This window comes from Coregonus clupeaformis, unplaced genomic scaffold (assembly GCF_020615455.1).
Source record: "Coregonus clupeaformis isolate EN_2021a unplaced genomic scaffold, ASM2061545v1 scaf1182, whole genome shotgun sequence".
NCBI lineage: Eukaryota > Metazoa > Chordata > Actinopteri > Salmoniformes > Salmonidae > Coregonus > Coregonus clupeaformis.
Window position 1 is genome coordinate 59910 of NW_025534636.1, and position 72089 is coordinate 131998.

General features: G+C 43.5%; 1 protein-coding gene across 1 annotated transcript; it reads right to left on the reverse strand.

Moving 5' to 3' along the window:
* Positions 1-952: 952 nt before the first annotated feature.
* On the reverse strand, positions 953-55832 carry LOC121552590 (visinin-like protein 1). Its single transcript, XM_041865548.2, has 4 exons — positions 55614-55832; positions 31464-31630; positions 4167-4382; positions 953-3721 (listed from the first exon to the last, which is right to left on the reverse strand). The coding sequence occupies exons 2-4, from the start codon at positions 31623-31625 to the stop codon at positions 3524-3526; spliced, it is 576 nt and encodes a 191-aa protein (XP_041721482.1). The 5' UTR covers positions 31626-31630; positions 55614-55832; the 3' UTR covers positions 953-3523.
* Between the last annotated feature and the right edge of the window lie 16257 nt (positions 55833-72089).

Below are 72089 nucleotides of genomic sequence, written 5' to 3' on the forward strand. Positions count from 1 at the left end.
CGTGGTCAAGCCACTGTTGACCAAGAAACAGCGCGAAAAGCGTCTCACCTGGGCTAAGGAAAAAAGAGCTGGACTGCTGCTGAGTGGTCTAAAGTCATGTTTTCTGACGAAAGCAAATTTTGCATTTCCTTTGGAAATCGAGGTCCCAGAGTCTGGAGGAAGACAGGAGAGGCACAGGATCCACGTTGCCTGAAGTCTAGTGTAAAGTTTCCACCATCAGTGATGGTTTGGGGTGCCATGTCATCTGCTGGTGTCGGTCCACTCTGTTTCCTGAGATCCAGGGTCAACGCAGCCGTCTACCAGCAAGTTTTAGAGCACTTCATGCTTCCTGCTGCTGACCTGCTCTATGGAGATGGAGATTTCAGGTTCCAACAGGACTTGGCGCCTGACACAGCGCAAAATCTACCCGTGCCTGGTTTACGGACCATGGTATTTCTGTTCCTAAATTGGCCAGCCAACTCCCTGACCTTAGCCCCATAGAAAATCTGTGGGGTATTGGAAAAGGAAGAGAATGTTGATCCAATAACGCAGAGGAGTCGAAGGCCACTATAACAGCCTGTCTGGTTACCCTTAAATCGTAGAAAAGTGATCGAAACACACCAATTTCCCGTTATGAAGTGATTGATGCAGCAAATGCGGCAAAAAGGAGTGAAATATGTATATTCATCTGTTTCTGTTCAATTTTATTTGATGGCCAACATGTCGTAAAAATCATTATTAGAATTATCAAGTAGTCATAGTATTTTATTTAAATGACTTACTGATTTGTTTGTTATAAATAATAATAAACTGATAAAAATGTAAGTAGTTAAATAAATTTTTAATATAATCTTTTGTATATACCCAAGACATCAGCAAGAGGACAATCTCTACCATTGGTTTGCCTGCGTATTCTAATATCACTAACACAAGCGACATCTGGTGGCTAGATGCAGTACACTTTAAGAAAACAGCCCATGGAGTTATTTTATTAGTTTAAATCACAACACGAGTAGTGCAGCCATGTTATCAGGGACACAATACATGCTACATGTACAAAATAATCCTAATCCTTTAGTTTACACTGTTGCCATTGCTTACATTTGGTATCTGATTAATAATAGTGTGAAGTACAAACATTTCTGGTCGAAGATGTTCATGTAAAGTTTCAGGTTACAAACGGTCAGCCTAATTTCTCGAGGAATAATGATGGATTTGGTCTTGACATCGCAGTCAATTTGAATATGAATGACTCAAATAACTCCTCCCAAATGTGCAGATGGAATGTGAAACAAAATGGGTAGTTAGTACCAAATTGCAAATAGTGATTTATACAAGCAATGTCTGCAATCTTTCAATAAGGCAACCGTAAACCTGTCGTCCCCCACGAATGATGCAGCGCCCCCCTTGGGCCAATTGATATTGTGTATGACGAACAAATGTCAGTTAATTATTGTAACTCCCGCCTTGGGCAAATCAGTGTAATTTAGTAAACGCTGGATCTCTATGGCAAGACGCATTATTCACCCAAGTTTCGTCAAAATCGGGCCAGTGCTGTCTGAGATATTGCGTGTGACCATCGTACGAACAGACGGACGGGGACAGGTCCACCGTCCCCTCCCCGATTTCATCGTGGGAACAACAAAGCTGTACAGGTGAATTACTTAATATTATCCAGTCAAGCTGGGGTCTCATAGCCTGGTGCCAGATATGTTTGTGCTGTCTTACCAACTCCTATGTCGCACCGTGACAGTGACCCGTAAGACAACACAACCAGATCTGGGACCAAGCCAGGGGTCTCAGGCTATTTCTAAGCTGTTGTCTTTATTGGAGGATAGGATACACCACACCTGAAAAGGAAGGAGCTACTATACAATTTGTATGCTTCAGTGAGGGGAATAAAAAAGTACAAAAAGTTGATCAATAAAGGGAAGTGTGTCGTTGGGTACAATTTGGGCAAACTGTATAGCCTACCAAAACATGGCTTTAGGGTTTTTGTCCTACCAAAACATGGCTTTAGGGTTTTTGTCCTACCAAAACATGGCTTTAGGGTTTTTGTCCTCTGCTTGGTTCATAAATGATGTCATGCACTTGTTTTTTCAACACATTGGTCCTTTTTTACACATTTTCAAACTGAAAGAGACAAACAGTATGAGATTTCAATCAATGTCTAACACAATGTCTCACTGGCCTTAGATCATTTCCTCTTTGTATCTATGAGTGGTATTAATGAACTCATGACAGGAACTTCATTGAATTCACCACATTGATATGCAACCTGTATCTTCATTGAAGAAATGGTGTGATGACATAGAACTTAAACTAAGTGGAGCAATAATATGTAGGATAAAATACATGTAAAACCTCTAAGTTGTTATTGGGCTGAGCTAATTTTCAGATAGATTTTACATTGCCTCATTAGTTATGCCTCACAGGGAATACTTCCCCCGACAATACTGATGAGGTGGGTTTATGTCAATGCATTTAATTTATTTCAGTCCCAATTCAGCGAAAATCTTTTTCTTGTATTCATACAGACTGTTGGTTTTGTCGTTGTTAAATATTCCACATTCAATATTTCCTCATTCAAAATGGGCTCATGAGATGGTTGATTTTAAATAGGGGTGGGGTGTGTTTACTATTATTATTATTATTATTATTATTATTATTATTATTATTATTATTATTATCTACAAGGAACATGCTCCCACAGGTACAGCAGTCAAAAATAATACCTTGACAAATCACAAACAATACATCCCATACATCAATACTTGTAGATTGACCTATACTGTAATATGCTTTCATATTCAATTATTATAATATTTTATGTTTAACTGTTTAACGACATTTCATTGATAAGGCTTTGTCTTCGTTATTCTTATTGGATGCAAAATGAGGAGACTCTTTTTAAGGCAAAACCTAAAGGCATGCAAATTAACTACATTTATATTCACCAACAGTACAAGCACATTTGGAAGGAAAAGTTTGTGATGAATAGGCTACTAATCCATCTCTTTATCTATCCAAATCTAGTCTTTTATAAGAATGGATACATGGTTTATCAGAAACAGTTGCGTTACCATAGGAATTTGATTTGGTTGACATTACTCAATATATGAAACGCGTAGCTAGCGTCAGTAAACTTGGAACAATAAGTAGTAGCGTAATTTAACATAGCACATCACTGATGCTCAAGCTCCAGTGGAATGAGTGTATGGAAAATACTTTGCACACTTCACATTTTGGCAGTTGATTTTAAATAATTGAAATATAATATTTATATATCTATATATTTGTGCGTAGTGTGAATATGTAGTGAGTGTGTCATCGTGGGGTGTGTGTAGGTCATTATGTGTGTGTAGATGTATGTGTAAATAGTTTCTAGCAAATAACATTCTCATGCACACAAGTGTTTCAAACACAAGAAGCGGATCCATTGAAAGGTAGTCCAAGCATATTTTTTTCAGTGGAAATAGCTGCAAACTGAATGGAACATGAATCTTCTGTGTAGTCTGTGGCGGTTCTCAAGCTCCCCTCTCCTCTATTTCTGCAGGTCACACTGCAGGAGTAATACAATGGAAGGGTCGCTCTTTGCTGCCTCTTTGAACTCGTCCAGTGATATCTGGTCGTCGTTGTTCTTGTCCATCTTGCTGAAGATCTTGTCCACTCGCTGCTGGGGCGTCAGGCCGTCCTCGTTCATCTTCATCATGATCACAGTCCCCACCATCTTGTAGATGGCCTTCACAGAGGGGGAGAAATTATAGTTCAATCATTGTTTACTGAAGTAGAGACATTTATAGGTCAAACACACTCTCCGAAAAACCCAACCTGATTTGTATTCAAGGCACATACTGTACGAGGGCATTTGGGGCAAGAGGAGGAAATGTCCAAATTCTGAAGGTAAAGAGTAAAATCTAAAATGGAGAACAAAAGGCATTTCTTGAGAGAGACCCCGTAACCATGACTAATATCTCAACACCTTAAACTCATGAGACATGAATGGCTGAACCATAGAGATTTGTTGTGTCCTAAATGGTACTCTATTCCCTATATAGTGAACTACTTTTGACCAGAACCCTATGGGCCCTGATTAAAAGTAGTGTACTACATAGTGAATAGGATGCCATTTGGGACTCAATATATGATTCAAGCTTAATCTGTATGGGCTGAACTCTGAACTCTACCTCAATGATCTCCAGCATCTCCACTCGTGTGATCTTGCCATCTCCATCCAGGTCGTACATGTTGAAGGCCCAGTTGAGTTTCTGTTCGAAGCTGCCTCGAGATGTGATAGACAGGGCACAGATGAACTCTCTGAAATCGATGGTGCCGTCCCCGTTCTTATCAAAGGTCCTGAATGCATGCTGGGCAAACTTTGAAGCATCTCCATAGGGGAAAAACTGAAAGAGAGAAAGAGAACAGAAGAGATTCCATTTGTATTAGTTAGAAGGGGAACCCCAGCCTCACAAGCAGGTTCATCAATCATTCAAGACGATACCACAGGTAGCTGTCTATACCTTTGATATTAGTTCATGGCACATACAGTACTGTACAGTACTTGATATGCCTGATCGCCATCCTACTAAGCAGTGTGTGTGTGTGTGCATATGCATGCATGGGACTCTGAGTAAGTGTATGTCTGACACTCAGTGTGTATGACACCAGCCCCATGCCATATTGTTGAGATCCAGCAGTGGGATGCAATGTGGACCTAAGCTTTATAGTCAGTCTGGGAGAGGGAGAGGGAGAGGGTGAGATAATTTATTTTAAAGGAGGAAAGGAGTTAGAGAAGAGGAGAGTGAATGAGGGAGAGGAGAGGAGAGGAGAGAGCAGGAAGCTCCCTCTATTCATCAGAGGGAAACATTGTGGTCCTTCAACATGATTAAGCTCTCAGAGTGCAGACTTCTCCAGCCATTGACTTTAACAGTGCCTGCCTGCCTACTTTAGAAGCTATGTTGTCTGCAGCTCAAATGGCTCCCCACTAGGTCTGGTCAAAAGTAGTGCACTAAATGGGGAATAGGGTGCAATTTAGGGTGCAGCCTTGATGGGGAACAGGGTGAAATTTAGGGTGCACACCTTGAGTGTTCCTCAACCCAAACTCACAGCTGCAACAAATGCACCCAGTGATAAACAAGACACCAAAAGGTTTAATAATATAATTTAGAATTCTGCCTAAATCTTCCACTGCTACTTAGCCTATATTCCAATTATATTTATAATCACATCACAATGACATCATCAACAAATCATAAATATTGTAAATTTTTTTAAGGAGGATGATGTCCTTAAAAACTCTGTACCAATGAATCGTTCTACACAGCTCCTTTTCACTGAAGCTGTTCTTGTTGAGTGCTGAATAAACACAGATTAGGATTACAAAATTCCAGTAACCTTCCCAAAATTCAATTTTTTCCCCCAGAAATCCTTGTTGAAGGATTCCTGATTTCCTGCTTATCCCCTACTGATTCTGGGAATATTCAAACTGGGATTTCTGGAAAACATGAACATTTTTGGGAGAATGTTGACACATCCATTTTCCTATTCCTGGACCTAGTGTGGTTCAGACAGTGCCTCCATGGAAAATACACAGACGGACAGGATAGAGGCTAATGGGCTGTAAAGAAACACCATGTAAAATATGATGAGAGTCTGTTGCTGTAATCTAGTTGGGAGGCTGTGGTTCAGTTGGGTTCTCCAGGGAAAAAAGCTAATTCATTAGAGCAGACCTTTCACATTTGCTCTCTCTGATAGCAAGAGTAGAGGTGTTGGGGAATATGAGCCATGCTCAGCTCTCAAAACACATGCAGTACAATGGGATGTGTCACTGAAAACAATTAGATCTTAAGGGATTTATTTGGCAAAGTGTTGCTTTGGTTTGTCCTGTAGCCGTTTCTCACACTAAAAACAACAACAAAAACACTCACTCCTTTGAATATAATGCTCATGAATACATTATGTATGGGTTATGAATGTGTTATGAAGTTCTTATGAAGGTTTACCTAACACTCACTGCCTGTCTTTGCATAACGACACTTCCAGAACCAACTCCATGTTTGAAATCTGGACAGCACAGAGCCCAGAGCACAGGGCAAGGCTATGAATTCTAATGGCAGCTAGCAGAAGGCAATAGTCCGGGGGAGTGAAGTCTGCAAACTGTCCATCTGCAGAAAAGTCCTCCCATAAAAATCTGCTGCAGTGGCAAACTGATCAGACTGCAGGTAAAAGTTAAAGGAAAGAGAGAGGGAGGGGGAAGTTGAAGGGAGAGACAGAGGAAGATAGAAAGAGGGAGGGATAGGGTTAGAGAGAGGGAGACAGCGAGAAGGGGGAGGAAGAGAAAGAGAGAGACAGATAGAGAGGTTGAGGGATAGAGAGAAAGAGAGAAAGGGACACAGAGAGAGAGAGAGAGTACAGTTACATGCACTCAATAATACTATTATTGTAAATATATTAATATAATTGTTCGAGTTAACGTTTACATGCTTTACAAGAATAACTATTTTCCTAATAATCCTGTTTAAACGGATACATCTGAAATCAGGCTACCTGATGGGACTTTAGTAAATGTAGAAAATCGTCATTCAAAAATAAACGTTCTACCACAGCAACCATGTTGTTTTTGGGAAGCCTATTTGATTCTGGGTTCGGACATACAGTATAAAGTTTGTATGTGAGATACATACTTTCAGTTTTTCCAAACTCACTTCACTCGCCCATAGGAGGGAGGCTTGCGCTGCTGGTGCTGGCACATGCACAGACCAAATACTTTGCTGGAACTCCGATTAAACTGTACATAATTCCAAATAATTTGAAAGATTGCTCAGAAAACCTGGTGTTTTAATCAGCATATGTGTACTTCAATTATGACCTTATGCTGATGAAGATTACCAGAGTAAAGTGTTAAGATGACTAATGCCATACTTGGCCTACTGCCATAATCAGTTTGATATCGAATTATTAGTGTGCATGCAGTCGTACTCAGTGAGAAAAAGAGAGATAGCGAGAGAATGAAAGTGAGAGAAGCGGAAGAGACAGAGATAGCGTGAGAGATCCGTGAGCAGTTGTGGGGTCCGTTTTTCTGTTCTGGGTGTTCTCTGGGAGTTATGGGTGTACCAGAGCCTTGGGCCCGGCCTGTGTGACCCTGCCAGGATGTAAGACACACTGTGATACAGCATGCACAAATGCAAATTGACTCCCTCACAGGGCTGGCCCTGCTGCTCCATATGGCCTGGCACTGTCTGTCTGTTCCTGCTCAGTCAGGAGGGACAGGAGAGAGGGGAAGAAAGAAACGGACCAAAGGAAAAGTCCTGCAGAAATGGAGAGGGGTGGGGAGAGAGAGGGGGGGGAGAAAGAGAGAGAGACTGCTGTTCTTCTTCCTCAGCTTGTTCCTCCGTGAGAATCTGTCAGGTTATGAAACACTTAGTTATGTAGAAGCACCAGAGAGAAGTGGGGCCAGGACGATAGGACTGACTGTGAAACTCTTTGAGCTTGATTTATCAGATCCTTGATAAATCAGAGCGATATTATATTTGTGCGCTCATGAACGAGTGCTACAACCACATTTGAAAACGCCCTCCATTCACCTTTTATGTTAACAAAAACGCCCTCATTTGGTGTATGATTTGGAAATGTTGGAACTGGGCCATGTCCATTTCTAAAAGGACACGTAACGGCAAATTTGATAACATTTCTGTAGAGGTGTGGGCAGAATGTTTTGATATTTTGTAGTGACTTTTTCAAACACAAAATGCATGCCACCTTAGGGCTGACCCCAATTAGTCGACTGGTCGATTGTTTGGTCGTTAGGCTGTTGGTCGACCAAGATTGTTTTAGTCGAGCAGTAACAAATATAAATATACATTACCAGTCAAAAGTTTGGACACACCTACTCATTCAAGGGTTTTTCTTTATTTGTACAATTTCTTACATTGTAGAATAATAGTAAAGACATCAAAACTATAAAATAACACATATGGAATCATGTAGTAATTTAAAAAGTGTTAAACAAATCAAAATATATTTTATATTTGAGATTCTACAAATAGCCACCCTTTGCCTTGATGACAGCTTTGCACACTCTTGGCATTCTCTCAACCAGCTTCATGAGGTAGTCACCTGGAATGCATTTCAATTAACAGGTGTGCCTTCTTAAAAGTTCATTTGTGGAATTTATTTCCTTCTTAATACGTTTGAGCCAATCAGTTGTGTTGTGACAAGGTAGGGGGGGTATACAGAAGATAGCCCTATTTGGTAAAATACCAAGTCCATATTATGGCAAGAACAGTTCAAATAAGCAAAGAGAAACGACAGTCCATAATTACTTTAAGACATGAAGGTCAGCATCAAGCGCTATGATGAAACTGGCTCACATGAGGACCGCCAAAGGAATGGAAGACCCGGAGTTACCTCTGCTGCAGAGGATAAGTTCATTAAAGTTATACCAGCCTCAGAAATTTCATCCCAAATAAATGCCTCACAGAGTTAAAGTAACAGACACATCTCAACATCAACTGTTCAGAGGAGACTGCGTGAATCAGGCCTTCATGGTCGAATTGCTGCATAGAAACCACTACTAAAGGACACCAATAAGAAGAAGAGACTTGCTTGGGTCAAGAAACACGAGCAATGGACATTAGACTGGTGGAAATCTGCCCTTTGGTCTGATGAGTCCCAATTTGAGATTTCTGGTTCAAACCGCCATGTCTTTGTGAGACACAGAGTAGGTGAACAGATGATCTCTGCATGTGTGGTTCCCATCGTGAAGCAATGAGGAGGAGGTGTGATAGTGTGGGGGTGCTTTGTTGGTGACACTGTCTGTGATTTATTTAGAATTCAAGGCACACTTAACCAGCATGGCTACTACAGCATTCTGCAGTGATACACCATCCCATCTGGTTTGGGCTTAGTGGGACTATCATTTGTTTTTCAACAGGACAATGACCCAACACACCTCCAGGCTGTGTAAGGGCTATTTGACCAAGAAGGAGAGTGATGGAGTGCTGCATCAGATGACCTGGCCTCCACAATCATCTGACCTCAACCCAATTGAGATGGTTTGGGATGAGTTGGACCGCAGAGTGAAGGAAAAGCAGCCAACAAGTGCTCAGCATTTGTGGGAACTCCTTCAAGACTGTTGGAAAAGCATTCCAGGTGAAGCTGGTTGAGAGAATGCCAAGATTGTGTCTATTTATGGAATGAATGTATGCTTGGCTGTTGAATGAGCAATGGACATGAGGTTAGCATTTTACTTGGGGGGGGGGGGGGGATATGATATTTGTGCGTCTGTAACTTTCTCACTCATCATTATTCACGATTCATTCAGGATTTTCCGTAATCATGGTAGCATCCAACTTAACTTTATTTACAATAAAAGTGACTCCAAAATGACACAATACATTATTTACCATTCATTTCTGGATGAAAATACCCTCATATTATTGCTGACAGTTTGCACTTCCACCTCATAGTCATTGTATCATTTCAAATCCAAAGTACTGGAGTACAGAGCCAAAACAATAAAAAAGGTTTTAGTGTCCCAATACTTTTGGAGCTCACTGTCAGTTTCTGAGCTCCAGAAGCTGCCCCACCAGGCAGCAGCCGCGTCCTAGCAGGGAGGCTGTAATATGTGCATGTGTGTGCGTCTGAGTGTGTGTGCGTGCTTGAGTGTGTGCATGTGTGTGTGCATTCGTGTGCGTGCATGTGTGTGTGTGTATGGGCCCAGGCAGCCACAGCTGGCCTAATAAACGTTGATGTCTGTCAGGTAGAGAGAGGAACAGAGCAGCAATGACCGAAGCTCCAAGCTCAGCCAAGAGCCCTCCAGACACAACCCAAATTACCCAGTGCTAAGTGGCACATAAAAGCCTTCATAATCAGAGTACAAGCTGTCACCTCCACACTTTTCTGCTCTCTCCTCGCCCTATCTGAAAGAGAGAGTGGGAGAGAGAGAGGGATGAGGAGAGATGGAGGGAGGGAGAGGGGTTGGAAAGAGAGAGAGAGGGTGTTAGATAGAGATAGATAGAGGGAGCGATAAAGAGAGAGAGAAGTGGAGAGAGAGAGTGATGCAGGGACCTTGCTCGCCCTGGCCACATTAGCTATGCAGTCACACTCTTAACGGAGACCATTTCACATTATCATAACAGCAGTGGCCATGATCTGGATGGAACAGGGCTTATGTAAGTAGAATGACAACAGCCCTGTCTGAGGCATATCACCCTACTCTCTGAGACACACACTGTCTCATAACCACGATAACAAGAGAACATACATAATGCCTACATAATATGACAGTTATGATATCTTCCAAATTCTATTTTAGTGACATATTAACTGGAAGAGGATGACAAGGTAGGGGGTGAATACCATCATACTGCCGCAACCATTACTAGACATATACTGTAACAACAACAATAACAACAAAACAACAACAAACATTTATGGAGACTTCCTACTTGCTTCTGTACAGACTCCTATGATGACCCAACCCTGGCTGGCACCCTGTCCCACAATCGTCAGTGTCTGTAAAAAACCTACAGGACAGGACAGGGCTGGACTGCGTATAGGCCCTGGTCGAAAGAAGTGCACTATATAGGGAATAGGGTACCATTTGGGACGCACCCCTGGGTTGGACTGCCCAAATGGATGGCCTGCCCTCTCTCCAGTCTCTGCCTTAATGGCCATTAATTCCTGGGCTGGACGGGTAAAATGGCGACTCTCTCTGTCCCTGTCATACACAACATTTTCCATTGACAGTCTGTCAGAGGGAAACATGGAGAGGCAAAGACTTCTAAAGCTGCATGGATGGATCAGTGATATATGGGCTAGCTAAATGAATGTAGCTGTAACCTGCATCTTTCATCAAAATAAACTGTTTTCAACATCACTTATTAGTAGTAGTAGGAAGTTATTGGTTTCTCGCAGTCATAGACTGAATTGTACACCTATTTCCAATCATAACATCAATCATACAGTATATAATTATCAAATAGTTAAATCCTAAACTAGCAAAACACTTAATATAATACAATGTTAAAATATGCAATAGTTACTAAACAACAATACTACAACAAGGTTTGGGTGGCAGCTTTAGAAAACACATATTTAGAGTTCTTAGGAAGGCATTTCTAAGGCCCCTTGGCTTTATGGTGTCTGCATTGATCAGTTTAATGAAGTATGGAATGGGAGAGTTCTGATAACGGCCTGTGCGTGTCATGGGAGTTTTCAGTTTGTGGCTGTTGCGGGTTGCCCGTACAGTAATCTGCTGTCTATTTGGGGGTTGCTAGTCTGCAAACTGGGAATCTTGCAGGGATTTATTGATAATTTATTGATCAGTAACTGTAAAACTAAATCCTGACATTGAGACTACAGGGAAGAGTATACAAATCGAGATTGTCATAAAACAAAGCCTTCACTGAAAGTACATGGTCATTAATGGATGCCTTGTCCTTTCGATATAAGGCCGCTGGCACACTACGACAGCAGTACAAGGCATTAATGTAAGCCGAAGTTGAACTGTTGCCACTGTTACATTATTAGAACCGTGACATGAAACAAGACACCGTGAGAGCAGGACTTTTTAATCCAGACAAATAAAAGAAAATGTTATTGGCTGCATACATATACATATATATATATATATATATATATATATATGTGTGTGTGTGATGGGATGTATAGACATTATGGACAGTATGTGAATAGAATTTGTCGTATATCTGAAGAATATGTAGGATATAATAGTATATGTACAGCAAGAGTTAAATAGGATGGCCTCTCCAACAACAAATGCAGTTGGCCTATTTTAAGAGCCTCACAGCACAGCGATGGCAAGGAAAGGGAGCTGTTATCATATCTCCGTCCCAAATGGCACCCTATTCCCTATATAGTACACTATATTTGACTAGAGCCCTACAGGCATTGGTCAAAAGTAGTGCACTATAGAAGGAATAGGGTGCCATTTCAGACGCAACCCCTGCATCACTCATACACAGATGCTGGCTTGTTCAGCAAGCAAAAAGAGAGAGAGGGCTGCTGAGTGCATGCATAATCCAGCATTTGGATGTTTCAAGTTTTGTGCGACCGCACGACAACCAACCAACGGGGGCTCTAAGATGCTTTCTGAACTCTTACGTAAAACCTCAGTGACATGCAAGGCAAAGAGAGGGAAGAGAGAGAAGAGAGACAAACTCAGGCAACATAGCCATAGCCCTCCGGGGCCACAGTCTCAGCTATAAAACTCACACACAAACACACTGAGTGGCTGCAATGTGTCTCTCCCCAACCATTCAGCTTTGCAAAGTGCATTTTTAATAATTTACTAATTACCCTGGGAAGGGATAAACAGCATGTGCTTACCATACCAGATGTGAAATTACATTGTCTTTACTGGTCCCCGCAGGACGAGAGAGAGAGAGAGAGAGAGAGAGAGAGAGAGAGAGAGAGAGAGAGAGAGAGAGAGAGAGAGAGAGAGAGAGAGAGAGAGAGAGAGAGAGAGAGAGAGAGAGAGAGAGAGAGAGAGAGAGAGAGAGAGAGAGAGAGAGAGAGAGAGAGAGACTACAGGGAATCATTGTCTTTACTGGTCCCCGCAGGACGAGAGAGAGAGAGAGAGAGAGAGAGAGAGAGAGAGAGAGAGAGAGAGAGAGAGAGAGAGAGAGAGAGACTACAGGGAATGATTGCACACCCACTCCCAAGTAGCCACCAAGACGGTATCATGACCAAAAAAACTACAGAATTCTGACAGATTATACAAAAGGCTGTACACTACAGATATCCTCTAAAACAGCAGGGAGGATGGCAAGGAGAGGTTGGATTTCAAACCACATTATGGTGTCAACAAATTGACTAAGTCTGCATCCCAAATGGCAAGCTATTCCCTATATAGTTCACTACTTTTGACCAGTGCTCTGGTTAGGATTGGGGAAGTCCAGAGCGTCTGCTAAATGACGTAAATGTAAATGTAAATGTAAATGGGAAGGGGATAGCTGATCCTAGATCTGTACCTAGGGGAAACTTCACCTTAGAGCATCATCTTGGCACAATACTGTCAGTCTGTTTATCAACCAGCAGAGGGAGCCAGTGAGAGAGGACGCAGAGGGAGGACAGCCATCTAAAATGCCAGCACCCCTCCCTCTGACTCAGCTTTTAGTGGCTGCCAGGTAAGCCCGGGGACAGCCCTAGTCTCCCTTATCTGTTCAGGAGTGCTGATCTAGAATCAGGTCACCCTTGTCCATATAATCTTATTCAATATGATCCTAGATCAGCACTCCTATTCTGAAACGATTTATGAATGCGGGCCCTGGGTTTGCCCCTAGTCTACTAGCCTAGACTTAATGTGCTCAGATCACCAAGGCTCCTCCATCTTCTGTGACCCCGTTCGGACTGCACTACTCATCACAGTCCAGTCCTCCTCCTACAGTATACCAGAGCATGGACTCAAAATAATAGCTGTGTGGATGTCCGTGCATGTGTAAAGGCTACGCTGCTTGCTTAGTGAGTACCGCTTCCCCCTGATTCAGTTTATACTGAGGCTCGAACTCAGGACCCTTGCATCGCAAACACACGTGACCAACCTCCTGGAGCGCCTCTACCTGCCGGGCTACTGAAAAAGGGGCAACACTTCAGGCTGAGTGAGTTTCACAGATCCCCATCCGGTACATGTAGCTTTCAGTCATAATATAGACTACTTATAAGCCACAAATTAATCAGCTTAATAATGATGTAGAATAGTGTTGCATGGTATACCAAAATATCTGTACTTTTCGATACTAGAACATGAAAAACGGTTCGGTACTATATATTTTTTTACTTTCGGTACTTCTGTCATATGCGTCTCACGTCATATACAGATTGAGAGGAACGAGTCTGTCTAATAATTTGTCTGAATCTTCTCAAGGGGGCAGTAGTAAGCTAGCCATGCTACTTGTGCTTGCGCATGCAGCTGAAACAGTGCAAGCCACTTCTGAGAAGCAAGCAAGAGAGAGAAAATGCTGTCAGCATGGCTTCTTCTTACGAAAACATCATACCTCCACGCCCGCAGCTTGTTGGCAAAACTGGCTCCAGAAGGGAAATATGGGAAAAATTGCTTACAGAGCAGATGAGGACCAGCCCCCCGAAACAACTATGCAAAAAGGGTTACAAAGCAGTGCAGTGCAGACATAGAAAACAATTTTACAGATGACATTTGCATTGTAACATTATTCTACTAGCAACTCAATTCAAATTGTTTCTGAGTGACAATGACGTGAACATATATTTAGCCTGACATTCATGTGAGCATTATAATATGATTACAATCCTAAAGTAATGTGAAATGCACTCCTAACTTAGCTATGACAGCAATATATTCAGATTATTTCACATTTGTCTGGGCTTGCTAGCAGTAGCCACTAGCCAGCCAGCAGCCCTGGGCGGAGCGTTGCACCCTGGGAGTTGAAATGCACTCAGGGAATCGTATTACGCTGTGTAAAATCCATCATATGATGTGTAGATTATTGCAATATACATTCCGTGGCCAGTTTATTAGGTACACCACCCCGTTCACAAAAATTACAGACAGTGAGTCCCATGGCCGTGGCTTGCTATATAAAGCAGGCAGACAGGCATCGAGGCATTCAGTTACTGTTCGATTGAACTTTAGAATGGGCAAAATGAGTGACATAAACGACTTTGAGCTTGGTATGATGGTCGATGCCAGGCACGCTGGTTCCAGTATCTCAGAAACGGCAGGCCTCCTGGGCTTTTCACACACAACAGTGTCTAGGGTTTACCAAGAATGGTGCAACAAACAAAACACATCCAGTCCCGTGGGCAAAAACACCTCGTTGATGAGAGGTGGAAAGAGAATGGCAAGAATTGTGCAAGCTAACAGGCGGGCCACAAACAGGCAAATAACGGTGCAGTACAACAGTGGTGTGCAGAATGGCATCTCGGAACGCACAACTCGTCGGTCCTTGTCACGGATGGGCTATTGCAGCAGACCACACCGGGTTCCACTCCTATCAGCTAAAAACAAGAAGAAGCGGCTCCAGTGGGGATGCAATCACCAACACTGGACAATTGAGAAGTGGAAAAACATTCGCCTGGTCCGATGAATCCCAGTTCCTGTTGGGTCATGCTGATGGCAGAGTCAGGATTTGGCGTAAGCAGCCTGGTGTCAATGGTACAGGCTGGTGGCGGTGGTGTAATGGTGTGGGGAATGTTTTCCTGGCACACGTTAGGTCCTTTGATCTTGGTTTTTACTAATTGACCAACGTTTCCATGCCCCGAAGAATTCAGGCTGTTCTGGGGGGCCCGACCCGGTACTAGATGGGTGTAGCTAATAAATTGGCTCAGAAATGAGCTTCAAAGTGTTTTTTATGTCGTTTTGGAACTAAACTCTTATTTAGTTGTAATTAATAATGAATCATAGGTCTGATGAATGTCATTTGACACAATATTATGGCCATAAATGAGCAAATGAACCCTGATATGTTTCAAATAAAAAAAATCAACAGTTTAGATGTAATTGTAAAATTATTTTCAAGTCTCAGATAGGATTTTCCATAAGGATAATTTATGATAGTCTTCTTTTATTTAACATGGTGTTTTATTTTAGAGAGAAATTGAATATAGAATATATACTATTTGTTATTTTGGTTGTTCTACCAGTTATCAACGTATTTTGTGACTTTAGCTAATACGCTTAATGTTTTTGTCGTTGTGTCGTTTTGGTATAGAGTATCGTTTCGGTATCAAGTATCGTGATACTAAACCTGGTATCGGTATCAAAGCCAAAATTCTGGTATCGTGACAACACTAATGTCGTATAACACTGAATTTGTCTCCTCACATCTCCTACCATTGCTAAAAACAGACCACAGGGAGCATTAATTAAGAGAGCATTCACTTTGTTATGTAGTGAATTAAAAATAGTTCAGTTCACACCATCATCCTATTTAGTGTAGCATCTCTCTCTCTATCTGTCTCACTCTTTCTCACGTTCCCATCCTCTCAACCTGTCTCTCCCTCTCCCTCCCCCCTCTCTCTCTCTCTCTCACCCTCCCCATCCCCTCTCTCGCCCCCTTCTCACACCCTCTCTCTCTCTCACACACACACCCTCTCTCTTTCTCGCTCTCTCTCACACCCCCCCTCTCTCTCTCTCTCTCACTCCCTCTCTCACACACCCTCTCTCTTTCTCTCTCTCTCACACACCCCTCCCTCTCACACACACTCTCTCTCTCTCTCACACACCCTCTCTCTCTCTCACACACACCCTCTCTCTCTGTCTCTCTCTCTCTCGCTCACACACCCTCTCTCTCTCTCTCTCTCTCTCTCTCTCTCTCTCTCCCCCACTCCCCTCTCTCCCTCTCTGCAGTCAGAGGAGCAGTGGATGGGCATGTTGCCCTTTCTCTAGTGATTGAATTAGATGTGCAGTTGGCCTGCGGGATAACAGGGCCTGGCTGGCACAACACAACACAACCCCCCTCTACTCTGCGGCTCTGCTACAGTCCCAGTCCAGCACATACACTAGAGCTGGACAATAAGCCAAAAATTATCGACACCGACCATACCGATCACTTATCGCAGGCATTTTGCTGATATCATTCATTACGATAAGTAGCCTATAATAGAGAAATGTGAAGTTTGAAATGAAATACATTTGCTAATATGGGTGATTATTAATGGGACAGTTGATGGCTACAACCAATCAAACTGTTAGTAGTAGTTTTAAGGATACTTTAAAAAAAACTGTGGTGCACATTAATGTTATAAACTAATCGTTCTATTTATCATTATCACATACATTTTGGCTATTTATCGTTTATGATTTTTGTCCATATCGCCCAGCTCAAACACGCACGCGCGCGCGCACACACACACACACAGTCCCAGACACGGTTAGACCTACAGTATATACAGGCTTTTTAACACCTCTAAAGTGGCCATAGCTGAACAAACTTTGGCAGGCAAAATAAATTAATACTGTAATGATTTTCTTTATTTTTTATGGTTGGAAAAGTGAAAGGCAATATATCATTGATGATTCCTAGATCGTTAAAGCATATCGTTCTTAGATTATGTTGATTGATTTAAACGAAGTGCCAATGTTTGATCATAAACTCTCTGGCTTGGTTTTTACTCAATTGTCACTGTCTAAAACTGGAAGGAATGTATTATATATTGGGTCAATGAATGCAGCTAGTCACAAAGCAGTCAGTCTAATAATAACACATTTCCTGCTTTAGGGGATGAGTTTGTGATTAACAACATGAACATAACCACAAGTTATTTTGCACAATTCAACAATAACCATGGTAATGCATTTTCTCCCCCGATTGCTCAGTTTGGCCGGGCGGCCAGCTCTAGGAAGAGTCTTGGTGGTTTCAAACTACTTCCATTTAAGAATGATGGAGGCCACTGTGTTCTTGGGGACCTTCAATGCTGCAGACATTTTTTGGTACCCTTCCCCAGATCTGTGCCTCGACACAATCCTGTCTCGGAGCTCTACGGACAATTCCTTCGACCTCACGGCTTGTTTTTTGCTCTGACATGCACTGTCAACTGTGGGACCTTACATAGACAGGTGTGTCTTTCCAAATCATGTCCAATAAATTGAATTTACCACATGTGGACTCCATTCAAGTTGTAGAAACATCTCAAGGATGATCAATGGAAACAGGATGCACCTGAGCTCAATTTCGAGTCTCATAGCAAAGGGTCTGAATACTTATGTAAATAAGGTATTTCTGTTTTCTATTTTTAATACATTTCAAAACTTTCTAAAAACCTGTTTTCGCTTTGTTATTATGGGGTATTGTGCGTAGATTGCTGATAAAAAAAAACATATTTAATACATTTTAGAATAAGGCTGTAACGTAACAAAATGTGGAAAAAGTCAAGGGGTCTGAATACTTTCTGAATGCACTGTATGTCCTTTAGAAAAAAAGAACACCACCTTGTGTTGCTTTGACTTTCTCTCTTTCCTCTGCAACGCTGCTGCAGCAGCTATCATTTAACCAATAGATACTTCAATTCAATTAGGGAGCTCAGCTAAGCCTCAGAGGTCAGGGAGAAAGTTCCCTCTAGCCAATAGGTTTAAAGTAGGAATGATGTGCAGTATGTATCTAATCTGCTTTGCATTATCTAATTAGGCGTTAAAAGTCTAAACATGGATGCACCAATCCCATATTCCCCCTTTAAATTATAGTTGGCAATATTCTGTTGTCTACCCCTTCACCAAGAGGCTTCCACTAGCTTCCATGGAAGATTGTATCACACACACAGACAAGCCAGTATCAAGATACATTTAAATCTCATCTAATCATAACTGAAAAACAGATGTAACCTACTGATGTTAACTCTACTGATGCTGCCTCTATATTCATGCAGCACCTCACATGAACAGTTCCACTGCTGTACGAAATATTGAATAATGACTCCAGTTCAGACAGAATGAAGTGAACAATATACGACTGTTTTCAATTCTCCCTCTGTTGTGACAGTGATGGAGCATGGCGTGTGAGCGCTCCAAATGACAGCCGCTATTTTTAGACCACCGCCACTACAGACATACTTAGGCAGAGAGAGAGAGTGTGGGAGGGGGAGAGATGGGGATAGAGAGAGAGAGCGAGAGAAAGAGAGGGGGTAACGCCAGGGTTGTTGTGGGACAAGTACGAAAAATGTATGCACTCACTACTGTAAGTCCCTCTGGATAAGAGTGTCTGCTAAATTACTAAATATATACAGTGCATTCGGAAAGTATTCAGACCCCTTTACTTTTTCCACATTTTGTTACGTTACACCCTTATTCTAAAATTGATTTAATAGTTTTTTTCCCCTCATCAATCTACACACAATACCCCATAATGACAAAGCAAAAACAGGTTTTTTGATTTTTTTGCAAATGTATATAAAAAACAACAACATTAATATCACATTTACATAAGTATTCAGACCCTTTACTCAGTACTTTATTGAAGCACTGTTGGCAGCGATTACAGCCTCGAATCTTCTTGGGTATGATGCTACAAGCTTGGCACACCTGTATTGGGGAGTTTCTCCCATTCTTCTCTGCAGATCCTCTCAAGCTCTGTCAGGTTGGATGGGGAGCGTCACTGCAAAGCTATTTTGAGGTCTCTCCAGCGATGTTCGATCGGGTTCAAGTCCGGGCTCTGGCTGGGCCACTCAAGGACATTCAAAGACTTGTCCCGAAGCCACTCCTGCATTGTCTTGGCTGTGTGCTTAGGGTCGTTGTCTTGTTGGAAGGTGAACCAGTCTGAGGTCATGAGCGCTCTGGAGCAGGTTTTCATCAAGGATCTGTCTGTACTTTGCTCTGTTAATCTTTCGCTCGATCCTGACTAGTCTTCCAGTCCCTGACGCTGAAAAACATCCCCACAACATGATGCTGCCACCACCATGCTTCACAGTAGGGAAGGTGCCAGGTTTCCTCCAGATGTGGTGCTTGGCATTCAGACCAAATAGTTAAATCTTGGTTTCATCAGACCAGAGAATCGTGTTTCTCATGGCCTGAGAGTCCAAGCAGGCTGTCATGTGTATTTTACTGAGGAGTGGCTTCCGTCTGGCCACTCTACCATAAATGCCCGATTGGTGGAGCGCTGCAGAGATAGTTGTCCTTCTGGAAGGTTCTCCCATCTCCAGAGAGGAACTCTGGAGCTCTGTCAGAGTGACCATCAGGTTCTTGGTCACCTCCCTGACCAAGGACCTTCTCCCCCGATTGCTCAGTTTGGCCAGGCGGCCAGCTCTAGGAAGAGTCTTGGTGGTTCCAAACTTCTTCCATTTAAGAATGATGGATGCCACTGTGTTCTTGGGGACCTTCAATGCCGCAGACATTTTTTGGTACCCTTCCCCAGATCTGTGCCTTGACACAATTCTGTCTCAGAGCTCTACGGACAATTCCTTCCACCTCATGGCTTGGTTTCTGCTCTGAGATGCACTGTCAACTGTGGGACCTTATATAGACAGGTGTGTGCCTTTCCAAATCATGTCCGATAAATTGAATTTACCACAGGTGGACTCCAATCAAGTTGTGGAAACATCTCAAGGATGATCAATAGAAACAAGATGCACCTAAGCTCAACTTCGAGTCTCATAGTAAAGGGTCTGAATAATTATGTAAATAAGTGATTTCTGTTTTTTATTTTTAATACATTGGCAGAAATGTCTAAAAACCTTTTTGCGCTTTGTCATTATGGGGTATTGTGTGTAGATTGATGAGGAACATTTTTATTTAATCCGTTTTAGAATAAGGCTATAAGGTAACAAAATGTGGAAAAAGGGAAGGGGTCTGAATTCTTCCCAAATGCACTTTATATATAATTATGGAGTGCATCAGGGAGCACTCAGGCCCTGTACACATGTCCACCCTTACAGCAAGTAGTAATGGCTTAAAGGCACAATCCTTAATTAGTTTTTATATATATTTGGCTATATATATATTCTGGGTTATAACGGGGTAAGACATTCTTCAAGAATCAATGGGTATGCATCATTAATTGAATATCAATAAATAGTGTCTGCTCTCTATTTGTTTCTTCATTTTAGTCATTTAGCAGTGACTTAGAATTAGTGCATTCATCTTAACCCTTTGTATGTTTTTCATGTTTTGAACAGGTATTTTGATCAATTTCATCCATAGCCAACCAAAGTTTTTCTGTCATTCATTCAGTGTTCTGTTTCTGTGATACTCAGAGGCTGATCAATTGGTGATTGAGCTAATCTGACATACCGGGAGGACCTAAGATGGCCAACGATATTGCCGTTATAGGAGATACAGTGAGGGAAAAAAGTATTTGATCCCCTGCTGATTTTGTACGTTTGCCCACTGACAAAGAAATGATCAGTCTATAATTTTAATGGTAGGTTTATTTGAACGGTGAGAGACAGAATAACAACAACAAAATCCAGTGAAACGCATGTCAAAAATGTTATAAATTGATTTGCATTTTAATGAGGGAAATAGGTATTTGACCCCCTCTCAATCAGAAAGATTTCTGGCTCCCAGGTGTCTTTCATACAGGTAACGAGCTGAGATTAGGAGCACACTCTTAAAGGGAGTGCTCCTAATCTCAGTTTGTTACCTGTAGAAAAGACACCTGTCCAAAGAAGCAATCAATCAGTCAGATTCCAAACTCTCCACCATGGCCAAGACCAAAGAGCTCTCCAAGGATGTCAGGGACAAGATTGTAGACCTACACAAGGCTGGAATGGGCTACAAGACCATCGCCAAGCAGCTTGGTGAGAAGGTGACAACAGTTGGTGCGATTATTCGCAAATGGAAGAAACACAAAATAACTGTCAATCTCCCTCGGCCTGGGGCTCCATGCAAGATCTCACCTCGTGGAGTTGGAATGATCATAAGAACGGTGAGGAATCAGCCCAGAACTACACGGGAGGATCTTGTCAATGATCTCAAGGCAGCTGGGACCATAGTCACCAAGAAAACAATTGGTAACACACTACGCCGTGAAGGACTGAAGTCCTGCAGCGCCCACAAGGTCCCCCTGATCAAGAAAGCACATATACATGCCTGTCTGAAGTTTGCCAATGAACATCTGAATGATTCAGAGGAGAACTGGGTGAAAGTGTTGTGGTCAGATGAGACCAAAATGGAGCACTTTGGCATCAACTCAACTCGCCGTGTTTGGAGGAGGAGGAATGCTGCCTATGACCCCAAGAACACCATCCCCACCGTCAAACATGGAGGTGGAAACATTATGCTTTGGGGGTGTTTTTCTGCTAAGGGGACAGGACAACTTCACCGCATCAAAGGGACGATGGACGGGGCCATGTCTGTCAAATCTTGGGTGAGAACCTCCTTCCCTCAGCCAGGGCATTGAAAATGGGTTGTGGATGGGTATTCCAGCATGACAATGACCCAAAACACACGGCCAAGGCAACAAAGGAGTGGCTCAAGAAGAAGCACATTAAGGTCCTGGAGTGGCCTAGCCAGTCTCCAGACCTTAATCCCATAGAAAGTTTGTGGAGGGAGCTGAAGGTTCGAGTTGCCAAACGTCAGCCTCAAAACCTTAATGACTTGGAGAAGATCTGCAAAGAGCAGTGGGACAAAATCCCTCCTGAGATGTGTGCAAACCTGGTGGCCAACTACAAGAAACGTCTGACCTCTGTGATTGCCAACAAGGGTTTTGCCACCAAGTAATAAGTCATGTTTTGCAGAGGTTTGGTTTCAGAAGTTTTCGGAAGATGGGAAGGGACTCCGCTGTCCTCACGTTAGGGGGAAGCTTGTTCCACCATTGAGGTGCCAGGACAGAGTATTACCGTTTGTTGCTCCCCTCGTCTCGCTCTGTTACTGATCATATGACTGTTTCCATTTGTGGAAATAAAAGCATCCGACAACTTCATTCATTCTAAACTTGTGACAGTAATAATGGGACTGTCTGGGAGGGGGGGCGGGGGGGCGGGTCACACACGCGCAAACACACACGCCCTCTGCATCAAACGCCCTACAGCTACGGAAGTGAGACGTGCCAAACCAGAATCTATCTATCCATCCCATCAATCCAGGTCAGCTCACTGTTGTGTGTCTCCTGGTGTGGTGCAGTGTGAGGGCTGGGTTGGGTTTCCATCAGCGTGTGGTGTGTGTGTTTGCCTATGCGTGCCTCTGTGTGTGTGCGTCTTTGTGTGTGAGTGTGCGTGTTAGGCTGGGTTGAGTTTCGATCAGCGTGATCACCTGCTGTGTAGAGAGACCAAGGTCCTTCAGACTACTGCATGGTGCTGTGTGGGGTGGGGGTGATGTCACTACGAGCCTTTCATTAGAAACCAAGGCCGGTTGCCAATGCACAGTGCCATTTATTCAATCTCTTTTCAGGTACAGTATAGTGATGTACTGTACTGTGTATTGTATTCTAGTGATGTACAGAGTTTCAGATGTACTCGTGTACAATTTCTATACTGAAAATATTGACAATGTGTTGACCAAATCCTCCTCCTCATCTTCCCCTTCCTCCTCTATCCTCTTCCTCCACCCCCCTCCACCTCCTCCTCCTCACCTTCCTCCTCTCCAGCAGCATACCACCCTGCACCCCACTGCTGGCTTGCCTCTGAAGGGAAGCAGGGTTGGTTCTGGTCGGTCCCTGTATGGGAGACCAGATGCTGCTGGAAGTAGTGTTGGAGGGCCAGTAGGAGGCGGTGATTGGGGACATTGCCCTGTGTAAGGTGTAGGGTGCTGTCTTTCGGATGGGACATTAAACAGGTGTCCTGACTCTCTGTAGTCACTAAAGATCCCATGGCACTTATTATAAGACTAGGGGTGCTAACCCCGGTGTCCTGGCTAACTTCCCAATCTGGCCCTCATTCCATCATGGCCACCAAATCCTCCCCAGCTTCAAATTGGCTCATTCATCTCCCCTGTAACTATTCCCCAGGTTGTTGCTGTAAATGAAAATATGTTCTCAGTCAACTTACCTGGTAAAAAATAAAAATAAATCCTCATCATTAGATTACAGCACCAAGTGCACATTTGCTCCCCCCTTCTCCCCCAGTGCATATGCTCCCCTTAGGCTAATTACATTGTGATGGCTGTATTCAGCAGGAACCATACATTAAGTCCATTACTCTGCTGTTCATCACTGATGACTCGGCTACATCTACATCATCACAACAAGACCAAATACACACTGGCAACCCAGTCACTTACCTGACACCACTGTCATTACCCCAGACCCTTGATAGAGTACCACAGTATGAGTCAAAATACCCATAAAACCTAGTGGTCAAACAAGGAAATGGTTCCAATCGTTTTTCCCATTGGGGAATTTAGAAACACTTAAAATAAGGGCTGTGTTTTGTGTAAGCTTACCCTGGCGTGACGTTTTGATAACCGTGTAAATCTCTCTAGGACAAGGTGACTTTTATCTATTTATTTAGCTAAAATGTTAAAATTGTGCCCTAAACGACTTTAACATATCTGGCTACAACCAGGCCTGCCCTGAGAATAGACTTGGTTTCCACTAATGTAATTCTGCTTGCAGAGCGGGGGACAGACAGACTAGCAGCTAATGGAGGAAGTTATTTCTGATTTCTGCACGTAAAAATTAGCGTGGGACGGGAGTGATTTTTATTGGGATGGGACAGGAAAATTCCGGGGTTATAGAACTGTTGCGTGATCAGGACAAAAGGAAATGAATTTTCACTCCTGTGTCAACCTCTAGTGAGGAGCGCCGCACAACGTGGTAAGAAAATGCATGAAATATCCTGCTATTCTTTCAGGCGTGCAATGATTTCGGACAGAAAGAAACTGTGTTTGTTGTTTGCAGTAACTTTTTTGTTGTTGTAATATCGCAAACAAATGCAAGTTTCACCATTAAGGATTCCTGCTTTAACAATTGGTGACAATACAACAGAACAGATGAACAGGAATGACATTTACTCTCACGTGTGGCCAAAAACAACTATCTGAAAGCCACGCTCTTATTAAACCACGCCTGCAGTTTTCTGATCTGATCCGCTGGGTCATATCTTAATAACCCAACATCAATAACCCAGTATCAACAACCATACCGGGCTCTTTTTAAAGAAAACAACCCAACTAAGTGACCAAATGCCTGCAACCCATCAGTTGGGTCATCCAAACAACCCAGCATTTTATGTGTAGAGTGTAGATTAGGTTGAAGATATTGTAGTTAGCTAGCGACCTAAGCAAACATCTAATAATTATCATCATAAACAAATGTCATTACCATCGCAATAAACGTTTCGTAATTAAAACAGGAGGCTACAGTAATATAATATACTGTAATTGGCTTGACAGCCAATATTGTATTATTCAACATTGCTATTAAAATACAGTACATTCGGAAAAGTATTCAGACCCCTTCACTTTTTCCACATTTTGTTACGTTACAGCCTTATTCTAAAATTGATTAAATAAAATAAATCTACACATTTTTGCAAATGTATTAAAAATAGAAAAACAGAAATACCTTATTTACATAAGTATTCAGACCCTTCGCTATGAGACTCGAAATTGAGCTCAGGTGCATCCTGTTTCCATTGATCATTCTTGAGATGATTCTACAACTTGATTGGAGTCCACCTGTGGTAAATTCAATTGATTGGATATGATTTGGAAAGGCACAAACCTGTCAATATAAGGTCCCACAGTTGACAGTGCATGTCAGAGCAAAAACCAAGCCACGAGGTCGAAGGAATTGTCCGTAGAGCTCTGAGACAGGATTGTGTGGATGCACAGAACTGAGGAAGGGTACCAGAACATTTCTGCAGCATTGAAGGTCCCCAGGAACACAGTGGCTTCCATCATTCTTAAATGGAAGAAGTTTGGAACAACCAAGACTCTTCCTAGAGCTGGCCACCCAGCCAAACTGAGCAATCGGAGGAGAAGGGCCTTGGTCAGGGAGATGACCAAGAACGCAATGGTCAATCTGACAGAGCTCCAGAGTACCTATGTGGAGATGGGAGGATCTTCCAGAAGGAAAACCATCTCTGCAGCACTCCACCAATCAGGCCTTTATGGTAGAGTGGCCAGACGGAAGCCACTCCTCAGTAAAAGGCACATGACAGCCCACTTGGAGTTTGCCAAAAGGCATCTAAAGGATTCTCAGACCATGAGAAACAAGATTCTCTGGTCTGATGAAACGAAGATTGAACTCTTTGGCCTGAATGCCAAGCGTCACGTCTGGAGGAAACCTGGCACCATCCCTACAGCGGCAGGGAGACTAGTCAGGATCGAGGGAAAGATGAAAGAAGCAAAGTACAGAGAGTTCCTTGATGAAAATGTGGTCAAGAGCCCTCAGAACTTCAGACTGGGGTGAAGGTTCACCTTCCAACAGGACAACAACACTAAGCGAACAGCCAAGATGACGCAGGAATGGCTTCGGGACAAGTCTCTGAATGTCCTTGAGTGGCCAAGCCAGAGCCCGGACTTGAACCCGATCGAACATCTCTGGAGAGACCTGAGAATAGCTTTGCACCAACACTCCCAATCCAACCTGACAGAGCTTGAGAGGATCTGCAGAGAATAATGTGAGAAATACAGGTGTGCCAAGCTTGTAGCGTCATACCCGAGAAGACTCGAGGCTGTAATCGCTGCCAAAGGTGCTTCAACAAAGTACTGAGTAGAGTAAAGGGTCTGAATACTTATGTAAATGTGTATATGATCTTTTTTTTTTATTCTTGCAAACATTTCTAAAAACCTGTTTTTACTTTGTCATTATGGGGTATTGTGTGTAGATTGTCCGGAGACTGAGATGGCCAATTAACCATTTCTTTGAGGATTTTGATGTGTGATTGGGGCTATTGTCTTGCTGGAAGATTCACTTGCAGCCAAGTTTCAGCCTCCTGGCAGAGGCAACCAGGTTTTTGACTAAAATGGCCTTATGCCGTTCATGAAACCATTGACCTTAACAAGGGCTTCAGGACCTGTGGAAGAAGAATAGCCCAATAACCTCAAAGAGCCAACACCATGTTTTACAGTAGGGATGAGATATACAGTGGGGGGAAAAAGTATTTAGTCAGCCACCAATTGTGCAAGTTCTCCCACTTAAAAAGATGAGAGAGGCCTATAATTTGCATCATAGGTACACGTCAACTATGACAGACAAAGTGAGGAAAAAAAATCCAGAAAATCACATTGTAGGATTTTTTATGAATTTATTTGCAAATTATGGTGGAAAATAAGTATTTGGTCAATAACAAAAGTTTCTCAATACTTTGTTATATACCCTTTGTTGGCAATGACACAGGTCAAACGTTTTCTGTAAGTCTTCACAAGGTTTTCACACACTGTTGCTGGTATTTTGGCCCATTCCTCCATGCAGATCTCCTCTAAAGCAGTGATGTTTTGGGGCTGTCGCTGGGCAACACGGACTTTCAACTCCCTCCAAAGATTTTCTATGGGGTTGAGATCTGGAGACTGGCTAGGCCACTCCAGGACCTTGAAATGCTTCTTACGAAGCCACTCCTTCGTTGCCCGGGCGGTGTGTTTGGGATCATTGTCATGCTGAAAGACCCAGCCACGTTTCATCTTCAATGCCCTTGCTGATGGAAGGAGGTTTTCACTCAAAATCTCACGATATATGTCCCCATTCATTCTTTCCTTTACACGGATCAGTCGTCCTGGTCCCTTTGCAGAAAAACAGCCCCAAAGTATGATGTTTCCACCCCCATGCTTCACAGTAGGTATGGTGTTATTTGGATGCAACTCAGCATTCTTTGTCCTCCAAACACGACGAGTTGAGTTTTTACCAAAAAGTTATATTTTGGTTTCATCTGACCATATGACATTCTCCCAATCCTCTTCTGGATCATCCAAATGCACTCTAGCAAACTTCAGACGGGCCTGGAAATGTACTGGCTTAAGCAGGGGGACACGTCTGGCACTGCAGGATTTGAGTCCCTGGCGGCGTAGTGTGTTACTGATGGTAGGCTTTGTTACTTTGGTCCCAGCTCTCTGCAGGTCATTCACTAGGTCCCCCCGTGTGGTTCTGGGATTTTTGCTCACCGTTCTTGTGATCATTTTGACCCCACGGGGTGAGATCTTGCGTGGAGCCCCAGATCGAGGGAGATTATCAGTGGTCTTGTATGTCTTCCCTTTCCTAATAATTGCTCCCACAGTTGATTTCTTCAAACCAAGCTGCTTACCTATTGCAGATTCAGTCTTCCCAGCCTGGTGCAGGTCTACAATTTTGTTTCTGGTGTCCTTCGACAGCTCTTTGGTCTTGGCCACAGTGGAGTTTGGAGTGTGACTGTTTGAGGTTGTGGACAGGTGTCTTTTATACTGATAACAAGTTCAAACAGGTGCCATTAATACAGGTAACGTGTGGAGGACAGAGGAGCCTCTTAAAGAAGAAGTTACAGGTCTGTGAGAGCCAGAAATCTTGCTTGTTTGTAGGTGACCAAATACTTATTTTCCACCATAATTTGCAAATAAATTCATAAAAAATCCTACAATGTGATTTTCTGGATTTTATTTTCTCAATTTGTCTGTCATAGTTGACGTGTACCTATGATGAAAATGACAGGCCTCTCTCATCTTTTTAAGTGGGAGAACTTTCACAATTGGTGGCTGACTAAATACTTTTTTCCCCCACTGGTACCTTCACACACACACACACACCATTGGGACACACACACGTGAGCGCTCGCACCCACATACACACACACTGTCCCTTTTCACAGGAACAGTCTGTCCTGCTAATGTGACGTCATCCATTTTCTCACTATCTGAGCCTATAGATTTAAATAAAACGTTATCACTGATATCCTGTTGCCTGGAAACAAAATAGGATGCCTCAATAAAAGGTTAACACGCCAGCAGCCATCAGCCTTTAAAACCTCTGTGGAACGCCACTCTGTAGTTTGTATGGTACATAATGTTCACCCACAGTGCACTCAATGCATTAATTGTGTATTACAGTAATATCTTCTCCAAAGTGTCAGTGTACAAAACCCTCTCAGCCTGTCACACAGAACCCCAATTGGGGCTAAGAGGGTGTACATGTAGGCCTCTTGCATGGATATTTGGATGTGTGTTTATGTATAGTAGCGTTTTCTAAACCCTCAGCTAAAGCAGACTAGGAGTACGTCCCCATTCCCTTTATAGTGCACTACTTTTGACCTGGACCCATACGGCTCTGGTTAAAAGTAATGCACTATCTAGGGAATTGGGTGCCATTTGGGAAACAATCTAGAGCAGCATTGGCATTTCGAGCCGTGCCATTAGACCTCGTACTCTGTAACATGGCTAATGTAATGGTCTTTCATTATGGGGCATTTCCTGAGAGGACCGACCAGGGTAATGATGTAATTGACTATATATCCACTAACCATAAATCTACCCTCCAGTACACATGACAATATTCATACAACATAACATACAAAGTGGTCTAAGGGTATAAGACCTTAATGTTCTTATTTCGATTCATTAAATAGAAGATTATAAAGATTGAACATAGCTACAGTTGGAAGTCGGAAGTTTACATACACCTTAGCCAAATACATTTAAACTCAGTTTTTCACAATTCCTGACATTTAATCCTAGTAAAAAGTCCCTATTTTAGGTCAGTTAGGATCACCACTTTATTTTGAGAATGTGAAATGTCAGAATAATAGTAGAGAGAATTATTTATTTAAGCTTTTATTTCTTTCATCACATTCCCAGTGGGTCAGAAGATTACATACACTCAATTAGTATTTGGTAGCATTGTTAAATTGTTTAACTTGGGTCAAACGTTTCGGGTAGCCTTCCACAAGCTTCCCACAATAAGTTGGGTGAATTTTGGCCCATTCCTCCTGAACTGTAACTGAGTCAGGTTTGTAGGCCTCCTTGCTTGCACATGCTTTTTCAGTTCTGCCCACACATTTTCTATAGGATTGAGGTCAGGGCTTTGTGATGGCCACTCCAATACCTTGACTATGTTGTCCTTAAGCCATTTTGCCACAACTTTGGAAGTATGCTTAGGGTCATTGTCCATTTGGAAGACCCATTTGCAACCAAGCTTTAACTTCCTTACTGATGTCTTGAGATGTTGCTTCAATATATCCACATAATTTTCCTTCCTCATGATGCCATCTATTTTGTGAAGTGCACCAGTCCCTCCTGCAGCAAAGCACCCCCACAGCATGATGCTGCCACCCCTGTGCTTCACGGTTGGGATGGTGTTCTTCGGCTTGCAAGCAGCCCCCTTTTTCCTCCAAACATAATGATGGTCATTATGGCCAAACAGTTCTATTTTTGTTTCATCAGACCAGAGGACATTTCTCCAAAAAGTACGATATTTTTCCCCATGTGCAGTTGCAAACCATAGTCTGGCTTTTTTATGGTGGTTTTGGAGCAGTGGCTTCTTCCTTGCTGAGTGGCCTTTCAGGTTATGTCGATATAGGACTTGTTTTACTATGGAGATAGATACTTTTGTACCTGTTTCCTCCAGCATCTTCACAAGGTCCTTTGCTGTTGTTCTGGGATTAATTTGCACTTTTCACACCAAAGTACGTTCATCTCTAGGAGACAGAACGCGTCTCCTTCCTGAGCGGTATGACGGCTGTGTGGTCCCATGGTGTTTGAACTTGCGTACTGTTGTTTGTACAGATGAACGTGGTACCTTCAGGCGTTTGGAAATTGCTCCTAAGGATGAACCATACTTGTGGAGGTCTACAATTATTTTTCTGAGGTCTTGGCTGATTTCTTTTGATTTTCCAATGATGTCAAGCAAAGAGGCACTGAGTCTGAAGGAAGGCCTTGAAATACATCCACAGGTACACCGCCAATTGACTCAAATGATGTCAATTAGCCTATTATAAGCTTCTAAAGCCATTACATCATTTTCTGGAATTTTCCAAGCTGTTTAAAGGCACAGTCAACTTAGTGTATGTAAACTTCTGACCCACTGGAATTGTGATACAGTGAATTATAAGTAAAATAATCTGTCTGTAAACAATTGTTGGAAAAATTACTTGTGTCATGCACAAAGTAGATGTCCTAACCGACTTGCCAAAACTATAGTTTGTTAACAAGAAATTTGTGAAGTGGTTGAAAAACGAGTTTTAATGACTCCAACCGAAGTGTATGTAAACTTCTGACTTCAACTGTATATAACATTTCATTAAAACTATCTAATTTATTTAGAACTAAAACATTCATAATTCATGGGTTCTAATTGTATTAATTTCCTTTTTTAAGACTTTTCTCCCTGAATAATAATTTCTCCCCGAGCCCTCTAAAGGTGATGAGATAAATATTAAAGGAGATTTAAATGAAAGTGCTCTTTAGTCTTGACATCTGCTCCAACGTCGGTTTGTTTCCTGCCCAGATACAAGAGAGAACGAATAGGAGAGGAGTATGATATCACGTACTGTAATGTTCTCAATACTCATTACAGTACTTTCATTGAGCTTGCCATAGTATCATGTTGGTTCGATTGCTTTGCCACTGCGATGACATATGCTTCTGTTATCCTTACAAACTACCAAAACCTCTGCATTTCTGCTAGTTCTCAAAATGTATGTAGACTATTGAGTTGTATGGTTTTAGAACACATGGACTTGTGGGGAAATTGAAAGCATGTAGTATGACATTACTTTCTCAACTACCATGCCTTGGGGGTCCTATGTAACTGTTCAATCTACTGCTAAACCAATTGGACTATCACACCAATAAAGAGTGCACTGGGCTTCTTGTCTCTACTCTACTCTACTCTACTCTACTCCTCTACTCTACTCTACTCATCTACTCTACTCTACTCTACTCCTCTACTCTACTCTACTCCTCTACTCTACTCTACTCTACTCCTCTACTCTACGCTACTCTACTATATAGAGACATTGCTGATAAAAGTGTCTATGTCTGTGCAGATGTTGGCAAAGTGACATTGGCAGGGTGCGTCCCAAATGGCACCCTTGTTCCCTATATAGTGCACTACTTTTGACCAGAGCCTGATGGGATCTGGTTAAAAGTAGTGCACTTTATAGGTAATAGGGTGCCGTCAGATGTGGGCAGAGTGACAGTGTTCTGTAGCTACCTTCACATAGAGTTGTTGGAACTCGTCTAGATTCAGTCGTCCACTGGGGCAGTCTTTCAGGAAGCCTTTGTACCACTGTTTCAGCTCGTGCTCGTTAAATTCCGTGCTTTTCACCAGATCCTCCATCACCTCCGGGGTCAGCTTGCTGTTTTTTGCTCCCATTTTGTCTGGAAAAGAATGGCAGAATAATTATTTTAGAATGTCAGCGGGAAAAAATTATGGGACAGTTACGGTGTTCTTTTCGAATGTCTTGATGGAAAAAAAGAATGGCGCCGAACTCTTTTGGAAAGTCTGCAAAGAATGAATGGCACATATGTTTCATTCCATTGCGTTTCTACCAGACCAGGTTAAATACTTGGGACAGTCTGGACAAACAATGACAGAAATCAGCAGAGTCATCAATCAGGTCTGCTTTGAACGAGAGAGAATTTTCTAGAGCGGCTAATTTCATTTTACACACCTACTCCACACGTCTGTGGCTAGAAATGGCTGTAATGTGTCCACAACACCTGTGAAACTGAAATATCACCCCAGTCCAATAAATGATGTGATATTTAGGGCAATGTAATGATATTGAACACTATGTGAGGATTTATATACCATGTCTATATTTAGCTGCACCAGGGACGATTTAACACAGATGATCAACGGACCAAAGAATATTCCTGGATAGCTTTGATGATTGTCTTATTTTTAACCAAACACATTTGATACATTGGTAGAGCTTAGGCCTACATACACTAGGGAGTAGCCTACCTCCCCTTAGCTGGCTGCTACATCAAAGCATACTGTATCATGCAAACAACAATGCAATCCATCACTTCTGCTCTGGCTAAGTATGTACAATCACTCAACAACACACATGCACCAGGTCAGACCACTGGAGATTGGAGCAAATTAGTCTGTATCCAACAGCAATCCCTTGAGAGAATTAGACTGAGTGACCCAAGTCGCTCGTTTTAATGTGATTCCATAATTGTGACTTTGTTCATATTTGTGTTGTGTCTAATTTCTCCATTGGCCCACGTTTCTTAGCCTTAGCCTTATCTCCACAACCTGCAGCTGTTTGCACCTCAGTCTCTGTATCAGCCCAGCTCACACTGCTTCACACACACACTCACACATGCATGCACACACACAGCGCTTCACACTGCTTCTAATTCAGCCAGATTAGTTAATTAAGTACCCTGAATTTAGCATAATTAGCTAATATATTTTAAAGTGAAAATTCTGAGTCTCAGCATCAGGGTTGGGCTCAATTTGAATTGAAGGCAGTCAATTCAGGAAGTGATTTGAATTTAAAATTCGGATATCTTTAAACTTTTGAAATAAATTGCTTCTAATTTTCAGTTTATTAAGAAGTCATTGAAAATAAATGCAATTTTTTCAATTATTGAAGTGTGATTTTAGTTTACTTCCTGAATAGACTGCCTTCAATTCGAACTGAGCCCAACCCTGCTCAGCATCACTCTGTTAGTGTGGAATTTCCCAGATGTTATTGTTGTGTATGGTTGTGTAATTCTTAGCATGCTAGATTAATGTAAAATGGGAAAAGTACTCAACGTTGCGATTGCATGAAACAATAAGAAATTATAGGATACCATCGGAAAGGCCAAATTAATTAATTAATTGCCTCCTGTAGCAAACAAACGAGCAGCACTTTAAAGGGTCAATTCAATTATTTCTGATTGAATTGTCACAGATATGACAGAGTATTCTCTAGAAGAAAACAAATAGCAAATTATGATTTAATTACATGGAGTATTTTAACTTTGCCTCTCCTAAAGGGTAAACAACCACAGAAAAAAATATTATTCATCCAACACCGACCGAATAATAATAACACAAATAATTCAGAACTAAAAAATGTTTTTATTTCATTTCATGGCTTAGAGGTGAAAACGAATGCATGACAAAAGGGACTCACAATCAAATTGCCATGCCAAAAAACAATTAATAGAGATTGCGAGCTAGCCACAGAACAGAACTGAACAACAATGGCAGGACATCACCGATAGAAGACCTTGCCTAGTGCAAGGCGATGGCCTCAGATTGCCTGATAAATTAACTGGATGTCAGCCTCTCTGATCTATGGAGTGCAGTATATAGATGCTCTCTGTTCTTGGCAATTATCACAGTTTAGAATGGCCTATTCCCATGAGACGTAGAGTGAACACTCACTATCATCTGCGCCTTAGCTCGCACTGCAGGCTGGGGCAAAACAACCCTGATGTCAAGTCAAGTCTCATATCCTTTCACTGCAGTGAGTGAGGTAGCTATGGTACAAATACTCTGTCCCATACTCTTTCATTGGACTGAGGTAGCAGCATGAGCCAACAAAGACTCCTTCTTGACATAGAGTGTTTCTTGATATCTCAGATTGAGACAGCTGTTGATATACAGTGCCTTCGGAAAGTATTCCGACCCCTTGACTTTTTCCACGTTTTGTTACACTTCAGCTTTATTCTAAAATGTATTTTTTAAAGTTTTTATCATCAATCTACACACAATACCCCATAATGACAAAGCAAAAACAGGTTTGTAGAAGGTGAACCTTCGCCCAAGTCTGAGGTCCTGAGGGCTCTGGAGCAGGTTTTCATCAAGGGTCTCTCTATACTTTGCTCCGTTCATCTTTCCCTCGATCCTGACTAGTCTCCAAGTCCCTGCCTCTGAAAAACATCCCCACAGCATGATGCTGCCACCACCATGTTTCACCATAGGGATGGTGCCAGGTTTCCTCTAGATGTGACGCTTGGCATTCAGACCAAAGAGTTCAATCTTGGTTTCATCAGACCAGATAATCTTGTTTCTCATGGTCTGAGAGTCCTTTAGGTGCATTTTGGCGAACTCCAAATGGGCTGTCATGTGCCTTTTACTGACGAGTGGCTTCTGTCTGGCCACTCTACCATAAAGGCCTGATTGGTGGAGTGCTGCAGAGATCAAATCAGATCAAATCAAATCAAATGTTATTTGTCACATGCGCTGAATACAACAGGTGTAGACCTTACCGTGAAATGCTTACTTACAAGCCCTTAACCAACAATGCAGTTCAATAAAGAGTTATTAAATAAAATAAAGTAAAATAAAATAACAATAACGAGGCTATATACAGGGGGTACCGGTACCGAGTCAATGTGCGGGGGTACAGGTTAGTCGAAGTAATTTGTACATGTAGGTAGGGGTAAAGTGACTATGCATTGATAATAAACAGCGAGTACCAGCAGTGTAAAAACAAAGGGAGGGGGAGGTGTCAATGTAAATAGTCCGGGTGGCCATTTGATTAATTGTTCTGCAGTCTTATGGCTTGGGGGTAGAAGCTGTTAAGGAACCTTTTGGTTCTAGACTTGGTACTCCGGTACTGCTTGCCATGCGGTAGCAGAGAGAACAGTCTATGACTTGGGTGACGGAGTCTTTGCCAATTTTTTGGGCCTTCCTCTGACACATGCCTAGTATATAGGTCCTGGATGGCAGGAAGCTTGGCCCCAGTGATGTACTGGGCTGTACGCACTACCCTCTGTAGCGCCTTACAGTCAGATGCCGAGCAGTTGCCATACCAGGCGGTGATGCAACCGGTCAGGATGCTCTCGATGGTGCAGCTGTAGAACGTTTTGAGGATCTGGGGACCCATGCCAAATCTTTTCAGTCTCCTGTGGGGGAAAAGGTGTTGTTGTGTCCTCTTCAGGACTGTCTTGGTGTGTTTGTACCATGATAGTTTGTTGGTGATGTGGACACCAAGGAACTTGAAACTCTTGACCCACTCCGCTACAGCCCGTCGATGTTAATGGGGGCCTGTTCGGCCCGCCTTTTCCTGTAGTCCACGATCAGCTCCTTTGTCTTGCTCACATTGAGGGAGAGGTTGTTGTCCTGGCACCACACTGCCAGGTCTCTGACCTCCTCCCTATAGGCTGTCTCATCGTTGTCGGTGATCAGGCCTACCACTGTTGTGTTGTCAGCAAACTAAATGATGGTGTTCGAGTCGTGTTTGGCCACGCATTCGTGGGTGAACAGGGAGTACAGGAGAGGACTAAGCACGCACCCCTGAGTGGCCCCAGTGTTGAGGATCAGCGTGGAAGATGTGTTGTTGCCTACCCTTACCACCTGGGGGCGACCCGTCAGGAAGTCCAGGATCCAGTTGCAGAGGGAGGTGTTTAGTCCCAGGATCTTATGCTTATTGATGAGCTTTGTGGGCACTATGGTGTTGAACGCTGAGCTGTAGTCAATGAACAGCATTCTCACATAGGTGTTCCTTTTGTCCAGGTGAGGGAGAGGGCAGTGTGGAGTGCGATTGAGATTGCATCATCTGTGGATCTGTTGGGGCGGTATGCGAATTGGAGTGGGTCTAGGGTTTCTGGGATGATGGTGTTGATGTGAGACACTTCATGGCTACCAACGTGAGTGCTATGGGGCGGTAATCATTTAGGCAGGTTACCTTCGCTACTTTGGGCACAGGGACTATGGTGGTCTGCTTGAAACATGTAGGTATTACAGATTCGGTCAGGGAGAGGTTGAAAATGTCTGTAAAGACACTTGCCAGTTGGTCCGCGCATGCTTTCAGTACACGTCCTGGTAATCTGTCTGGCCCCGCAGCTATGTGAATGTTGACCTGTTTAAAGGTGTTGCTCACATCGGCTACCGAGAGTGTGATCACACAGTCATCCGGAACAGCTGGTGCTCTCATGCATACTTCAGTTTTGCTTGCCTCGAAGCGAGCATAAAAGGCATTTAGCTCGTCTGGTAGGCTCGCATCACTGGGCAGCTCGCGGCTGGGTTTTCCTTTGTAGTCCATAATAGTTTACAATCCCTGCCAATCTTAGTCCTGTATTGACGCTTTGCCTGTTTGATGGTTCATCTGAGGGCGTAGCGGGATTTCTTATAAGAGTCCGGATTAGTGTCCCGCTCCTTGAAAGTTGCAGCTCTAGCCTTTAGCTCGGTGCGGATGTTGCCTGTAATCCATGGCTTCTGGTTGGGATATGTACGTACGGTTACTGAGGGGACGACGTCGTCAATTCACTTACTGATGAAGCCGGTGACTGAGGTGGTATACTCCTCAATGCCATTGGATGAATCCCAGAACATATTCCAGTCTGTGCTAGCAAAACAGTCCTGTAGCGTAGCACCCGTGTCATCTGACCACTTCCATATTGAGCGAGTCACTGGTACTTCCTGCTTAAAATTGATTTAAGTTTGCCTGCATTAAAGTCCCCGGTCACTAGGAGCGCCGCTTCTGGATGAGCATTTTCTTGTTTGCTTATGGCCTTATACAGCTTGTTGAGTGCGATCTTAGTGCCAGCGTCAGTTTGTGGTGGTAAATAGACGGCTACGAATAATATAGATGCGAACTCTCTTGGTAGATAGTGTGGTCTACAGCTTATCATGAGGTACTCTACCTCAGGCGAGCAAAACCTTGAGACTTCCTTAGATATCGTGCACCAGCTGTTATTGACAAATAGACACACACACCCAACCCTAGTCTTACCAGACGTAGCTGCTCTGTCCTGCTGATGCATGGAAAACCCAGCCAGCTCTTTATTCTCAGCCAAGACTCGGTGAAACATAAGATAATACCGTTTTTAATGTCCGGTTGGTAGGATAGTCGTAATCGTAGATCATCCATTTTATTTTCCAATGATTGTACGATGGCCAATAGTACGGATGGTAGTGGAGGTTTAATCACTCGCCGACGAATTCTCCGAAGGCAGCCCGATGTCAGGGCGTGTTGTAGGTGTAGTGTAGGAATCAAACGCAGGACGCAGACTGAATGTTCCAAATGCTGTAATACTGGCCCAACACAGGCAACAGGACAACTAAGCCCGACAGCAAAAACACGCACGAAGGCGAAAGGTAGATGCGCACTAACAGGTGCGACAAAAATGAAACGGTGCACACACAAGTGCAACTAAGCTCCAGCACAGTGGAGAAAATACGCTCAACCGAGCAAACCACAACACTGACGGAAACAATCATACACAACACTAGACAAACACAACGAGAAACTTATAGGACACTAATTACGTAAAACAGAAACAGGTGTGGAAACAAACAGACAAAAGCAAACGAACATGAAACATCTATCGGTGGCAGCTAGAATTCCGGAGACGACGAACGCCGAAGCCTGCCCGAACAAGGGAGAGAGGCAGCCTCGGCCGAAACCGTGACAGTACCCCCCCCTTGACGCGCGGCTCCAGACGTGCGCCGACTCCGGCCTCGGGGACGACCAGGGGGACGCGGCGCAGGGCGCGTCGGATGCCTCCGATGGAACTCCGTCAGGAGCGACGGGTCCAACACGTCTCTCCTCGGCACCCAGCACCGCTCCTCCGGACCGTACCCCTCCCACTCCACTAGATACTGGAGACCCCCATCCGACGTCTCGAATCCAAGATGGATCTCACGGAGTACGCCGGTGCCCCTCGATGTCCAACGGGGGCGGAGGAGTCTCCAAGATCTCATCTTCTTGGAGTGGGCCCGCTACCACCGGCCTGAGAAGGGACACATGGAACGAGGGGTTAATACACTTATACTCCACAGGTAGCTGTAATCTATAACATACCTCGTTCAACCTTCTCAGGACTTTAAATGGCCCTACAAACCGCCCGACCCAGTTTCCGACAGGGCAGGCGGAGGGGCAGGTTTCTGGTAGAGAGCCAGACTCGATCACCAGGTGCGTACACCGGTGCCTCACTGCGGTGGAGATCAGCGCTCGCCTTCTGACGTCGGAGGGCCCGCTGCAGGTGGACGTGTGCAGCGTTCCAAGTCTCCTCCGAGCGCCGCGCCCACTCATCCACCGCAGGAGCCTCGATCTGGCTCTGCTGCCAGGGTGCCAGAACCGGCTGGTAACCTAACACACATTGAAATGGAGTTAGGTTAGTGGAGGAATGGCGTAGGGAATTCTGGGCCATCTCGGCCCAGGGAACGTACCTTGACCACTCCTCCGGCCGGTCCTGGCAGTATGTTCTGAGAAACCTACCCACATCCTGGTTTACGCGTTCCACTTGCCCATTGCTCTCCGGGTGGTAACCCGAGGTGAGGCTCACCGAGACCCCCAACCGCTCCATAAACGCTCTCCAGACTCTGGAGGTGAATTGGGGACCCCGATCAGCCACAATGTCCTCGGGTACCCGTAGTGCCGGAACACATGGGTAAACAGTGCCTCGGCAGTTTGCAGGGCCGTAGGAAGACCCGGCATGGGGAGCAAACGACAGGCCTTAGAGAACCGGTCCACAACGACCAGGATGGTAGTATTCCCTTGGGAGAGGGGAAGGTCTGTTATAAAGTCCACTGAGAGGTGGGACCATGGCCGTTGTGGAACGGGCAGGGGTAGCAACTTACCCCTAGGTAGATGTCTAGGCGCCTTACACTGGGCGCACACCGAGCAGGAGGAAACATAAACCCTCACATCCCTTGCCAACGTGGGCCACCAGTACTTGGCACTAAGACAGTGCACTGTCCGGCCGATACCCGGATGTCCAGAGGAGGGTGACGTGTGAGCCCAATAGATCAATCGATCCCGAACCTCGAGCGGAACGTACTTCCGACCCTCCGGGCACTGTGGTGGACTAGGGTCGGTGCGTAACGCCCGCTCGAGTTCAGCATCGACCTCCCATACTACCGGTGCCACCAGACACGACTCAGGCAGTATGGGAGTGGGCTCCACGGACCTCTCCTCCGCGTCATACCGCCGAGACAGCGCATCTGCCTTGCCATTCTGTGACCCGGGGATGTACGTGATCTTAAAAGTAAACCTGGTCAAGAACATACTCCATCTTGCCTGGCGAGGGTTCAGCCTCCTCGCCGCCCGGATGTACTCCAGGTTACGGTGGTCCGTCAAAATGAGGAAAGGGTGTTGAGCCCCCTCAAGCCAGTGCCTCCACACCTTTAGAGCCTGTACCACGGCTAACAGCTCCCTGTCCCCTACGTCATAGTTCCGCTCCGCCGGACTGAGCTTCTTAGAATAAAAAGCACAGGGGCGGAGTTTAGGTGGCGCGCCAGATCGTTGTGAAAGCACGGCTCCTAAACCGGCCTCCGACGCGTCCACCTCTACTTGGAACGGCAAAGAGGGATCCGGATGCGCCAGCACCGGGGCCGAGGTAAACAGGTCCTTCAGCCTCCCAAACGCCCTGTCCGCCTCGGCCGACCACTGCAGACGCACGGACCCCCCTTCAACAGAGACGTGATGGGAGCTGCCACCTGTCCAAAACCCCGGATAAACCTCCTGTAGTAATTTGCAAACCCCAAAAACTGCTGCACCTCCTTCACAGTGGTTGGTGTTTGCCAATTTCGCACGGCCGACACCCGGTCTACCTCCATCTTCACCCCTGACGCAGACAACTGATAACCCAAAAAGGAGACCGACTCCTGGAAAAACAGACACTTCTCTGCCTTCACATACAGGTCGTGCTCCACCAGCCTCCGCAACACCCTGCGCACCAGGGCCACATGCTCGACACGGGTAGGTGAGTACACGAGAATGTCATCAATGTACACCACCACCCCCTGCCCCTGCATGTCCCTGAAGATCTCATCCACAAATGATTGGAAAACTGATGGAGCGTACATCAACCCGTATGGCATGACCAGATACTCGTAATGGCCCGAGGTGGTACTAAAGGCTGTTTTCCATTCATCACCCTCCCTGATGCGCACCAAGTTGTACGCGCTCCTGAGATCTAGTTTTGTGAAGAAACGCGCCCCATGCAACGACTCAGTCATGGTCGCAATCAGCGGGAGTGGATAACTATACTTCACCGTAATCTGATTGAGACCACGGTAATCGATGCATGGGCGCAAACCCCCATCCTTTTTCTTCACGAAAAAGAAACTCGAGGACGCGGGGAAGTGGACGGCCGTATGTATCCTGTCTCAGCGATTCGTCTATGTAAATCTCCATAGCCTTCTTCTCCTCCTGAGACAGAGGATACACATGGCTCCGTGGGAGCGCAGCTCCTGCCTGGAGGTTTATCGCACAATCCCCCCTGCCTATGGGGTGGCAACTGCGTCGCCCTCGCCTTACTAAACGCAATAGCCAAATCCCCATACTCAGGTGGAACGTGCAATGCAGGCACCTGGTTTGGACTCTCCACCGAGGTAGCCCCTACGGAAACGCCCAAACATCTACCCACACACTGAGCAGACCACTCCATCAGAGCCCTCTCCTGCCACGAAATCACTGGGTTATGGGTACTCAACCAGGGCATGCCCAGCACCACCGGATACGCAGGAGAGTCAATCAGGAACAGCTGAATCATCTCCTGATGATCCCCCCTGCGCACACATCCTAAGTGGCGCCGTGACCTCCCTGATTAAGCCCGTACCCAACGGACGACTATCTAGGGCGTGAACGGGAAAAGGAACATCAACAGGAATGAGGGGAATCCCTAACGCTAAACAAAACTTTTTATCAATAAAATTCCCAGCCGCGCCTGAATCTACCAGCGCCTTATGCTGGGAATGAGGTGCTACCTGTGGAAAACGTACAGGCATACAAAAATGGGCAACAGAGAGCTCTGGGTGAGTGGGGCGCCTACTCACCTGGAGGGAATCCCCAGTGCGGGACCTGTCGTCATCTCCCCTAGGAGGCCATCCCCAGCACCTAGCCGCGGTGTGTCCTCCCCGACCACAGTTGGTGCAGTGGATGGACCCCCTAGCCTGCCGACTCCTCCTCTCTCTAGCGCCAGCGCCCCCGAGCTCCATAGGACAAGGCTCGGAGGCGCTGGAGGGTGGAATGGACGGACCCTCCGCAGGACGTCCGCGGGTAGCCAGCAGGGTATCCAGCCTGATGGACATATCAACCAGCTGGTCGAAAGTGAGGCTGGTGTCCCTACAAGCCAGCTCCCGACGGACGTCCTCTCGTAGGCTGCATCGGTATAGATCGATGAGGGCCCGATCATTCCACCCTGCATCTGCCGCTAGAGTACGGAATTCGAGCGCGAATTCCTGGGCACTTCTCCTCCCCTGCCGGAGGAAAACCTGACGCTCCCCGCCGCTTTCCCCTCCGGGGGATGAGTCAAACACCGCCCTGAAGCGGCGGGAGAACTTCGGTGTACGTAATCGTCGTGGCGTCGATCTTCCTCCACTCCGCGTTGGCCCACTCCAACGCTTTTCCGGCCAGGCAGGAGATCAGGGCGGACACGCTCTCATGCCCTGAAGGTGCCGGGTGCACTGTGGCCAGGTATAGCTCTACCTGGAGCAGGAATCCCTGACACCCAGCCGCGGTCCCGTCGTAGGCCCTCGGGAGAGATAGTCGGACTCCTCGAGGTTCCGGCGCTGGACTGGGCGGGCTGGCCGATCGTGCTGGCAGGGCGGGCGGCGGTGGAGGCGAACCCCAGCCTCGGAGTGTGGTAATCACCTCCTGCAGGGCGGTCCCCATCTGCAGGAGCTGCTCTTGCTGGTCCCGAACCTGGGCTTCCAGTCTCGTCTGGGCTGCTTCGGCTCCTGCTGATTCCATTGCTGGTGTATGATTCTGTCAGGGCGTGTTGTAGGTGTAGTGTAGGAATCAAACGCAGGACGCAGACTGAATGTTCCAAATGCTGTAATACTGGCCCAACACAGGCAACAGGACAACTAAGCCCGACAGCAAAAACACGCACGAAGGCGAAAGGTAGATGCGCACTAACAGGTGCGACAAAAATGAAACGGTGCACACACAAGTGCAACTAAGCTCCAGCACAGTGGAGAAAATACGCTCAACCGAGCAAAACACAACACTGACGGAAACAATCATACACAACACTAGACAAACACAACGAGAAACTTATAGGACACTAATTACGTAAAACAGAAACAGGTGTGGAAACAAACAGACAAAAGCAAACGAACATGAAACATCTATCGGTGGCAGCTAGAATTCCGGAGACGACGAACGCCGAAGCCTGCCCGAACAAGGGAGAGAGGCAGCCTCGGCCGAAACCGTGACACCCGACCTCCGCCCCTTTTTTCTCTGTCTTTTCTTCACGCAAATGACGGGAATTTGGGCCTGGTCTCGAGAAAGCAGTATATCCTTCGCGTCGGACTCATTAAAGAAAAAATCTTCATCCAGTTCGAGGTGAGTAATCGCTGTTCTGATGTCCAGAAGCTCTTTCCGGTCAGAAGAGATGATAGCAGCAACATTATGTACAAAATACATAAAAAAATAAGTTACAAACAATGCGAAAAAACAAACAAAATAGCACAGTTGGTTAGGAGCCCGTAAATGGTTGTCCTTCTGGAAGTTTGGCTGGGCGGCCAGCTCTAGGAAGAGTCTTGGTGGTTCCAAACTTCTTCCATTTTAGAATGATGGAGGCCACTGTGTTCTTGGGGACCTTCAATGCTACAGAAATTTTTTGGTACCCTTCCCCAGATCTGTGCCTCAACACAATCATGTCTTGGAGCTCTACGGACAATTTCTTCGACCTTATGGTTTGGTTTTGCTCTGACATGCACTGTCAACTTTGGGACGTTATATAGACAGGTGTGTGTCTTTCTAAATCATGTCCAATCAATTGAATTTACCACGTGGTCTCCAATCAAGTTGTAGAAACATCTTAAGGATGATCAATGGAAACAGGATGCACCTGAGGTCAATTTTGAGTCTCATAGCAAAGGGTCTGAATACTTATGTAAACATGGTTTTTCTGTTTTTTATTTTTAATACCTTTGCAAACATTTCAAAAAATGTTTTTGCTTTGTCATTATGGGGTACTGTCACGATCGTCATACATAGAGGAGGACCAAGGCGCAGCGTTGAAGGCGAACATATTTATTTAATTAATGATCACACGATCAAAACAACAAAACGATGACGTGACAGTCAATGGTCATACACAAACCAAATACGAACAAGAAACCACACCAAATGAATGCCTAACGGCTACCTAAGTATGACTCCCAATCAGAGACAACGAGCTACAGCCGTCTCTGATTGGGAGCCACCCTGGCCAACATAGAAATACAAAACCAGAAAGTGAAACCTAGAACACACAATGACTATACACACCCTGGCTCAACATATTAGAGTCCCCAGAGCCAGGGCGTGACAGTACCCCCCCCTAAAGGCGCGGACTCCGACCGCGCCCACCAAATACCACAGGGGAGGGACCGGGTGGGCGCTCCGCTTAGGCGGCGGATCCGGCTCTGGGCCTGATCCCCGCTCCCTCTCCAACCCCCCAAAGTACCCCTGGTCCGGTCTGGCCCCGCTGGCCGGAGCTGGACTGCACACTGGTGGAGCGGATTGCTCTAGCTCCAGCGTGAAGCATCTGACCGGTGCCGGAGCAGCCACCGGTGGAACAGGCACGGGCCGTGCCGGACTGACGACGCACACCACTGGCTTGGTGTGGGGAGCAGGAGCGGGCCGAGCCGGGCTGTCGAAGCGGCACCCCTGACTTGGTGCGGGGAGCAGGAGCGGGCCGAGCCGGGCTGACGAAGCGCACCACTGACTTGGTGCGGGGAGCAGGAACGGGCCGAGCCGGGCTGACGAGCGCACCACCGACTTGGTGCGGGGAGCAGGAACGGGCCGAGCCGGGCTGACGGGCGCACCACTGACTTGGTGCGGGGAGCAGGAACGAGCCGAGCCGGGCTGACGAGCGCACCACTGACTTGGTGCGGGGAGCAGGAACGGGCCGAGCCGGGCTGACGAAGCGCACCACTGACTTGGTGCGGGGAGCAGGAACGGGCCGAGCCGGGCTGACGAAGCGCACCACTGACTTGGTGCGGGGAGCAGGAACAGGCCGGACCGTACTGGGGACACACACCACTGGTCCTACGCAGGGATCTGGAATGGGCCGGACCGGACTGGTAACACACCCCAGTACCTCTCGCCGTGCCTCTACACCTTCCACCCCCTCTTCGACCAGTGGCCCCCGTAACCTGGCGGCCTCCTCTGCCAACCCGCTGGGCCGCTCTGCCGCGGTCTCCTGCTGGCCCGTCGTCCACGGCGTTAGCCCCCCCCTAAAAATTTTCTGGGCGTCTCTCCTACCCGTGGACCAGGTCTCCATGTCCCTCGCCAGCCTTTTGCCCTTCTGCCACAATGTCAAGCCCTTCTCTTCCTCACCCGGCTTGACCCAGTCGTGGAGGCGAAGGAGATCTGCTAGAGATCTCCCTGGCGATGGCTCCTGGACACGCTGCTTGGTCAAGTCTTGGTGGTTTCTTCTGTCACGATCGTCATACATAGAGGAGGACCAAGGCGCAGCGTTGAAGGCGAACATATTTATTTAATTAATGATCACACGATCAAAACAACAAAACGATGACGTGACAGTCAATGGTCATACACAAACCAAATACGAACAAGAAACCACACCAAATGAATGCCTAACGGCTACCTAAGTATGACTCCCAATCAGAGACAACGAGCTACAGCCGTCTCTGATTGGGAGCCACCCTGGCCAACATAGAAATACAAAACCAGAAAGTGAAACCTAGAACACACAATGACTATACACACCCTGGCTCAACATATTAGAGTCCCCAGAGCCAGGGCGTGACAGGTACTGTGTGTAGATTGCTGAGGACATTTATTTATTTATTCAATTTTAGAATAAGGCTGTAACGTAACAAAATGTGGAAAAAGTCAAGGGGTCTGGATACTTTCCGAAGGCATTGGAAAGTGAATGAATTATAAATATATTACATTTAATGCTGACCCAAGTGACTCTTAGTCTCAATGGACAGGGCTTGAGCGAAGGCCAAGGTAGCGATTGTTAGGCTACATCAAAGGAACATCATCAGGCCCCTTGCCATATTAATGTTATGGACACATTTGCAGTTCCGACAAGCATATACTAATTGCCTTCCTCACAAAACAACTCCATCATGTTATTCTCGTGGGTCTTAGAACAACTGAAGAGGACACTCCACTTAAACTATTTTCGGAACTTTCATGTCATGGCAAGAAATGGAATTAGATTGTACTCTAATGACAAATCATCAAAGGGAACATATACCAAAGTGGTGGAGGTAGTTTGGTTACGTGACGAGTAACTATGGCTATGCTTTAGCTCAGTGGGCTATCAATCTGGCCATGGCAAAGGCCTAGTAAAGGCCATGAGACTGTAACTATCTCCATGCCTCTGATATAATTGTCGTGGCTCCTTCTTAACTAGAGCACAAGAGGAATGAACACATCCACAATAGGACCATGCTATGAACCCACCAAGGTAGTAGCCTAGCAGTGTATGAAGCCAACATAAGACTATCATTCTCCTGACCCAGCAATCCAGCAACCAGTTTGATAGTGAAAGTCAAAGCACATCTCCAGAAGAAGCTGTGTTGTTGTGAGCATACCCATATGACAAACATCAGGCGATGGATGGATGGTGCTGTACTGTCGAAGCAAGCAGTACGTTCTGACACAAATTTAAGGGTGACATTTTACTTGTCACAATACGTGCTGTCAAACCCAATGAAGTAGACCCCAAAACAGCAGCAGCAGCACCAGATCGATCTGTCCCATGTGAGCAATGATGAGCATGCATCGTCCACCACCGGGATACTACCCATCCACTCTGAGAGGTGTGACACTTTAAAAGCGCCTCCATTCACACCCTGCAAGCACAGCAAGTCTGATAATGGGTACATGCTTTGCAAAGCTCTCAAACACAGCACCGTTGCCAAGAGCCGTAGGCGGCGAACTAGGCTATCCGCTGATGATGAAACTGTACATATTTCTAAAGTACAAGTCCAGTTCAGAGCATCAACATCAGCAGACAGTGAGTGAATAGATGTGACATGCAGGGATGTAGTGCTGCTGTAGCACGGGGGAGAGGCACTCCCACACCATTTTCAATTTGAGAATACATGGCAGTGGCGGTCGGTGAAGTTTAAGATGAGGGAGGACAATCATTTTTTTAATGAGCATGGCTAGGGTTGTGGCGGTGATTACATTTTGTCAGCCAGTGATTGTCAAGCAAATAACTGCCAGTCTCACGGTAATTGCCCGTTAACTAACATGAACACATTTAGCATCTCCTGGCTTCCACGCAAAGCCTACAAGCCACTGATGCAGACCTTTGGAACATCTACATTTTAAAAAGTCTAAGAAATCCATTGAATATAGCCTACACCATCACAATAAATCCATTATTTATTTTAGACAGGTCTTAAGAAACATGATATAAAGAAGTTCATTAGTTCATTTAGCAGACAAGATTTGCTTAGAATTCCGTGGGATTATTTTATATTATTTTATAGAATGAAGAATAGAATACCTGAAAAAAATAGAACAGATATTTTCTCCAAACGATTTGAGGGAGTGCGCACATGCGGCTATTCTGTGTTGAGCGGTTAACAAAGAAACAGGTACTCCTGTATGCTTCATTTAGAGTTATTTACAGTACCAGTCAAAGTTTGGACACACCTACTTATTCAAGGGTTTTTCTTTATTTTTTACTATTTTCTACATTGTAGAATAATAGTGAAGACATCAAAACTATGAAATAACACATATGGAATCATGTAGCAGCCAAAAAAGTTTTAAGCAAATCAAAATATATTTTATATTTGAGATTCTTCAAAGTAGCCACCCTTTGCCTTGATGACAGCTTTTCACATTCTTGGCATTCTCTCAACCAGCTTCACCTGGAATGCTTTTCCAACAGTCTTGAAGGAGTTCCCATATATGCTAAGCACTTGTTGGCTGCTTTTCCTTCACTCTGCGGTCCGACTCATCCCAAACCATCTCAATTTGGTTGAGGTCGGGGGATTGTGGAGGCCAGGTCATCTGATGCAGCACTCCATCACTCTCCTTCTTGGTAAAATAGCCCTTACACAGCCTGTAGGTGTGTTGGGTCATTGTCCTGTTGAAAAACAAATGATAGTCCTACTAAGCCCAAACCAGATGGGATGGCGTATTGCTGCAGAATGCTATGGTAGCCATGCTGGTTAAGTGTGCCTTGAATTCTAAATAAATCACAGACAGTGTCACCAGCAAAGCACCCCCACACCATCACACCTCCTACTCCATGCTTCACGGTGGGAACCACACATGCAGAGATCATCCGTTCACCTACTCTGCGTCTGACAAAGACAAAGGACAGATTTCCACTGGTCTAATGTCCATTGCTTGTGTTTCTTGGCCCAAGCAAGTCTCTTATTACTATTGGTGTCCTTCAGCAGTGGTTTCTTTTCAGCAATTCGACCATGAAGTCCTGGTTCACGCAGTCTCCTCTGAACAGTTGATGTTGAGATTTGTCTGTTAGTTGAACTCTGTGAAGCATTTATTTGGGCTGCAATCTGAGGTGCAGTTATTCTAATGAACTTATCCTCTGCAGCAGAGGTAACTCTGGGTCTTCCTTTCCTGTAGCGGTCCTCATGACAGCCAGTTTCATCATAGCGCTTGATGGTTTTTGCGACTGCACTTGAAGAAACTTTCAAAGTTCTTGAAATGTACCGTATTGACTGATCTTTATGTCTGAAAGTAATGCATAGCCACTTTAATAACTCTACCTACATGTACAAATTACCTCAATTACCTCGACTAACCGGTGCCCCCGCACATTGACTCGGTACCGGTACCCCCTGTATATAGCCTCGCAATTGTTATTTTTACTGCTGCTCTTTAATTATTTGTTACTTTTATATTTCGTATTATTTTATATTGTATTTTATAGTGTTATTTTTTCGGGTATTCTTTCTTAAAACTGCATTGTTGGACAAGGGCTTGTAAGTAAGCATTTCACTGTAAGGTCTACACCTGTTGTATTTGGCGCATGTGACAAATAAAATTAGATTAGATTTGATTTGATTTGATTTGACTGTCGTTTCTCTTTGCTTATTTGAGCTGTTCTTGCCATAATATAAACTTGGTCTTTTACCAAATAGGGCTATCTTCTGTATACCACCCCTACCTTGTCACAGCACAACTGATTGGCTCAAACGCATTAAGAAGGAAAGAAATTCCACAAATTAACTTGAAATGCATTCCAGGTGACTACCTCATGAAGCTGGTTGAGAGAATGCCAATAGTGTGCAAAGCTGTCATCAAGGCAAAGGGTGGCTACTTTGAAGAATCTCAAATATAAAATATATTTTGATTTGTTTAAAACCTTTTTGGTTACTACATGATTCCATATGTGTTATTTCATAGTTTTGATTACTTCACTATTATTCTACAATGTAGAAAATAGTAAAAATAAAGAAAAACCCTTGAATGAGTAGGTGTGTCCAAACTTTTGACTGGTACTGTATGTAACTTTAATTGTGATACAAACATTGGGCTATATGTTTTGATTTTTAATACATTCTAAGGCTACATGATGTGAATCTAATGAGCTCTAAAGTCGCATTTAAGGCATGTGCTCTGCTCTGTTTTTTGCACAGGCTGTACACACTTCATCAGTCTTTCATTCACAATTTGACAAGCACTTGATAATGCCTCGAATTTCCCGGCGGCATCCCCTTTCTGTGGCCATAATGCCCCCTAAAAAAATCCATGCCTTTTGCGGCCAGTGGCCGTTGTGCCTTTGGGCTGAATATAATAATTATAATTCCCCTATCTCGGCTTCGCGCTCCAAAGCACTTCTCACTCACATGGCTCTTGGTCGCATGATCGGGTCTTTCTCACAGGCTACAGGTCAATACAGACACATTGGGGACACAACTGCGCTTGTCCTTATCCAATTCCGAGGTGCATATTGAAGATATTGGAAGAACTGTCCACATTTACTTTTCGTCAGCAAACAAGATGAGTAGGCCTAGCGAACAGCAAAAGCACTAGCCTATGTCAATCTACTGTCCCCCATAGTACAAAAGTTGGCCTATTTTGAGCGAGAAATACATATTCCAAACATAGTCTGGGACAGTTGTGGGATGCGATAGATCCCAAATTAATACAACCACTAGCATCCCAATTGTTTTTTAAAGTAAAGGCTGACGCAACAGATCAGAACGTTTAGCTTAAAATGTTGATAAACTAATAGGCTATTTCTTCACATTATAAGCGCAGCAATGCGCACACTGCAGTAGGCTATAAGCGCGAATGTTCCATTAGCGGGAAAACACCATTCTCAAAAGTTACCACAAATGAGATTATGCATGTATTGCTTTTATTATAAAGGTGCATTTTTATGTTGAAAATGATCTTCCCCAAACTTGAAACTCAAACGCTGTATATGTATGCCAGTTATGCTCTACACCTGTTGTAAAGCGGATTCATGTGCTTAATTTTAAGAAGTTATTTGGCCACTTCAGTTGTGATACAAACCTTATCAAAACATATAGCCCTATGGACTAAGCTACATGAGGTGTGCGACTATGATTTGAAAAAGTCACAAAAAAAAGGAATGCGCCTTAAGCTGGACATGATTCACAAGTGATAATATATAATTCACAAGTGATAGACAAGCGATCACACATCAGACTATTCTTGATTTAATCTTGTCTTTACATATACTAAATAATATATGTGTGAAATTTGTTTTGATTTAGAATGGACCATTATCATGCACCTGTCTCAAAACAGAGGCAGGGGAAAAAATACATGTAATCTATGCACTTAAATAGCGAATGGAGGACGCTATTCCCGTGGTTCATTTTCATGCTAGCCAGGTAGGCTATACTCCTGTTGTAAAGATAAGCAATGTGCTTAATATTAGGAATGTTGAGAAATAAATATAGTAGGCCTAGCCTATAGAAAGCTGATGGGATCCTCCTCTTTTTAATAGAGGCCATCACTCTGTTTTCTCACACAATTGCATAGCCTATAGAAATGTTGTGCAACATGAGCTCATGGGCTCTCATTAAGTGTTTGATTAGATTTTCGAATACATTTGCATTGATGTCAGAGTGATTAGAGGGACAATAGAGTGCTGAGTACCAGGCAGTTAGCAGGTTTGGTAGGCTACTAATGACCATCAGCAGCATCAGAGCTTGGAGAAGCCTAACTACCGTGACTAAATGGTCACGTGGAATTTGACTGCCTTCATGACTTGTGACCACGGGTCCAACAGTTGCAAACAAGAGTTTGTATTGGACAAATTCAGCTATGTTTATCCCCATTTCGTTCCGTTTGCTTCCGTTGAAGTTTTTTTTTCAACATAATCGGCAGAATGAAATCCGCCTTGATCACAAACGCAAACACAGTTCACCTTCATAGCAGCCACATACAAACAGCGTGATCCCTTTGATTGTTGGATAATTCCTTTCTCATCTACATGCTCTCCTCCTCTCACCTTATCCCTTCAGTTATTTGAAAAGGAAATCATCTCCCAAATATCACTATTTCTAAAACAAGCCATAGAAAGTTGGTTGCAATTTCAATTTAAACCTCCAGAAACGACAGAACAAATAATGCAACAAATATTGTGGTTAAACTCAAATATACTAATTGATAAAAAAACATTTTCTTTGGACAAAATGTTAAAAAAAGGTATAATCTTCATAAATGATATCATCGGTAGGACTGGTGGAGTTATGTCGCACATGCAGCTAACAAAAACATATGGAAATGTCTGCTCTACCCAAAATTACAACCAAATAATTGCAGCATTACCGCAAAAATGGAAGAGGAAAGTGGAAGGGGGAAAATGTAAGGAACTTGTCTGTCGGCCTTGTATTAAAGAACATATTGGTTAAAGAAAACTGTGATAAATAACAAAGTATACCAGTTTCATTTCAGGACCAAAGGATTGACAGCCATCCCATATAGATTGCAAAATAGTTGGGAAGATATTTTTGACGTACCGATCCCATGGCATAGTGTTTATGAACTAATACGCAAAACGACGCCGGATTCAAAACTTTTTCAATTTAAATTTTATATATATTCTTGCTACCAATAGAATGTTATTTATATGGGGGATACAATCTTCCCAGCTCTGCAGATTTTGCAGCGAAGAGACAGAATCATTAGATCATTTGTTTTGGTACTGTCCATTTGTAGCTTGTTTTTGGACACAGGTCCAGGAATGGCTAAAGGATTGCAATATTTACCTGGAGCTAACCCTGCAGATAGCATTACTGGGTGATCTGAAAAGTCATAGTCAATCGATCAATAATATAATAAGCTTTTGTGAAAGAGCACAGTTAGAAAGATATGGCATATAGAAGCAAACCGGATGGACATCATGAAAATTATCAGAGAGGTTGAGGGTAGAGGAAGTTCAGGAGTGAAAACAAACAAAATAAAATTATTGTAAAATTGACTGTGTCCATAAAATGTATATAGTATGTATAAGCTGGAAGTAGAGGCCTAAGCATTGTTGTTCACTAGTTTACTCCAATTAGAGAAGGGGTGGTGGGGTTGGAAAGTAATAAAGGGAAATATATTTTAAAAAAGGAAATGTATATGGATGTGTATATATGTATATATTTGCGAGAAAAAAAAAACATATGGGGGATTGGAAGTGATGCAGACAATTACATTGATGGAAGTTACAATCTATCTGCAATATTAAAGCTGATCCACCCCCTAATTTTTTTTACAAAAAAAAAATATATATATATCAAATATTTTAAAAACAGCGTGATCCCTTTGATCGTTGGATAATTCCTTCTCTCATCTGCGTGCTCTCCTCCTCTCACCTTTTCCCTTCACTTGTGGACTTCAGTGCACAACACATCAGCTGTCTGTGACCAGTCGAAAAAACCTTCCCAAGCCAAACCTTTATATCATAACCGCTACACACAGCCTGCATCGTTGTCACCATATTCGCTAACGTCAAGTTAACATAGCTACTAGAACTAACGCGTTAGTAAACCCGCTAAAATCATGCAGTACAGTGTACAGTTAGCAAGCAGTTTAGCAGTTACAGCGGCAGGCCCCGGTGGCAATAAAATAATAAAACCAAAAGCTTACCTTGACATGGAAGAATTCTAACGTTGGATAGCCATAGCCAGCTAGGTAACATAGAATCGCTCTCTGTTTGAGCCGGGTGTTTGAGTAGGCTAAACTAGCTAGCTGCATTGGCTAGTTAAGTAAGTGAAAGTATTTATATATATATATATATATATATATATATATATATATATATATATATATATATATATATATATATAGCTAGCTCTCTCTCTCTCTCTCTCTCTCTTGCTTCTCCTTTATTTTATACAAATGTATTTGTTCAAAACTGTTCAACTATTGTCTTTCACTCTCTTTGAGTCAAATGCTCACCACATTTTATGCACTGCAGTGCTAGCTAGCTGTACCTTATGCTTTCAGTACTAGATTCATTCTCTGATCCTTTGATTGGGTGAACAACATGTCAGTTCATGCTGCAAGCGCTCTGATAAGTTGGAGGACGTCCTCTGGAAGTTGTCATAATTACTGTGTAAGTCTATGGAAGAGGGTGAGAACCATGAGCCTCCTAGGTTTTGTATTGAAGTCAATGTATCCAGAGGAGGACAGAAACTAGCTGTCCTCCAGCTACACCATGGTGCTACCCTACAGAGTGCTGTTGAGGCTACTGTAGACCTTCATTGCAAAACAGTGTGTTTTAATCAATTATTTGGTGAAATGTGAATACATTTCGTATAGTTTTATCTAAAAAGGATAACTTTTTTAATGTTTCACTATTTTAATTTTTATGAAATTCACTGAGGAGGATGGTCCTCCACTTCCTCCTCTGAGGAGCCTCCACTGATACACCCAGTCACTACAAAGATACAGATGTGCTTCCTAGCTCAGTTGCTGGAGAAGAAAGAAACTGCTCAGGGATTTCACCGTGAGGACAAAGTAATACTGCAAAAAATGTGGCAAAAAAAGTAACTTTATGTTCTGAATAAAAAAACATAATGTTTGGGGCAAATCCAACACAACACATCACTGAGTACCAAGTACAAGTATGCTTGTCATTGGCAAGGACTAGGGAGTTTTTTAGGATAAAAAGAAACGGAATAGAGCTAAGCACAGGCAAAATCCTAGAGAAAAACCTGGTTCAGTCTGCTTTCCAACAGACACTGGGAGACAAATTCACCTTTCAGCAGGACAATAACCTAAAACACAAGGCCAAATACACACTTGAGTTGCTTACCAAGACAACATTGAATGTTCCTGAGATGCCTAGTTACAGTGTTGACTTAAATCGGCTTGAAAGTCTATGGCAAGACATGAAAATGGCTGTCTCGCAATGATCAGCAACAACTTGACAGAGCATGAAGAATTAAAAAAATAATAATGTGCAAATATTGTACAATCCAGGTGTGGAAAGCTCTTAGAGACCTACCCAGAAAGACTCACAGCTGTAATTGATGCCAAAGGTGATTCTAACATGTATTGACTCAGGGGTGTGAATACTTATGTAAATGCAATATTTCTGTATTTCATTTTCAATACATTTGCTAAAATTTCAAAAAACATGTTTTCACTTTGTCATTATGTGTAGATGGGTGAGAAACAAATGTAATAATCCATTAAGTCAAGGGGTATGAATACCTTCTGAAGGCACTGTAGGTAGGTAAATGGTGGTTTTCTTCCCTGTCTTCTCACTCTCTGGCGGTGGTGCGAATGATAAATAACTGTAGGCGCGTGTGCAAAGGGCGTCCGTTGGAGGCTTGAACACTTTGAGCGGGCCAAATCCTATGTAACAAGAACAGCCACAGAGAGGAAACTCTACCAGGGGTTGCTAAAACGGCTTTCCTCAAAACAGTTGGTTATGGACTTGGGGCTCATGAACGACGAACTTGAACTCGCTCTACTGTCAGAATTGCTTATTGCGTATGCAGACAAACTGATCCACCGCATCAAACTCATCATCACACCAACGAGATCTAGGATCCAAATTCCCAGCGTCTGCCTTGATGTTCATCAAACTCTTGCACAGTGGAACCCAGAACGACATGTGATCACTTGGTTAGGGTGCTGTCCTTTCAGCACCACGATTCTAAGTGCGCTCAAATTGCTTAAAATAACCCTCATCAAGATCTGCTGCCTACACCTAATAATCATACTCATCACTTATTATTATTATTATTATTACAAATACAAGATTATCACTTCTCACAATGGTGCTTGTTTAGTAAATTTGAATCTACTGCTGAATCTACTGCTGTAGCATTAGTCGTGTTAGTGATCACAAAAGACCCAGATAGTGCCACTCTGCCACAAAGAGGTCTGTCTGCAGGTCATTGCAAAGAGAGAATCATGTTGACTTATTAAAACCAGTTGTCATCCCGTCAGTACACTGAGCAAGTACCAAATTGCATACAGTACATGTTTCTAAAGATCTGGGGCAGCCTATTAGTAAAGCATAGTCATTGGCTGATTCTCTTACAGTATACGAACTAGCAGTCCTCTCTCTGTACATTGGCCAGGCACATTATGTAACAGCATGTCCCTTTTCCATTATTTTCCACTAGGGCATGACCTTGAGAGTTAAAACCCAGTACAATACCAATAGCCATATATACATGAACAAAGTAGCAGTAGTATAGGCCTACATATGCACTGCAGGTCTTGCAATCATGACCTCTTAGCACCACCACAAACAAGAGCATGGTTTCAAGAAAATATATCAGTATCAGATGTTTAAACAACATAATATGATATAAACACATTGGGGGAAAAAATCTAAATTTGCTTTGTTTCTAAACTAGCATCATCCGCCAAATGGTTCCCTGCGTGCAGCACAGCCAGCGCAAGCGCATACCGACGTGCCAGGCACGAGGCAACATCTCCTAAACACATCAGAACCACAGTGGAGGAAAGCTCAGCGGAAAATGCCATATTACAGCTGTATTTAAACATTTCATATATTGCATTTGACAAATGAATGAAAACAACACCACTAACTGGATACTACTGACATGTAGCCTTTTTCCTGTTAGACTGCTGATACTTTTGTTTTTGAAATATCCACCAGTGGAGTAGGCTAACCCACTCCCTCCCCATACAGTATCAGGCTATTTGCTTGGGTGAAAAAGAGCCATAACTGACGTAATTGTTTTCTGTAGCCTAAATTATTACATTATGATTTGTAGTTGTACTGATGATCCATTATGATATAGCATCTTCAGAAGATGGGGCATGCTTCCCCAATGTTAATGCTGCAAACGTCTTTATTTATTTCCATTTAATACAACTTTTTTTAAAGACAACTAACCTAATTGTTTCATACAACTGAATAGTCTGCAATATAATGTATCTAGCAATTAATTACTTATCATGATTATCTCTATACAAATCATAATGGAATACAGGGAGGGATTCCCTGTGCATTTTACTATTATCCACAATAAAGAAAACATATTTACCTTGAAAGAGTGCGAAGTTAATGGGGCTTTGCGTTCTTCTTCAGAGTGGGTTATGTGTGGACAGAGACGCTATTAGTCAAACGTTTACTATTCTGTCGACCCCTGTGGTGAGGTTTTCTTGGGAAGAAATGAGCCTAGTCGAAATTCACTGATGCAGTTCCTAGGATGCTGCAAGCAAGCAGAACAGTCCACAGACATTCACACTCTCACTGAGGATACAATGAAGCGCAGCGTCAGACCGTGTGCATCACGTGTCTCTCTCTCTCTTTCTCTCTCTCTCTCTCTCTCTCTCTCTCTCTCTCTCTCTCTCTCTCTCTCTCTCTCTCTCTCTCTCTCTCTCTGTGTGTCAGTCTCCCTCACACAGAGAGGTTGATGCATGCAGGAGACAACTGTTTTGGTGGGGTGCTTTTTTAATTTGCGCAAGATGAGGAAATAAATACGCTTTCTGCTGCACCCATGTTATGCAGAACTATGAAGTAGAATGAGCAGGTGGATTTTGATGTGGATTAAATGTACAGTCTCATGAGGGTCATTGTCAACAGATATACAGTGCCTTGCAAAAGTATTCATCCCCATTGGTGTTTTTCCATTTTGTTGCATTATAACCTGTAATTTAAATGGATTTTTATTTGGATTTCATGTAATGGAAATACACAAAATAGTCCAAATTGGTGAAGTGAAATGAAAACTTGTTTAAAAAAATTCAAAAAAATAAATAACGGAAAAGTGGTGCATGCATATGTATTCACCCCCTTTGCTATGAAGCCCCTAAATAAGATCTGGTGCAACCAATTACCTTCAGAAGTCACATAATTAGTTAATTAAAGTCCATCTGTGTGCAATCTAAGTGTCACATGATCTGTCACATGATCTCAGTATATAACACCTGTTCTGAAAGGCCCCAGAGTCTGCAACACCACTAAGTAAGGTGCACCACCAAGCAAGCGGCACCATGAAGACCAAGGAGCTCTCCAAACAGGTCAGGGACAAAGTTGTGTAGAAGTACAGATCAGGGTTGGGTTATAAAAAAATGTCAGAAACTTTGAACATCCCACAGAGCACCATTAAATCCATGATAAAAAAATTGAAAGAATATGGCACCACAACAAACCTGCCAAGAGAGGGCCGCCTACCAAAACTCACGGACCAGGCAAGGAGGGCATTAATCAGAGAGGCAACAAAGAGATCAAAGATAACCCTGATGGAGCTGCAAAGCTCCACAGCGGAGATTGGAGTATCTGTCTATAGGACCACTTTAAGCCGTACACTCCACAGAGCTGGGCTTTACGGAAGAGTGGCCAGAAAAAAAGCCATTGCTTAAAGAAAAAAATAAGCAAACACGTTTGGTGTTTGCCAAAAGGCATGTGGGAGACTCCCAAAACATATGGAAGAAGGTACTCTGGTCAGATGAGAGTAAAATTTAGCTTTTTGGCCATCAAGAACTATCTGGCGCAAATCCAACACCTCTCATCACCCCGAGAACACCATCCCCACAGTAAAGCGTGGTAGTGGCAGCATCATGCTGTGGGGATGTTTTCCATCGGCAGGGACTGGGAAACTGGTCAGAATTGAAGGAATGATGGATGGCGCTAAGTACAGGGAAATTCATGAGGGAAACCTGTTTCAGTCTTCTAGAGATTTGAGACTGGGACGGAGGTTCACCTTCCAGCAGGACAATAACCCTAAGCATACTGCTAAAGCAACACTTGAGTGGTTTAAGGGGAAACATTTAAATGTCTTGGAATGGCCTAGTCAAAGCCCAGACCTCAATCCAATTGAAAATCTGTGTTATGACTTAAAGAATGCTGTACACCAGCGGAACCCATCCAACATTAAGCAGTTGGAGCAGTTTTGCCTTGAAGAATGGGCAATAATCCCAGTGGCTAGATGTGCCAAGCTTATAGAGACATACCCCAAGAGACTTGCAGCTGTAATTGCTGCAAAAGGTGGCTCTACAAAGTATTGACGTTGGGGGGGCCGGGGGGGTGAATAGCTATGCACGCTCAAGTTTTCAGTTTTTTTGTCTTATTTCTTGTTAGTTTCGCAAGAAAAAATATTTTGCATCTTAAAAGTGGTAGGCCTGTTGTGTAAATCAAATGATACAAACCCCCCAAAAATCGATTTTAATTCCAGGTTGTAAGGCAACAAAATAGGAAAAATGCCAAGGGGGGTGAATACTTTCGCAAGCCACTGTAAATCATTGAGTTAATAAAGCCTCCATTCAAACATGGTCTCTTTTTTGCTTTCTTGAGTAAGGCAGCTCCAAAATGCAGGTGTTTCAGCCTAGCTCAGTGCTTTCTGTGGTGGTGGGGAAGCCAGCGGAAAACACAGAGCGTAGGGGTTGGTAATCTTCTCTAGTTGTGCCGTGATTGGCTCAGTGTTCTGTCACTCATGGGGACACTACGTCGCTGCCAAATCTAAGGGTAGAGCTCAAAAATTCTCTCCCCTTGGGTGCTGCCATAGAGTTGCATTAGAAGTGCCCATCCAAGAAGGCTCAAGGTCATTGGCCACAGGTAAAATGACCTCAAATCTACAGTAGCTTTCATTGGACTGATCATGTCAACATCATACTTTCAAAATCTTAGCTAGCAGTCATCATTATGAATCAAGTCGACGATCTACTGGCAAATCCTTTTTAATCCTTGTCATATGAAGAAAAATAATGACGAGAAATTATAGATAAAACGTATCGGTGCTCATCGGCCATTCGACATAAACATTACAAAACAAGTTGGAAATCGCAAATTCAACAATGAGTGGTTTCGAAGGAATCAGTGGCTAACTGCAAGCATTGCAAAGCAATCACTGGCCTGCTATTCAGTGGAGTGTGTATGTTTTCCCAATTCTTGGTTTAAGGGTCTCTTATCCAAGCTTAAAATGATAAACATTCAACATTGGCCATGCTGTCAATCCAGCATGATTTCTGCCAAGCTCAAAACAACTGTTAACTCGGAACTGGGAAATCTGACTTCAGTGAGTTCAACACAACTGGGAACTTGGGAAAAAAACGAGCTCCGACTGGCAAAATAAGTTTTGAATGGTCATCCAACTCGGAATTGTAAGTTGGAAACTCGGGCCTCTTTCTAGAGCTACGACCTGGAGATTACTGATGTCATTATGATTCAACCTTGTTTTTTTCAGAGTTCCCAGCTGCCTTGAACGCACCAAGTTTGATGACAAAATTTTCCCACGAAGTGAGCACAGCACAACAAGGTGAGTCCAAAAATGTATTGTATGCTGCTGCATAAATGATGTAATATGCCAGGGAGATATGTATACTGTAGCTAAGAAAGTAATCCTAAGTGTATGTTGTGTAGTAAGATGTTAGTGGCCCATGTGCCTCACCCTAATAAGTTGGTCTATTTACCCTTCTTAATTTAGCCTACTGTTCTGACTTGGTGGTGCTCATGTAGCCTATAACCTGTTTTAGAGAAATGTAATCATCGAATATTGTAAGAGCTTTCATTGTCTGCTTATATGCCCCCTTTATGTATCCTACGGTTCTGACTTGGTGTACAGGGAGAACACTGTAAGAACTGCCCATGTTCTGAATTCTGTCGCTGTACATTTCAAAAGTGCTGAACAAATAGTTATTTTGACCGTCCATCCTAGCTCGCTCATTAATGTCTTCATCGAAATTACGGATTGCCTCTTATCCGCTTGTCGTCCCCTTATGCCAAAGATTGTACATCACAACTGTCAGTAGAAACCACATTTGTTTAAGCAAGTCAGCCATATCAGCTATGTTTTTAAAAAAGGCAGTAAATGAGGCTGAATGAACTATTTTGCTGCCAGACAAGGCTCCGCTGATAGCCAGGTGTAGCAGTGGGAAGGTGTTGGGACTGCTGTTGGGACTCTGCTGTTAGGACAGCTTTATGTAGACCCTAACAGTTTGTGGGCACCGTTTGTCACCCTTATAGTGCAATTCATGTATTGTTTAGTGGTGTGTTGTGTTGTGTAGTGGCTTTGCTGGCATGCACCCCCCAAAAAAAAAAATAATAATGGTTTGCCCCAACAAGATGCTAAAATTGCCACTGCATGGCATACAGAGTTTGGGTGGAATATCACCTGTCAGGCAGCAAGAGCATGCTCCTGAAACAGTGTTTGATGAGTGGAGTGAAATAAGTGTTCTTATATTTATTTCTCAGCTGCTCATATTAAGCACATGCTCCTGTATAAACCCGAAGTAGCCTACAATAGAACTTCAATGTCTTACCTGTGATGAAATGTTTTCCAAACACATAGCTATGTGTAGCCTACTTGGACACCGCATCCCCACATTACCCACTCTCCCACACCAAATAGCCTGAAGCCACAGGACTGTTCTCGCAGGCCCTATTTCCCTACGTGTGAGCATTGCGAACCATAAGTCGGGATTTTTGACCTGGCTACATGTTCATTGAATAACACAGCAGCGTTTTGGCATGTTTTGTTATTTCTGTATAAAAAAATCAATGGGGTCAATGGCAAAGAATGTTAGTTTTCCCCAATTTGTGGGCGTGGTTGAGGGGAATTCATTATTATTATGTGAATATCGACTGAGACTATGTTCTGGGTAAGTTCTGTCTGACATCAAGGGAATGGTCTCTTGGAAACAGTCTTTACACATCACTGTAACATTCATATGAAAACATTAGGTAATGACCTTATGAAACTCTTAAGGGAACGTTCTCGAAATTTGTGTGAACGTTTGTTGTTAGCTGGGTATATCTTTGGTTCTATACTGTTAGCTATCTCCTAGCTACACTGAACAAAAATATAAATGCTACATGCAACAATTTCAAAGATTTACAATTCATATAAGGAAATCAGTAAATTGAAATAAATTAATTAGGCCCTAATCGATGGATTTCACATGACTGAGAATGCAGATCTGTATCTGTTGGTCACAGATACCTTTAAAAAAAAAGTAGGGGCGTGGATCAGAAAACAAGTCAGTATCTGGTGTAACCACCATTTGCCTCATGCAGCGCGACATCTCCTTCGCGCAGAGTTGATCAGGCTGTTGATTGTGGCCTGTGGGATGTTGTCCCACTCCACTTCAATGGCTGTGTGAAGTTGCTGGATATTGGCAGGAACTGGAATACGCTGTCGTACATATCGATCCAGAGCATCCCAAACATGCTCAATAGGTGACATGTCTGGTGAGTATGCAGGCTATGTAAAAACTGGGACATTTTCAGCTTCCAGGAATTATGTACAGATCCTTGTGAAATGGGGCCGTGCATTATCATGCTAAAACATGAAGTGATAGCGGTGGATGAATAGCACGACAATGGGCCTCAGGATCTCGTCACGGTATCTCTGTGCATTAAATTGCCATAAATAAAATGCAATTGTGTTCATTGTCCATAGCTTATGCCTGTCCATACCATAACCCCACCGCCACCATGAGGCACTCTGTTCACAACGTTGACATCAGCAAACTGCTCGCCCACACAACGCCATACGGGATTCATCCGTGAAGAGGACACTTCTCCAGCATGCCAGTGGCCATCGAAGGTAAGCATTTGCCCACTGAAGTCGGTTACGACGCCGAACTGCAGTCAGGTCAAGACCCTGGTGAAGACGACGAGCACGCAGATGAGCTTCCCTGAGACGGTTTCTGACAGTTTGTGCAGAAATTATTTGGTTGTGCAAACCCATAGTTTCATCAGCTGTCCGGGTGGCTGGTCTCAGACAATCCCGCAGGTGAAGAAGTCAAATGTGGAGGTCCTGGGCTGTTGTGGTTTCACGTTGTTTGCGGTTGTGAGGCCGGATGGACATACTGCCAAATTCTCTAAAACAACATTGGAGGCGGCTTATGGTAGAGAAATTAACATTCAATTATCTGGCAACAGTTCTGGTGGACATTCCTGCAGTCAGCATGCCAATTGCACGCTCCCTCAAAACTTGAGACATCCGTGGCATTGTGTTATGTGACAAAACTGCAGATTTTAGAGTGGCCTTTTATTGTCCCCTGCACAAGTTGCACCTGTGTAATGATCATGCTATTTAATCAGCTTCTTGATATGCCACACCTGTCAGGTGGATGGATTATCTTGGCAAAGGAGAAATGCTCACTAACAGTGATGTAAACACATTTGTGCCCAACATTTGAGAGAAATACACTTTTTGTGCGTATGGGAAAATTATGGGATCTTTTATTTTAGCTCATGAAACATGGGACCAACACTTTACATGTTGCGTTCATATTTTTGTTCAGTTTACGTTTTTGGAGCCAAGTTGAGTGGATTCTAGATAGCTTGTGCACCTCAATAAAACAAGCAAGAATGGAAAGCATAGTTCCTCACCTGCTGTAATGTTATGTAAACATATATTATGTATATGAACCATTTGTTGATTCAGTGTTACAGTATTACATTCACTAACTGAAGATTATGTATGTTTTTGCTTTGAAGGTTTATGGTTGGTGTACCTTTCATCTGTTTGAGATTTGGTTTCACTGAAAGGTTAGAAACAGGAATGAATACCTGCTTTGATGGATTTACAGGGTGCGTACATGCTCAGCAGGCGCTTGTAAATGCTGAAAGTATACAGTTGCTATCAAAGCATACAGTAATGTTGTATTCCATTTTACTGGCCTATGTTATTGCACTTGCTGTAAGCCTATATGTAATTTATCAACCATATTGAAATAAGAAGCTACAAAAGATTCCCTTTGCTTTTAAATCATTAAATCATTAGTCAGTCTATTGATGTTTGATTCTCAAATGAAATGCATCTTTGATATGCCAAACACACTTCATAGACTTATTCAATGTGTATTCTCAGAATTAAAACTTAGGCTGACAGTAAATCTGTCTTCGCTTTAGGTTTAGTGGATGAAAAAAGGAATGGATAAACACACACAATATAGTTGTTTTCCGTTTGAGGAAGATGATGCTCCTTTGTCTCCTAAACGACCACGGACAGATTGCACAATAACAAACAAACACAGTGGCAAAACCCATTTTGGGTTCCCACAACTGTTGAGTTTCCAGAACATTGCCGGTTTCACGTCACTGCAGAATATACCTATTCTTCAGGAGGATAAAACATATGGAGTTCAATATGTCAAATACACACATATGTCAAATACCCATTGACAGGATTTAATTGTGAAGAAATGGGAACAGAGGAGAGTAAAGCTCTCAGAGATGATCAGACAAGTGCAGGGTTGTGTGTAGTCAGTCCTCAAATTACAGAAGTAGACGCTCAAGGCCTACGTCAAGGGGAAGATGAGCAGCATCCACTTAGTCAAACAGGCACGTCTTCTTACAGCTTTCACCCCAGAGATGAAGCAGGGAGTGCGTCAGTAAAGTCTTCTGATGACACAACAACTGATACATCCTCAAGTCATGGTTTCAATCAGCCTGGGAAATCACTCGAATGCACTCTAACCGGTACTAGTCCCTAGGTAGATAACGCAGCAGTGACAGAACAAAATGGTGACAGCCACATCCCAGTAACTGACCACAGCTCAAGTGTGAGTGACAGCGCTAAAGAACCTGATAACACCTGTGAAAGCCTGGCTCTGAATTCAGCCATTTACAGCATAGCTTCAGTATAATATCTGCTGAATTTGAAAACAATCATCAGATTCAGAATGAGGAAGAACATGGATTCAATCACAGTATCAGCAATGAGAAAAATGCCAGGAAATATTCATTACCCAGTGATTACAGAGTTGTCTTTACAAGGAGTGGGAAAAAATGAGGGAAATGTAGCCAGATTGGAGAATGATGTGATAGAAAATGTATGTGATAGAGAAGGAAACGCCCAAGCTAACAAGGAGGACTGCATGCATAATGACAACTCTGCCACAGCTGAGTCAGTAGTGAATATGTAGATGGCTCCGTTGACCGTTGTTATGCGGTATTAAACAGTACTATGCTGAGTGATGGGACTGAGATCAATATGGGTCTGAAGCACAATGATCTCTGTGAAGCGATGTAGGGGCACGCTGTTGGCACGGTGACAGCTGAAACTTTGTGTGAACTAGGTGATTATTACAACACAACACAAACTGCCAGTGTCAACTGTCCTCAGTCAAGAGACAGCTGATGTTGATCGCAACGAGATAGCAAGTGTAACGAACATGCAGTTTGCCGTGACGTTGACAGATTGGCTCTAGAAACCTCTGATAGGACTGCAGATATTGGATCATCTCAACCTGTTGAAGAGAGTACGTCTCCTCTCCACCCACCACAACCAAAATATTTCCCCCTGAGGCCCACGGAATATGTCAGGAATGCTACGTTGGAGCTCTCGTCATTTTGATGCTCAAAATGGAATCCAACTCAAAGGTGAATATGAGGACACCTGTCAGTTATCGGTGGAACAGCGAGGGGAATCCATCATTGGGAGCCATTTCTCAGCAGCACTCCTGGCCTTGAAGAGAGTTCTGATGCTGAAGAGGGAAGTGAAACAAGTTCTGACACAGTAAAACACGTGTGTGAGGAATGGGATCCAGCTGGCCAGGTTCCTACCAATCAAGACTACCTAAAGACACATGGCACTGTTATTTTTCCATTTGAGTGAGCAGTTCTGGATGGGATAACGGTGGAAAATGGTGACAATGTTACAGAAACTGACTTGCATATTGATTCAGAGAACCAGGAACTTGGAATGATACCTCAAAGTGACATGGTAAACACAGGTGTCATAGGAGCAATGACTGGTGAGTGGATCAACAACTGGGCTGAAGGAGAAAATTGACAACCTACCTACAAACACTTCACCTTTCTGTAGAAGCCACATCTGGAGCTGTTCTCTTGAAGGCTGCCAAGTAACAGAACAGAAGCACTACTCAAGATTGAAAACCATCATGTGGTCCCTTTATCCTCAGTACCCAACGATCCTGTTGTCCCAGGATCAGATTCAAACCCAGAGGATGACACAGTATGGGACTGAGAGGAGGACCGATCAGCCTCAGTCATGCCATATGTGGCACATATCCTGTTTAACTGTGTGCCTGTTAGGTTTGAAACATTTGAAAAGATCCAGCTCTCTCCCCTTGACATCAATAGCCTGGAGCACAGCCCTCTCCTCAGCAGCTCGCCCTGTCAAGCGTTTCAAACTGTGTTCCATCTTCACAGTGTTGGTAGCACCATGCCCTCAGGAGAGTGTTAACAAGGACATATCAGAGGAAGTAGAGGACCAAGGCCAAGAGAAAGCTGAGGGGGGATTTTTCAACTGTGGAAAAACCTGGTTTAATGAAGTCCCTGTCCCCGACTTTATCTCACCCCAGCTCTCCATTCCATCAGTGAGTTCAGAAAAGCCTGGCCAGACTTATACTCTTCTCTATGGAATTTACCAGTTTGATTCTCCCCCTCAGGCAAAACTCCCCACTTTCACCTCTGACAACAACATCCATCCAGTCTCTGAAACCCATGACTTCCCAGAGTTTGAAATGAATGAAGGAGAGGTTCTACATGGTCATGGAAGAGCTCAGCTTGTATTTCAAGATCAGTGACGGGCCAGGTGATAATTAATCTGCGCTGTGCAGCGTTAGGGATCCTGGAGCTGAGGACAACACTGCTTTAATGATTTGAGTGTTTCTATTGTGTTTATTACTCATTTACCCCTGGGGATTAATAAAGTATTATCTCATCTCATCTCTCATCTTCTAGACAAAGCAGTAGTGACCGTCCAAGCAGCCAGGATGCAGTGGAAGAGGAACCAAGCAGAGGCACATCACTGGGAGATGATGACCAAGGTCTGAAAACATATCAAGCAGAACCGGAAACTACATGTACCGCTGGGGGCCTTGACTGTGAGCAGGAGGTGTCTCTTGAATGCAGCCATCACGGCACAGAGGGAGAGAAGTCCATGTACTCTTCAGTCAAGCACAAAGGTTGGTGTGATTTGTAATTGAGCAAAAGACCTTGGTCCGATACTTCACTCTTTAGTTAACTGTCTTGCATAAAGACGTCTCAGAAAACAAGCTAATTGATGTAACCCTAACAAGAAGTTAGAATAGTAGAATACACAAGGTGCAATTTCGAAATTTGGTTGTGCATCAGCAGTTTTTCTCTTGTTATGTCAGTCACTCAATTATCCGATGTCAGCTGCATTTTTAAAAATTGTTAAGTTAGTCTAGTGGCCTGCTATCTAAACTTAGTAATCATGGTCGAATTACCGATCGGGGGGCCCCCATTGATTTTGTTAGTCAGCAGTGGTGTGTATTCATGGATGCCAAGGGAAGCCAGTCTTCCCCGAAACATTTTACAAGAAAAAAAGAAAAAAACATATAAAATAATTTATCTTTCATCTCTCTGCGTTTCATAATTTTCCTTCAATTCGCAAGAGGCTGAATGCATCTCACCAGAGAAAGCATCCGAGTGAGGGAAACAGCACCCCTCTGTCTCTGTATGTGTAGCTCATCTATCTGATGCTGTCTGGTCAAAAAGAGTATGACATTGTTGCCGCCTGTAGAATTGAATGCAAGGGAAGCCAGTGAGCATTTGGCCTCCCTTGATATTTTTAAAAATAAAATAATAGCCAGCATTGAGCTAAACTGAGTGAGCTCAATTGGCGCACCAAATAAACAGTGTCAAGGGAAGCCAGTTTGGATTTTGCTTCACACCAATCACATCACATCAAAAGCAAAACTTAATTTACATCTCGTTGTGTTGTTGTCCTCCGGTGGCTAGCTAGCTAGTTAAAATCGTCCCTTTCTTAAATTAGCCATGGATGGAGATAGGGAGTTGGACTTACTTATTTCTTATTTCTCCATACTGGCCAATGATGATAAAGGCGATTCTGATCCAACCATAAATTATTATATTGTGCCCCTGGCCTGAGAGGATGGAAGTTCAATGTAGCTAGCTAGATGTAGTAGGCTAATGGTAACTAGCTGGCCTGGTGCATCGTTGCCCATGAAAGGACGTTAATCTAGCTAGCAAGCATTTTAGCCAGGTAGCCTAGGACAACAAAAAATATGCGTGTGCTGAATTACAGTCATAGACCGTTTCGTCAACATGAAAGAGAGGAGGATGTCATTGGTGTTTCTCTACAAATAGGGTAAGTCAACATGTTTTATTTTACTTGCATGCATGCATGCACGCACACACACACACGCGCACACACACACATACACACACACACACTCACACACACAAATCAGTACCATGGACAGCCACATCATATTTAGCTTATGTTGATTGGACTAAATCATTTTTGGTATCTTTTAGTTGTCACTGTATTAGACTACACATAGGTGATTTGGTGATGTTGAAGTTGAAATTGTGTTCTTTTTTGACTTGCGGTAACTCTCCATGGTTCTAAATCAATGGTTGTTTTGTAGTCAAACATTTTTGGAAACATTAACTTGCTTGACCATGCTGTAGGTCATGTAACTGTTTGTTACATGCAATATGCTTTGTGGACTTCACCAGACAGATGTTGCTCTCCGGTATTGTGATGAAACAAAGGTGTGGTGTAATTTATTCTACCACTGTGTCTTCTCATTGTCTCTGCCTTTAAGCCTATATATCACGGTGGCAAGACATATGAATTAACAGGTTATAGACCAAACAACGCAATTATCACAACAAAAAGGTTGAAATATGGCATTTTTTTCTGGCTTGGCTTCCCCAGTGATTTTACCCACACACCGCTACTGTTAGTCAGTCTCACTCAGATATCTTATTAAAACCTGCAAACATTTCTCTGCACCCTATGGAAAAATGTGTAGAATTGCAGGAAATTAGCTGTAAAACAGCACATTTTCTTCTTCGACCCATGGCAAAATAAGTAGAATTGCAGCAAAGTTGCTTTAAAGCTGCAAAATCTAACTTTTAGGGCGACCGGACCAAATAAATTTTTTACATTTACATTTTAGTCATTTAGCAGACGCTCTTATCCAGAGCGACTTACAGTTAGTGAGTGCATACATTATTATTATTATTATTATAAAAAAAAAAAATTCATACTGGCCCCCCGTGGGAAACGAACCCACAGCCCTGGCGTTGCAAACGCCATGCTCTACCAACTGAGCTACACCCCTCCATACTAAATTCACATAGACATTTCTATGCATCCCGTTCTTAAGTTGTTGAAGTAAGGAGTTTCAGTAATTGTTACTGAGGCTTTTTACTCCTCTTGTGATATGATGTTTTTATGGTATAATGATGTCATGCCATAGTAGTGTGAGGACAGAGGAAGAGTTAAGAGATGAGTGGTTTGGGGCCATGAAGTCTACATTCCATTATGTCAAGGTAGATTAGTGATGTTTAGGATAGCATGAGTGATGTTTAGGATAGTGACTTGGGGTAAAGAGTGATGAACATCAAAGACAGGGAGTGCCCATGGAGACTTGCCAGATGTATGCCAGGAAGATGGTAATAAAGGCTATATAAGATAGAGTGTCTTCTTTGTTAAGTTAGTTCAACTGACGAAGGGCAAAGCCATGTCCGTTTGTTAGATGAACCCACGAGCTCGTGATTCAATAAATACTTGTTATGAAATCTCCACAGAATGTCTAAGTATATCCTTGCATCCTTGATTCTTTGATACCCGAGAAACTCATCATAACATCTTGGAACATCAACTCAAATCAAATTGTATTTGCCACATGCGCCGAATACAACAGGTGTAGACATTACAGTGAAATGCTTACTTACAAGCCCTTAACCAACAATGTAGTTTTTTAAGTAAAAAATAGATAAGTAAAAAATAAAAGCAAATAACTGAAGAGCAGCAGTAAAATAAAATAAAAGTAGGGAGGGGTACCGGTACAGAGTCAATGTGCGGGTGCACCGTCTAGTCGAGGTAATTGAGGTAACATGTACATGTGGGTAGAGTTAAAGTGACTATGCATAGATAATAAACAGAGTAGCAGCAGCGTAAAAGAGGGGGATGGGGTGGGGTGGGGGGGAGTGCAAATAGTCCGGGTAGCCATGATTAGCTGTTCAGGAGTCTTATGGCTTGGGGGTAGAAGCTGTTAAGAAGCCTTTTGGACCTAGACTTGGCGCTCCTGTACCGCTTGCCGTGCGATAGCAGAGCGTACAGTCTATGACTAGGGTGGCTGGAGTCTTTGACAATTTTTAGGGCCTTCCTCCGGGCCGTACACACTACCCTCTGTAGTGCCTTGCGGTTGGAGGCCGAGCAGTTGACATACCAGGCGGTGATGCAACCAGTCAGGATGCTGTCGATGGTGCAGCTGTAGAACTTTTTGAGGATCTGAGGACCCATACCAAATCTTTTCAGTCTCCTGAGGGGGAATAGGCTTTGTTGTGCCCTCTTCACGACTGTCTTGGTGTGTTTGGACCATGACAGTTTGTTGGTGATGTGGACACCAAGAAACTTGAAGCTCTCAACCTGTTCCACTACAGCCCCATCGATGAGAATGGGGGCATGCTCAGTCCTCTTATTTTTTTCTCCTGTAGTCCACAATCATCTCCTTTGTCTTGATCACGTTGAGGGAGAGGTTGTTATCCTGGCACCACATGGCCAGGTCTCTGACATTTACATTTACATTTTAGTAATTTAGCAGACGCTCTTATCCAGAGCGACTTACAGTTAGTGAGTGCATACATTTTCATACTGGCCCCCCGTGGGAAACGAACCCCTGACCTCCTCCCTATAGGCTGTCTCATCGTTGTCGGTGATCAGGCCTACCACTGTTGTGTCGTCTGCAAACATAATGATGGTGTTGGAGTCGTGCCTGGCCATGCAGTCATGGGTGCACAGTGAGTACAGGAGGGGACTGAGCACGCACCCCCGAGGGGCCCCCGTGTTGAGGATCAGCATGGCATCAGGCTATCAGGCTATCAACAGCAGCAGCTCTCTAACATATCTGGTCCAGTAATTGGAGTTAGGCCTAGATATTGTACACATAAGTACAGTACTGTATACGATTTGTATTCTTGTCTTGCCTTCAGGACAGCCTGAGCAGCAGCAGCCCAAGAGGTTAGAGCCTCTAAAAATGGACAGACATCCCATCATTTGTATTTTTATTTATTAGGGATCCCCATTAGCTGCCAAGGCAGCAGCTACTCTTCCTGGGGTCTGAACATATTAAACCACTTACATTACATATAAAACGAAATATAAAACAGTACATTATATGACATTATTACACCACTACCTATCTACAATACAAAATGTTTAATACCACAATACAACAATATCACAACGTGTGCATATGCATGTGTCTATACCCTTGTGTGTGTCTCTTCACAGTCCCGTTGTTCCATAAGGTGTATTTTTACCTGTTTTTTAAATCTAATTCTACTGCTTGCATCAGTTACCTGATGTGGAATAGAGTTCCATGTAGTCATGGCTCTATGTAGTACTGTGCGCCTCCCATAGTCTGTTCTGGACTTGGGGACTGTGAAGAGACCTCTGGTGGCATGTCTTGTGGGGTATGCATGGGAGTCCGAGCTGTGTGCCAGTATTCCAAACAGACAGCTCGATACATTCAGCTTGTCAACACCTCTTACAAAAACAAGCAGTGACGAAGTCAATGACTCTTCCACTCTGAGCCAGGAAAGACTGACATGTACATCATTAATGTTAGCTCTCCGTGTACTTTTAAGGGCCTGCCATGCTGCCCTGTTCTGAGCCAACTGCAATTTTCCCAAATCCCTCTTTGTGGCACCTGACCACTCTCATGAACTGTAGTCTAGGTGCGACAAAACTAGGGCCTGTAGGACTTGCCTTGTTGCTAGAGTTGTTAAGAAGGCAGAGCAGCGCTTAATTATGGACATACTTCTCCCCATCTTAGCTACTGTTGTATCAATATGCTTTGACCATGACAGTCTACAATCCAGGGTTACTCCAAGCAGTTTAGTCACCTCAACTTGCTCAATTTCAACATTATTCATTACGAGATGTAGTTGAACTTTAGGGTTTAGTGAATAATTTGACCCAAATACAATGCTTTTAGTTTTGGAAATATTCAGGACTAACTTATTCATTGCCACCCATTCCGAAACTAACTGCAACTCTTTGTTAAGTGTTGCAGTTATTTCAGTTGCTGTAGTAGCTGACGTGTACAGTGTTGAGTCATCCGCATACATAGACACACTGGCTTTACTCAAAGCCAGTGGCATGTCGTTAGTAAAGATGGAAATAAGAAGGGGCCTAGACAGCTGCCCTGGGAAATTCCTGATTCTACCTGGATTATGTTTGAGAGGCTTCCATTAAAGAACACCCTCTGTGTTCTGTTAGACAAGTAACTCTTTATCCACATTATAGCAGGGGGTTTAAAGCCATAACACATACATTTTTCCAGCAGCAGACCATGATTGATAATGTCAAAATACGCACTGAAGTCTAATGAAACAGCCCCCACAATATTTTTATCCTCAATTTCTCTCAGCCAATCATCAGTCATTTGTGTAAGTGCTGTGCTTGTTGAATGTCCTTCTCTATAAGCATGCTGAAAGTTTGTTGTCAATTTGTTTACTGTAAAATAGCATTATATCTGGTCAAACACCATTTTTTCCAATAGTTTACTAAGGGTTGGTAACAGGCTAATTGATCGGCTATTTGAGCCAGTAAAGGGGGCTATACTAGACTTTTGGTTCCCTCCAAGCCTGGGGGCACACACATTCTAGTAGGCTTAAATTGAAAATATGGCAAAAAGGAGTGGCAATATCGTTCGCTATTATCCTCAGCAATTTTCCATCCAAGTTGTCAGACCCCGGTGGCTTGTCATTGTTAATAGACAACAATAATTGTTTCACCTCTTCCACACTCACTTTACGGAATTCAAAATTACAATACTTGTCTTTCATAATTTGGTCAGATATACTTGGATGTGTAGTGTCAGCAATTGTTGTTGGCATGTCATGCCTGAATTTGCTAATCTTGCCAATGAAAAAAGTATTATAGTAGTTGGCAATATCAGTTGGTTTTGTGATGAATGAGCCATCTGATTCAATGAATGATGGAGCTGAGTTTTTTCCCAAATTTTCATTTAAGGTGCGCCAAAGCTTTTTACTATCATTCTTTATATAATTTATCCTTGTTTCATAGTGTAGTTTCTTCTTCTTTTTATTCAGTTTAGTCACATGATTTCTCAATTTGCAATACGTTTGCCAATCAGTTGTGCAGCCAGACTTATTTGCCATTCCTTTTGCCTCATCCCTCTCAGACATACAATTTTTCAATTCCTCATCAATCCACGGGGATTTAACAGTTTTTACAATCATTTTCTTAATGGGTGCATGCTTTTTAGTAACTGGAATAAGCAATTTCATAAATGTGTCAAGTGCAGTGTCTGTTTGCTCCTCATTACACACCACGGACCAACATATATTATTTACATCAACAACATAGGAATCACTACAAAACTTTTGTATGACTTCTTATACACAATATTGAGAATCTGTGGTATGACTTAAACATTGCTGTACACCAGCGGAACCCATCCAACTTGAAGGAGCTGGAGCAGTTTTGCCTTGAAGAATGGTCAAAGATCCCAGTGGCTAGATGTGCCAAGCTTATAGAGACATACCCCAAGAGACTTGCAGCTGTAATTGC

Bases quoted from the DNA above. Each gene is read 5' to 3' on its own strand.
- LOC121552590 (XM_041865548.2), bottom strand. From the start codon at position 31,625: ATGGGAGCAAAAAACAGCAAGCTGACCCCGGAGGTGATGGAGGATCTG. The intron at 4,383-31,463 runs GTAGCTACAGAA...TCTCTCTTTCAG, and splicing joins TCCAACAACTCTATGTGAAG to TTTTTCCCCTATGGAGATGC. The intron at 3,722-4,166 runs GTAGAGTTCAGA...CCCTCTGTGAAG, and splicing joins AGATGCTGGAGATCATTGAG to GCCATCTACAAGATGGTGGG.